The sequence below is a fragment of the Berghia stephanieae genome, chromosome 15 (genome assembly GCF_034508935.2).
Source record: "Berghia stephanieae isolate SIO BIC M18660-M18661 chromosome 15, UCSD_Bste_1.3, whole genome shotgun sequence".
Lineage (NCBI taxonomy): Eukaryota > Metazoa > Mollusca > Gastropoda > Nudibranchia > Aeolidiidae > Berghia > Berghia stephanieae.
Window position 1 is genome coordinate 8,364,938 of NC_088374.1, and position 71,715 is coordinate 8,436,652.

Sequence of the window (71,715 nt, forward strand, 5' to 3'; positions counted from 1 at the left end):
TCATTTTAAAAAAACTTTTCCTTTTTATTTTTTTTTTATTTTTCTGTTTTTTTTTGAGCTTTTTTCCTTCATTTTTTAAAAACACTCTTATATATTTTTTTACAGGTTCACCATGTGACAATTTCAAGGGTTACTGCGACGTGTTTCACAAGTGTCGGGGTGTGGATGCCGACGGGCCTCTGGCCAGACTCAAAAATCTCATCTTTAATCCAGAAACCCTTGAAAATATCCAAGTGTGGATTGTGGTGAGTACTGGTATTCTTACGCAATTTCTTTCATTAGAAGACCTACCTAGTGCTATGAAAAATCTGTAGAATTACAAATTTTTGGCTACGATTTTATGTCATGTAAGAATATTTCATGGTTATATAAATCTTATGTAAACAAATCTCATTGTACAGTGTAAAAAATCATTGTCGTCATGTCATATCTTATGTTGATCCATAAAACGTGAATTATTTGAGTTGTACCAAGGTCTAAAAATCTATTAAATAACTAAACTATTAATTAAATCTTTAAATGATTTTACATAATTATTACCACCAGTATAATTATCATTATTTTTATTATTATCATTATTATTATTATTATTATTATTATTATTATTATTATTATTATTATTTATTATTATTATTATTATTATTATTATTATTATTATTGTCATTGTTATTATTATTATTATTATTATTATTATTATTATTATTATTGTTATTATTATTATTACCGTTATTATCATTGTTATTTTCGTTGTTTGCCTTGCTTTATTATTGATTTTACTTATTTGATTTGTTGAAAAAATACATTCTTGTATGAGTTACATTGGCAATTGCCTAAAATAAACGTTTTTGAACTTTGAACATGTCATGTAAATGGTGCTGCTCGAGGCGCTCGAAGTAATAAATAACAATTTGACATTGAATGTAAGTTTTAATTTAATAGACGAAAACATGTAAAACGGATGTTTTGGGTTTCCCCTTTATCAACAAAACAGATGAATGAATGAAACACTACAGACGAATGAGATAATGTGGTAGTGGCTAATGGCTCTGAAGGACTCCCCCCCCCCCACCTTTTTTTTTCTTCTTCAAAAATGTGTACAATCTTGAAAAAGATTCATCTTAACAAGGCCACTACCACATTATCCCAATCGTCTGTAGTGTTATTCATCCTATTTTGTTTATAAAAGGTAAATCCGAAACGTCCATTTTATCTGTTTTCGTATATTAAATAAAGCGCTTTGAGCACGCTTAGTGGACATTGCGCTAAAAAAATGCTCTAGTTTTATTTTTTTTTGTTTTGTTTTTTTTTTATTGAAAAGGATGAATGAAAAAAATTTCTATTTTTTAATTTCCTTTACAGTCCCACTGGTGGGCTGTTTTGCTGATGGCAGTCGCCTTGATTGTTGTGATGGGGGCTTTCATCAAAGTCTGCGCCGTACACACCCCGAGCTCCAACCCAAGAAAGCCTAAGCACAGACAACTCACATTGCCTCGGACGCTACAGCGACGCCATCGGCAGAACCAAGGTCAACGCGGTGGTGGTGGTGGGGGGCAGCAACAACATCGAAGTCGGGGAGCTGGCCCGAGGAGTATAGACCCCGTCACGGGTCGCTGTAGTAGTAGCGCTGGTGGAAGTGGTAGTGGTAGTAGTAGTGGTGGTAATGGTGGTGGTAGTAGTAGTGGTGGTAATGGTGGTGGTAGTAGTAGTGGTGGTAATGGTGGTGGTGGTGATGGAAGGAGAGGAGGTGGAAGAGGTGGTGGCAGCGGTAACAACAAGCCAGTCTCTGCGAGTACAGTTTTAATAGAACAGGTAAGCCTTACTTACTTACTTTGGTTACTTAATCCTCTTTGGGGCTCTGGGGGTGATCTCAAAATAAGAACACTGATAGTCATACCGGCCTATGCGGGTGGTTGGATGGGAGCATCACCCTTGAATCATATACCTATGATGTTCGCATGGGTGTACGATCCGATAGTGATGTCGTTTCTTCTTCTCTTTACTAGCCTATCCTGCTTCTTTGGTTTGTGATTGTATTTTTGACAGGGGATATTTTTTTTTTTCTGTAAATCTTCTGCCTGTTTGTTCTTGGTTATTTATAATTTAGCTTATGATATCTTTAGGTTATGATTTTGATTTACATTTGTACTATTTTTGTTAGATAGCGGTCTCTCATATAACCTCAATTGTGTTGGAAGAGACCTAAAGCAACAAACAAAAAAATACCTGCCTATTATTACGCACCGTCCGTCCGTAATTGTTACGGAAGTGAAGTGTAAGGACAATTACGGACTTACGGAAATAGATGAAATATTACTGATACAAATGGTCGCAATGTTACATTAAAAAATAATAATTTTTTAAAATAATAATAATAATAGATCTTTATTGTCCATAAATATGGCAATTTGTCATTTAGTTACACTTGTTATAACGTTAAATGATAACTGTAACATTGAACAGATATTTCACTCCTACTTATTTTCTCTCTCTCTCTCTCTCATTCACTCACTCTCTCTCTCTCTCTCTCTCTCTCTCTCTCTCTCTCTCTCTCTCTCTCTCTCTCTCTCTCTCTCTCTCTCTCTCTCTCTCTCTCTCTCTTCCTCTCTTTCTTTCACACTTGCGATATACACATTATTTACCGCATGCTACAATAAAAAATCTCAATGCCTGGTTGGCTGGTGACGAGTGACGTCATCGACTCGACACGGAAACTTTACCCTCATAGGTTGACATAGTGCAGTGTCGAAAGTAGGTCATCAATAAAAAGCATATTTTTATCTGGGGGGTCATTGGCAATGCCCAGCCGAGCCTAGTCGGGTTGGATAGACTTCCAGTAGTTATGGAACTCTTTAGTGTTACTGAAATTTGACCATTAATTACTGATGAATTTTGTATTTCTTACTGAATTTGAAATTTTCAAGTAGGCAGGTATGGATAGTGTGTTCTTGGAATCTGCATAATATGTTCCCTATTTAAACTTATTCCCCTGTGTCTACTGTACTCTTGGGTATTTGGGTATTTTAATTTTAATAACTTTTTTACTGTCCCATTTTCACTGGGTGGGGTTCCTGACCTCCCATAGTGGGCAGGGAGGTACTTACTGTGTCTTTTTTCCCTTATATCTGTTTTCCAACATGCTCTCTGTCTTTGTCTTGGGATGAGATTACCTGGTTTTGTCCAAGCCCGGGCCAGATACCCTGGCTTGGAGGAAACAGTTGAATGTACAGTTAGAGTTTTGGGAGATGATTTTTTTTTTTGTCTTGTAAATCATCTCTCTGTAATGCACTTTATTATGTATTGTTCACATATTATATATGATTTGTAAACATTTGAATGTGTTCCTCTTAGTGAGGATCTCTGCTTGTGTCTGGATGAGACTTTTAGGTGATCTCAAACTACACTGATAGTGTGCGCTTTGAATCTACATCTGTTCCCTATTTGAACAAATTCCCCCTTGTCTTCCTTCTCTTTGGTGCTTCAATTATAATTCTAGAACTTTTTACTATCCCATTGTCTTCCTTTTTCCTGGCGCTGATATAACTTTAATGTGTTGCAAGTGCTGTAAAACCCTTAAAAACAAAAACAAACAAACTTTTCGGACCTTGAGGCACATAGGGCATCCACCAGACATCTCCATTTTTTTGCGAACGGCTGCTTTTGCAGTGGCTGTATTCCAGGACAGGCCTACTTCCTTTTAATTCTTTCTCCAGGTTTCTTTGGGTCTTCCCCGCTTTCTCTTCCCATCTGCTGTCCAGACAGGGCTGTCTTGGGAAGTGATCCTTTTTTCATTCTGGCCATATGATCCAGCCAACACCATCTTCTTCTGTTTATTTGGATTTCAATGCTAGATTTTATTAATTAATGTCTTGAGCGTTTTGCTCTATGGATCAGAATGTTGGAAGATCACAGAGATTATCATCCAGAAACTTGAAGTACAGTGCAGTCCTGATAATTCGAATTGGGTGGGAAAAGCAAATGACTTCTATTTATCAGAATTCGATTTGTCTCCAAACATGGGAAATAACTAAACCTGACTCCAGGTATCAGGGTTATATTACTCAGTTACCTCCCCTGACAAAAGGGGGTTTCCCTCTTACCATTTCCACTTACGGTACACTGATTAGATTGACGAGCACAGAGTAGTAGTTAACACTGCATGCTGTGTAGGCCCTCTTCTTCTAGATCTAGATCCATCGATCAATAAAGAAAGACAGCACAGAAGAGAAAGAGAAACGCGTGGAGTGGGGTGTGGCCTATGATTGTTCGTGTCGTGTATTGGTCAGCTTGTGCCACAAGTTGTGGTTATCACTGTGTGTTAGATCTATTTATAACCAACCCCTTTTGTTAGCCAGCGGCCGGCAGACCACAAGTTAGTCTTAGTGATGAGAGCGCGAGAAGGAGAAAGGGATGACGCGAGACAGCTGGTCAATTTGGAGAAAGAAGAGAGAGGGCGGGTGGAACGGAGAGGGAACAACACGCCATTACATGCCTCAGGGGTCTAGTTATTATTATTATTAGTCAGCTCAGTCATTAAAACGCGTGGGAGGGTGGATACGGAGAACAGGCAGTTCGTTATGACCTTCCAGAGTTTTTTTTTTTTAGTGATGGGCAAGCACTTGCACTTCGAATAAAGAGTATAACGACTGTTCGAATTCGAATTAACCATGAATATTTTATATAGAAAAAGAAGAAAATAATTCATTACATCGTATTTTCTTCGATTTAAAAGAAATTCGGTTAATCAGATTTCGAATTATCTGGACTGGACTGTATTCCAAACAAATGTTTGTGAGGAATCTTCAATGTATTCTGGCCAAACACAATCTCAAATGAGGACCTGAGAGCGGGAGCTGAAGTGGAGTCTTTGGAAAGTCTTATTAAAAGGAGAATATAATAATAATAATAATAATAATAATAATAATAATAATAATAATAATAATAATAATAATAATAATAATAATAATCTTAATTGTCCAAATTAAAGGCAATTTATGGGAGATAAACAATGCTCAGTTTGGTTCATGGTATGAACATCAACACATTTACAATTACAGACGCAGCCATGGCAGTGGTTAGGGCATGTCTGTCGCAGACCTGATGAACACTGATAACAAAGGCTCTGTGATGGACACCCAAGTGGCGATTTTTTGTTTTTTAAAATTGTTATTTATTGTACAGCAATAGCGTCTTGCCTGATAATAAATCTGTGATTTTACAAATACTCTACCATTCCTCTTTCAGTTGAAATATAACAGTTATGGAATTATTTTGTATTTAAAGAGGGTGACAGAATACAAAAGTGCAAAGTTACGTTTCATCATTACTGAATCTATATCTATCTGTAAATTTGATGGAATGTTAAAATATTTTGTTTAATTCTACAAATTTGTACATTGTTTTTTTTTTTTGTTTTGTTTTGTTCTTTTCTAATTACTTTTTTACCCAATCTTGATTGAAAAATTTTTACTGTTTTTTAAAATTATGAATTTTTTAAATTTCTTTCTTGCGATCCACCCAGGAGCCCCCTCCCCCGTATTCATCCGTCTCCAACAGCAGTAGCAGCCAGCAGCAGCAGAGCCAGTCCCCTCGAACAGTTGAAATCATCAACGCTCCGTCCTCGTCGTCCTCCCCCGCCGCACCGATGATTGAACCCGTCGGGGCGCCCGATCTGTCCAACATCCCCCCGGGTGGTCCCAAAAGAGGACGGGGCGGGGGCCGGATGAAGGGCGTGGGTGCGGGGGATCAGATTCAATTTCAGGGAAAACCAGAGAAAGGGAAGAAAGGAGGGAAAAAAGGCGGATTGGAATTGAAAATGTTGTGATTTTTAATTGTAATTTTTTTTTTTAATATATATATAATATGAGGTTGTGTGGAAAAATGGTTTTTGTAACTAATTGCCACATAATTATTCCAATACTAATTTACTTTTTAACAACTGCTTCAAGCAGATTTGTATCAATTTGGCTTGTGATAAAATGGGAGCCATGAAGCAGGTGACTTAAAGTAAATTTAGAATGGAAATAAAGAAAAAAATACACAAAAAACTTGAGATTTTATATAGCGCAATATCCACTTTACGTGCTCAAGGCGCTTTACAAGGGGTTCCTAGCCAACAGCAACACTTTACATGAAGGACAAGACATGATGTCTACGAGACGGTTTTACAGATTTTGACACAGACAACGCTGTTAACATTATACACCCCGAGTACGATGAGAGAGTGTGAGTAAAGAGCCTGTTCCAAGGACTAAACTATGCGCAGCTCAGAGCTTGATTCGAACCCAGGGCCTTCCGATCTGAAGGCGAGTGTCCTACCACAAGACCACATTCACATAGTGGCACAGTGAAGATAGTCAGATTTAGGAAATTTGTTCCTTTCCCATTTAACAAACTTGTGAAATGTCCGACATTTGTCAGGATTTACCACGATTTTGCAGCAATTGTTCGCTATTTAGGAATTAAATAATGATAATAATAATAATAATAATAATAATCATCATCAATATTAATAGTAATAGTAATAATAAAAATCAATATTAATAATAATAATACTTTATTGCATCCCAAAACGGAAATGTTTTGTGCAGATGTGTTATAATTTACACAGTAAGATAAATAGATAATGGAAATATGATGTAAATATATAATATAAACAAGGAGTGGTGTTACAGACGGATCCGCGCTTTATATATGAATAATTCCAACACTGTAAAATAGTTAAAATTGTCACTATAAATATAAATTGAAAATTGAAAAGATTGCAAAACAAATGAATTAATACATTAATATTTATTTACATTATTACAGGTGAAGTCGAAATTGATTTTGCTATATGTTTATAGCTCACCTATCAGAAAGATTTTAGAAGAAGAAAAAAAAAAACCCCACCAGCAGCTCCCTATTCATAATTGTTGCATAATAATCTATGAATCTCATCAATATGAAATCAAACATAAACAAAGGTGTGATGTTAAAATGATAAACATCAATGAATATAAAAAATAATTTGTCTTTAGGGTCTATCTCAATGGAAGATTGGAATAAACCAGGCGTCAGCCACACTGCAGCGCTGCAAATTGAGCTAGGGCGAGGTGACTTTCTCAAGGCCACACAGTGCAGCGGTGGGTGATCGAACTCGGTACCTTTCGGGTACGAAGCAAAGACCATACCGCTGATCCACACTGCCCCCTAACACTCTTCAAAAAAAAAAAAGAACAAAATACCGTTTCGGGCTCAAAATCCTTTTTCAATCAACAACAAAATACAATAAAAGTATAAATACATTACTAAAAAAGTAGATAGTTGTTGTTGGCTGAAGAAGAGTTATGAGCCTGAAATGAAACATTTTGTGTTTGGTATTTCATTCCTTTTTTTTGTTTTAAGCTGTTATATACATTTTTTTAAAATTACTTTTTACTGTCCACGGCTTCTAGCAGCTTAGTATCACATTAACGTCAAAACACCGGTTCCAATCTCCTTGAAAGTGTTTGTGTATTATAACACGTCAGTTGAACAATTTCCTATAAAATCATCCTTAAAGTCAGTAAATATGAATATATCAGAATAGTATTTTAATATCATTTTCAAGTAAGTCGAGATTGGAAGTAGATTTTGGTTTAAAGTGTCTACACCAACTAAAAAAACAACACTTTGTTGTGTGTTACTCCCCTTTGTTTATGTTATTTTGTATTTGAAAGGTTGGCCGCTGTGTAAATGCGTCAGTGCATGACGTAGTCAGTTGGAAGGTGAAAATTTTGGATTTGCATTTTTTTTTTTTTTTTTTTTCATTTTCTGAAAGAATGTGCTCTCCGGAGCATTTTAATATTTATTTGAAGTAAATCGGGTGATTTTTCATGAAGTTATGGTCAGATGTATGGGAAAAGTATCCAACAACTTTTCTCAATTTTCATACTTTTTCAGCTTTAAAAAATATTTAGAAGTAAAATTCAGCTTTGATATTTCCCAAAGATGTACAAAAGGGTTGATTTAATCATTTTTGACAAGAACTCGTTTTTGACAAAACAAATTGGCCTTCTAACTAAACTTGGCAATATCTCAGTTCAAACCTTTTCACCGTCCGACTGATTATGTCATTCACTGTAACAAATATAGTTTTTCTTATAATAAATAATATTAATACGTGGCATTTTTATAGCGCATTTTCATCACTTTGTGATGATCAATGCACGTTACAAATAAATATACAAAATTTACATATATAAAACGTATACCACAGTGATATCAATAGCAGCAGTGTATGTAATATCGTATCAATATCATGAAAATGTAACGGTAAGAAGGTAGTGCTTTAACAGTGATTTAATACTATCAATAGATTTTCCTTCTCTTATCCTTCTGGGCAGGTCATTCTACACAAGGGGCCCAGGGTGGGTAAAGGAACGGCTTCCATAAAATTTATAATTATGATTATACTTATTCTATTTTTACATCATCTTATTGATGATTTGAAAGAGAGAAAAACCTCACTTTGCCTTAGATGTAAGGATGACAAAATCAAAATGCGATCTAACCTATTTGATATTATTGATTTTTATTCTTATTTTAATTAACAAACACGCTCACTTCACTTCGGTGTAGATGAAAAATAATCAAAACAAATGGATGGGGTTGGTAGGTCTGTGACCTCCTATGGTAGGCTGAGAGGTCATGACTGCTGTGTCTTCTTTCCCTCCCTGTGTCTTCTTTCCCTCCCTGAGTCTTCTTTCCCTCCCTGTGTCTTCTTTCCCTCCCTGTGTCTTCTTTCCCTCCCTGTGTCTTCTTTCCCTCCCTGTGTCTTCTTTCCCTCCCTGAGTCTTCTTTCCCTCCCTGAGTCTTCTTTCCCTCCCTGTGTCTTCTTTCCCTCCCTGTGTCTTCTTTCCCTCCCTGTGTCTTCTTTCCCTCCCTGTGTCTTCTTTCCCTCCCTGTGTCTTCTTTCCCTCCCTGTGTCTTCTTTGCCTCCCTGAGTCTTCTTTCCCTCCCTGAGTCTTCTTTCCCTCCCTGTGTCTTCTTTCCCTCCCTGTGTCTTCTTTCCCTCCCTGTGTCTTCTTTCCCTCCCTGTGTCTTCTTTCCCTCCCTGTGTCTTCTTTCCCTCCCTGTGTCTTTTTTCCCTCCCTGTGTCTTCTTTCCCTCCCTGTGTCTTCTTTCCACATTGCTCTTGTCTTAGTTGTGGATTGGCATTGCTCATAATTTTTTTTCCCTGATTCTGACAAGAGTCCTTAGCTAAGAGGCTGGCAGTTAAATGTATAGAATTGTATTTTTTATGAGAGAGATTATATTTTTTTACTTGTAAATCATCTCTCTGTTATGTAGTACTATATTTTTTAAATATTTTGAATTAATTTTACTTTGTAAACATTTTAAGTGTATTCCTCTTAGTGGGATCTTGTGCTGGTGTCTGGGTGAGACTTTTAGCTAATCTCAAACTAAGTACACTGATAGTGTGCTCTTGGAATCTACATTTGAACGAACTCCCCTTTGTCTTACTTGGGTACTTTAATTGTAATTCTAGAACTTTGTAATATCTCATTTTATTGCTTTTTACTGTCACTGATATGACCTTAATGTGTTGCAAGCGCTGTTAAATCTCTTTTTTTTTCTTTTATTTTTTACAGGAATTGAAATGTCACGTAAATGTTACAAGAACAAAAAGAAAAAAAACAAACTATAAAATAAAAAGCGTCTGAATTATTAATATTAATTTTTTTTAGTCATATGTAAATTGCCACGAATAATTCATTAATTTTTTAATTTTTTTTTGTTTAATTGATTTTTTTTTTAAATTAAAAAAAAATGCACTGCCTGTTTTGCAATATCTAATTGTATTTGTAAATTTTGATGGATTATTTAATGTCATTGTCGATTTGTTGCATAATTAATGATGTCTGATGTATACATTCGTGTTAATATAGTGTATATCTTTTTATTTATTTGTTTGTTTATTCCACTTTATCCTATTTTTTATAAATGTATATTATAATATACAGACATTATTTTACTGTTTTACTTTGACAAATTTTTTAAGGTGGAGAAAGAAAGGATGACACGATCATCGACTGATTTCATTTTTTATCAATTTTACTCTTTTTCTTTCTTTTTTTTTTTTTTAAAGTTAAAATTTTTATGATTTAATATTTTTGTTTTGACTGGTGCTGATGATGACCTTAAAGTGTTGCAAGCCCTTGTAAAACAAGTAAGCTCTGGGTGGGGTTCCTGACCTCCCATTGTGGGCAGGGAGGGACTTACTGTGACTTCTATCCCCTTATACACTGTTTTCCAACTTGCTTTCTGTCGTTGTCTTGGAATGAGATTACTTGGTTTTGTCAGGGAAACAGTCAAATGTATTGTTTTGGGAGATGATTTTTTTTTTTTTGGTCATGTAAATCATCTCTCTGTTTTGCACTGTATTATTTTTGTTTTACATATATATGATTTGTAAACATTTGAGTGTATTCCTCTTAGTTGGGACATGTGCTTGTGTCTGGATGAGACTTTTAGGTGATTTCAAATGTAAGTACTTTGATAGTGTGCTCTTGGAATCTACATCTGTTTCCTATTTGAACCAATTCCCCTTTGTCTTACCATTTCTTGGGTGCTTTAATTGTAATTCTAGAAGTTTTTACTATCCCATTTTCATCCTTTTTACTGGCGCTGATATGACCTTAATGTGTTGCAAGCGCCGTAAAACCCATAAAAACATATACTAGTGTCACTTCATTGATACTAGGCTGCTAGAAGCTGTGGACTGTAAAAAGTAATAAACAAAAATGAATATAACAGATTTTAAAAAAGAACAAAATACCAAACACGGAACGTTTCGGGCTCAAAACCCTTCTTCAGCCAACAATAAAGACATAAATGCATTACTAAATTCCAGATTGATGACAGAAAACTCTGTCGTCTATATGGAATTTAGTAATGTATTTATGTCTTTACAGTTTTTTTGTTGCTGTTTGCTGAAGAAGGGTTTTGAGCCCGAAACGTTCAGTTTTTGGTATTTTGTTATTTTTTTAAGCTGTTATATTCAATTTTGTTTATTACTTTTTTACTATATTGTTGGAGATTGAATGTGTAATCAATTTACGATTTGTTTAATTTAGTTACTACCTACATGTGGATATACAGCGTTCAGTGCCTGTCTCTAATGGGTAAATTGCTATAATAGGTGATATTTATCATTGTTATTACAATTATTATTATTATTATCATTATTATTATTATTATTATCATTATTATTATTATTATTATTATCATTATTATTATTATTATTATTATTATTATTATTATTATTATTATTATTATTATCATTATTATTATTATTATTAACGACTTTCAAATTTAGCATATGTTAAACAAATATAATAAACTTTGATGACCATGATGAAAACCATCATCATCATCTTCATCATCGACATCATCAACATTGCCAATCTTAACAACCATCATTAAAACCAATTCATGTTTTTTTTAAAAATATTTTAGGCCCTCATCCCTTTAAAAGTTTACAATACATTTTATAAAAAGTTTACTGTTTATAACAATTGTTTCTATGTTATTATATATGTATGTGTTTATAAGCACAATCAATGTATGCTTGCCATATTCATGTTATTGTCCTTATCGTTATTATCATCATCATCATCATCATCATCATCATCGTCTTTAATTCTTTTATTATATTATATTATTATTATTATTATTATAATAATAATTATTATTATTATTATTATTATTATTATTATTATTATTATTATATTATTATTATTATTATTATTATTATTATTATTATTATTATTATTATTATCATTATTATTATTATTATTATTATTATTATTATTATTATTATCATTATTATTATTATTATTATTATTGTTATTATATTACTACTATCATCATCATTGATATTTTTATCATAATTATCATCACTCTCATTCACGTCAGTATTAGGACATTTAATATTATATTGCATTATGGGTATTTATACTGTGTACATATTTCAAGATACTTAATCCTCCACCCCTTCTAAGACTTTTACTTAAAACGAATTATATTCGATCTGTCCCCTATAAAAACAATTTTTAAAAACTGTTTTCAGTCGAATGTTTGTTAAATTTTTATTTTTTTAATTATATTATTTTTACCACCCCCCCCCCCCCCCTCCCTCCGTTCACCCCCCTTTCTTTTTTCTATCTTTTTTTTTTTAAACATTTATTTGAGTTTGTTTTTCATGGCCGACATTATTCTCCCTTTTAAATAAAAAATTGTTTGGTTGGTTGGGGTTTTTTTGGGTTTTTTTTTTTTCTTTCTTTGGTATTGGGTTTTTTTTTGTTTTTTTTTTTTTATTTAGGTTTCCTAATATTATTTTAAAAATGTTTCTATCTAGTCAATTCCATGGATGCAATTGTTCCCTTTTTTAAATTCCACTTTCCTGCTTTTTGAAATATTTGTTTGAGATTATTGTCATGTTTGATAAAAAATAAATAAATAAATAAATAAATAACTTGAGCATTAATATAGCACAATACCCAAACAAAACGCTTTACAAGGGATCTCTAGCCTACAACAACACTTTAACATTTAGGATGAGACATGAATCCTGTGAGGCGATTTTACAATTTTCTTTCAGACCGACAGTGACAACGCTGTTAAAGGCCAGGTAAGGAGGTACATACGGTGTCTTCTATCCCCTTATATCTGTTATCCAACATGCTTTCTGTCTTTGTCTTGGAATGAGATTACTTGGTTTTTTTCCTGGCCCTCGTCGGAGTCCTGGCTGGGAGGGAAACGGTCAAATGCATGGTTATTGTTTTGGGAGATGATATTTTTTTTCCTTGTAAATCATCTCTCTTATGTATTATTATATTTGTTATTTTTAATGTATAATGTTGGCATTTGAGTGTATTCGTCTTTGTTGGATTTTGTGCTTGTGTCCGGATGAGACTTATAGGTGATCGCAAACTAAGTACATTGGTGGTATGCTCTTGGAATCTACATCTGATCCCTATTTATTCCCATTCCCCTTTGTCTTACTTTCTCTTGGGTGATTTAATTGTAATTCTAAAACTTTTCACTATCCTATTTTATTCCTTTTTACTGGCGCTGATATAACCTAAATGTGTTGCAAGCGCCGTAAAACCCTTAAAAACAACAACAAAAACAAAGGCCGGGTACTCATCTTACACTTGAGTACAGTGAGATCATATGAGTAATGAGCCCCGTGTTTCTGGGTGGGGATCCTGACCTCCCATAGTGGGCAGGGGGGTACATACTGTGTCTTCTATCCCCTTATATCTGTTTTCCAACATGCTTTCTGTCTTTGTCTTGGAATGAGATTACTTGGTTTTGTTCTGGTCCTGGCCAGATGCCCTGGCTGAGAGGGAAACAGTCGAATGTATAGTTAGTTTTGGGAGATGATTTTTTTTTTCATTGTAAATCATCTCTCTGTTATGCACTGTATTATGCTTTCATTATATTATATATAATTTGTAAAACATTTGAGTGTGTTCCTCTTAGCGGGGACCTGTGCTTGTGCCTGGATGAGACTTTTAGTGATCTCAAACTAAGTACTTTGATAGAGTGCTTTTGGAATCTACACCTGTTTCTTATTTGAACCAACTCCCCTTTGTCTTCCCTTTTCTTGGATGCTTTATTGTAATTCTAGAACTTTTTACCATCCCATTTTCTTCCTTTTTACTGGCGCTGATATGACCTAAATGTGTTGCAAGCGCCGTAAAACCCTTAAAAACAAACAAACAAACAAGTCCCGTGTTTGAGAGTTTTTGTTTGCCAAGATGTGGGTCGTTTAAATCGATGGATAATTGAAGGACGCGTTTTCTGGCCAAATTTTTGAATATGAATATGAGTTTTTACTCACTATGGTAGTTAACTGGTTAGCTTGAGAAATGCATACTATTTGTCCTCTATTATTATTATTATTATTATTATTATTATTATTATTATTATTATTATTATTATTATTATTATTATTATTATTATTATTATTATTATTATTATTATTATCATTATTATTATTACTATTATTATTATTATTATTATTACTATTATTATTATTATTATTATTATTATTATTATTATTATTATTATTATTATTATTATTATTACCATTATTATTATTATTATTATTACTATTATTATTATTATCATTATTATTATCATTATTATTATTATTACTATTGTTATTATTATTAGTATTATTATTATGTATTGTTTGATATAGCGCCAGTATCCATAAATAGTGCTCATAGGCGCTTTACAGTAGGTTTTTTTTTTTTGGTATCACACAGGTTCATTCATTTAACTACAAAACCACCACAATCTATATTATCGTCCCATTGACTGGGGCTAAAATGGCCTTATCGAGTCACTCCTAATAGTCTAAAAGATCAATAAATAAATAAATAAAAATTAAAAACTCCTCCTCGGGATTGTTAAAATCTCTCTTTGGTGCTTAATAACTTTATATCTTAACCTCCCACTATTCAATGACGCTTATTTGCTAGGGGGGGGGTTACTGGCTCTAATATGACCTTAAAGTGTTACAAGTGCCGTGAAACGCTAAAATTCAAACGTGATGATATATTGATGTGACGATTAATTTTATGTTTTCAACCTTTTTATATTTTACTATTATTTACACTTTGCCTGTAAATATATGACGTCGCTGTAAATGGACTGCACTAATGATTGTTTTAAAGTTTAAAATCATCGTTATTATCATCATCATCATCATCATCTTTATCATTAATCATTATTATAGCAGCAACACCATCGTCATCCCCTGCGTATGATAATCCACTTGGAGGTTTACTCAGTACGTCACAGATGCAGATTATCATCATCATCATCATCATTTTGATCATCTTCATCGTCATCATCAATCATAATCATCATCATCGTCTTCATTATCATCATTAATTATCATCATAATCATCAGTCATCATCATCATCATTATCTTCATCAATCACCACCATCATCATCATTATCTTCATCAATCACCACCATCATCATTCATCAATCATCATCATCATCATCCTCAGTCAGACAGTATTGATAATCTTAATGACTAACTCCTAATAACTTTGTTCTATTTCCCCTGCATGACCAACTACAATAAACATGAATGCATGTCAACAATTCAGTAGTTTTTATGATTTTAATGATTAGACACAACATACAGGTGGTCGGCGGGGGCTGATGGTAGGGTCTCCTATTAAAAAGAGAAATTTAAAAAATTGAGCTTTTATATAACGCAATATCCACTAAATGTGCTCAAAGCGCTTTACAAGGGACCCCTGGCCAACAGCAACATTTAACATGTATGACGGGACATGACATGACGCCTGTTAGGCGATACATATTACCATTTTTCGGACAAAGACAACGCTGTCAACGGCCAGGTACTCATTTTCATCTGAGTACGGTGAGAGAATGTGAGTAAAGTCTTTTCCAAGGACTCAACCATGCGCCGAGCGAGGCTCGAACCCAGGGTCTTCTTATCCGAAAGCGAGTGTATACCACTAGACTACATAGCCGCACTATACCCTATCACTTGTTGTCCTCGGTCATGCATCGATGGGGTCTGAGGGAGTCAGCCGACTGTCTCCCCACTGTCAAAGACAGCAGACCACATAATCTTACATTGCCCTGTGACGAGATTGGCGGGAAGTTTCGAGGCTGTCCTCAACCATTGCGGTGACTAATTTAATTAAAGACTGGCTGGAGACTTCCAGTGTGGAAATGTAGCCATACGCTACTTCTACTACAATTACTTCTACTTCTAATACTATTACTATTACTACTATTACTACTACTACTACTGACTACTATTACTACTACTACTACTACTACTACTACTACTACTACTACTACTACTACTACTACTACTACTACTACTACTTCTAATACTATTACTATTACTACTACTACTACTACTACTACTACTACTGACTACTATTACTACTACTACTATTACTGACTACTATTACTACTACTACTACTACTGTCTACTATTACTGCTACTACTACTACTATTATTACGACTATTACTACTACTGCTACTACTACTACTACTACTACTACTACTACTACTACTACTACTACTCTTACTACTACTGACTAATACGACTACTACTACTACTACTACTAATGTTGTCCTCGGTAGGGTCTTTAGATTTCCCATAGTGGGTAGGAGGTCACTTGCTGTGTCTTCTACTCCTATCCTCCTTTATCTGTTTTACCAGTTACTTCCTGCCTTTGAGTAGGTTTGGGATTTCATGTTTTCGTCCTGTCCTTGGCTAGAGGTTGGGAAAGGGGGGTGGGGGCAATCAAATCCGTACCTAGTGTTAGTTTTTGGGTCGTTATATCGTTCTTTATCCTTTGTGGGAAGGGAGGCAAGTACTGTGTCTTCTATCCCCCGGTATCTCATCATGCTTTCTGTCTTTGTCTTGGGATGAGATTACTTGTTTTGTCCTGGCCCTGGCCGGATACCCTAGATGGGATGGAAACAGTCCAATATATAGAGTAGAGTTTTGGGAGATTTTTTTCCCTTGTAAATTGTGAATCGTTTCTCTGATATACGCTGTATTATTTTTGTCTTACATTAAGGGATGATTTGTATACATTTGAGTGTGTCCCTCACAGTAGGGACCTGTGCTTGTATCAGGATGAGACATTTAGGTGATAAACTAAGTATACACTGATAGTGTGATCTTGGAATCTACGTAATCTGTTCCCTATTTGAACTAATTCCCCTTTGTCTTCCTTCTTCTTGGGTATTTTAATTGTAATTCTAGAATAACTTTTTACTATCCCATTTCATTTTCTTCCTTTTTACTGGCGCTGATATGACCTAAATGTGTTGTAGGTCCCGTAAAACCATTAGAAACAAACACAGACCATCACACTCCTTTTATTGTTTTTTAATATTTATTTTTGTTTTAATTTTTTTACAATTACAGCTTTTATTTCCGAAGCTTTGAGGTGACGCCTATTGTTTACCCCTCAATTTATCAACAACAATAAAAATAATAATAAAACAAACTCAAACCTGGGACTTCCGAGAAATCCCAGGTTTGAGAGTTTTTGACAAGATGATAGATATTCGAAGGTTGACTAAAGTGAAGAATGTACCGATAAAGATGAGAGCGGATAGATTGAAATGGTTCAGACGTGTAAAGAAACGATAGAGGGAGTACGTGGGAAGGAAAGAGGAAAAAGGGACGCCCAAAGACTAGATGTTGAGATAAGGTAAAGGACGATATGAAAGAACTGTGCCTGGAGGAAGATAACGCTCTGAACCGAGATGTATGAAGAAAAATGCGGGATAAGCTGAAAAAGAAGAAGATAGATAGATATTTTAAACGACCAATATTTGAAGGATTCGTTTTCTGGCCAAAGTTTTAAATACGTGTAATTTCAGATGACGGTAGTTGTCGTTTGTTCAAAGTTTTTCGTTTGATTGCTTTTTTTCATGTGTGTGTGTGTTTTACTTTTACAAAAGATAATGTTCGGCATAGATATTTCTGGACTCAACTCAAGACCCTTCTTCAGCCCCCCCCCCCCCCCCCCCCCCAAAAATGAAAACAAAACATAACGATAAAAACAATCGCTGTTTTACGCAATGGCTACGTTCAGGGTGCCCAGCGGTAATCGAATTGATGCTATGCTAATTTAGTGATAACTTATCACAAACAAGTGGTAGTAGTAGTATTAGAGAGTCAAGAGTATGGTAGGTACGTGAGAACACACCCTACTCTTTGGTAGATAGTAGCTAACCAGTCAGAAGACGTCGAATGCTACCTCGTTATCGTGGTAGTGGTAGTTAAAAAGTGCCCCAATCTGCCAGGTTGGTGGTAATTTGCAATTAATCTTGGGAATCATTTGGATACATAGAATAATATTATTTATTTAATTCTCAATGACTGAAGAAAAAAGAGACTGGTAACTCTTACAATTAAGTGAAAATAGGAGAACACGTATGATATGTATAATATAAGTAGTCTACTTGTTTTGTGAATTATTTTGTAAATGTTGGTATTTTTAACTAGATAAATCTGGTCAGAACAAAAAATGTCGTCTGCTAGCCTTTTATTGGGGCAGTAGTTGATAAATGCAACCATCTTTGGTAGCTAGTATTTTTTCAACCCAGTATCGATGCTGTTAGCTACAAAGGAAAGAACTATTAGAACAGTAAAGTTTGCTGCCCCAAACGTAAACAATAACAAGTTGCTAGTGATTTCCGTTAGGGACCGGAATAATTTACGCACAATATAGGTCTCCCAATTTTGTAGTTTGAGTTGTAGGCAATACACTTTCAGTATTGAAAATATGTTTACATAAAATCTAACAGTTGCAGAAATAATAATATAAGACTAAATTATTCTGAAAATCAGGCTCCGAATAATTCTCGTTTTGTTCATACCAGCGCAATAATTTGCTCTGGTCTAAAAATAGATAGACGTAACTTTTGATAAATTTTACCTTTTGTTCCATAGAATATCCATATCTAGACATTATTTGATGCATGATCGAGTATTTATGAATATGTGTTTCTTTTGCCACCTAACAGCCAAATTTTAAAGGTTATTTTCTTTCTATTATTTACATTGGAACGTGAGCTGTCAAGACAGGAACATGTGGTTTGCCATGTGCTTCTCGACCTTTGTTTACGTTTGGGGCAGCAAACTTTACTGTTCTATAAATAAATAAATAAATAAATAAATAAATAAATAGAGAATTAAATAAATTATTATTATAGATAAAATAGTAAATATAAATTAAAATAAATAGGTAGATTAATGAAGTCATGGGCGCATAATTATCATTAGATTAGGGCGAGGGGAATTTAAATTATTATAGGCTTTTGAAATACTGGGAAACTAAACAATAAAAAATGTACAATGCATTGAATTTTCAAGATTTATGTTTTGTTTTTGATTTTTTTAAAGGAACATTTGATGAGTAAGTTGTGTCCAATAGATAAACTAGTTTGCTGACAGAGCACAGATGTGACCAATTCAATCGATTGTTAAAAATGTACAAACTTGGATTTAAATGTATATGTTACATTTGAGAGAATGATTGTAGGTCATTATATTGGGTGGTGGAGATCAAAAAAAAGGAAGGGAAAGAAAGAAAGACAGAAAGAAAGAGAGAGAGAGAGAGAGAGAGAGAGAGAGAGAGAGAGAGAGAGAGAGAGAGAGAGAGAGAGAGAGAGAGAGAGAAGGAAAACAAAACAAAACAACACAAAATAAATAAACAAACAGGACAGAGCAAACCAAATCAAAGAAAAGAAAAGAAAGGGGGAAAATACAAGAAAAAAATCCTAATTCATCCTCTTGGTAAATCCTACCATTGAGTCCATCTCGAGAAGACACTTAGATTTCCAACAAAGTGTGCAAGAGGGGCTAAGCTTTTAGCTTGCAAAATTTGGGATTTTTTCATTTTCAAAAAAAAAACGTCATGTCAGTATAATATTGCAGAGGAAAATAAGACGTACGTCTACAAAATATTCATAAGTTTAATTAATTTTAATCATCATCATAGCTTGTCGCTCCAACACCGAACCCACTCCATAACATCTGGGGAGCAGACTCTTAGGTCATGGCCAGTGAAGCTGGGCCCATCCTGGCATTCTCTCTAAGGATGTGCTCCATTGTCTGCTCTGGGCATCCACAATGTGCACAAGTTAGTCTCAGCCAGCCCCCACTTTTTCATGCTTCCAGCTGTTCTCTCAAGTTTTGCCCGTGCTCTGTTCAGTGTTACCCATTCATTCCTGGTGAGCTCAGTTTCGTAGGGCAGTTCTTCTCTCGGATCTTCAACGGCTTCATTTGCATGATTGTCCAACTCCCTCCATGTGGAAAATATGTATACAGTTGCATGGGCAGGGTTGATGCTTTCTTTCGTCATGAAGCTCTTTCTCGACTTCAGTCTGCTTGTCACGTGTCTGTCCAATACGGATCTCCGTATAAAAGTTCAATGGAGAAAAAAAAAATGGGATTGTTTCAATATCATATGCTTAATTGTGTACCTCCGTCAACATAGAATGTGATCTCGTCATGGTACGTTCTGTATAAATGCCATGCATTATTATCATTGTTTTTTATTTGAGCTTTTTATATAGCGCATATCCACTAAAAGTGCTCAAAGTGCTTTACAAATGGTCCCTAACCAACAGCAACACGTAGCATGTAGAACGAGATATTACGCCTCTTAGGCCATATTACAATTTTTTTTCCGACAGAGACAACGCTGTTAATGGCCAGGTACTCATTTTACACCTGTACGGTGAGAGAATGTGAGTAAAGAGCCCTTTCCAAGGACTCAATTATGCGCCGAGCGAGGCTCGAACCCAGGACCTTCCTATCCGAAGCGAGTGTCATACCACAAGACCACATAGCTGTGTGGTTATTATTTTGTTGAATGATATTTTATATGAACGCATGTGCATATATGTATAAGCGCTTCAGAGCACTTTTGGTGGAAAGGTGCGCTATAGAAAATACGCATTATTATTATCATTATTATTATTATTATTATTATTATTATTATTATTATTATTATTATTATTATTATTATTATTATTATTATTATTATTATTATTAAACTGATAGCATTACTTATGGTCAGAGACCCCCTGCATCTATGAAAAAAATCTATATCTGGATATAGTGGGATATAGTGGTGGGAACATTGGGTAAATTTTATTTATATGTAGTAACAATCAATTGATAGATTATATATTTTAAAAGCAGCATCAATATAACAATGGATCTAGATATTAAATCCAACTTTTCTATCGGTTTTTTCGAACTTCATTTTAATACTTGATACTCAGTAATCAGTATCGATGACACTCTCAAAACAAATCAGTATAACTAATTGCCCATCAACATCGTCTGCTCTGCTTCTTTCGACCTATCAATTTGTCTCGTTTCCGAGTTCCGTCATTCTCATTCTTGTTCCTCTTTCCAAGTATTGCCGGCATCCTGGTTAAACGACACCAAGGCCTATTAATTGTTAATTGGAGACAAAAATAACTTGGTTTGTATTTTTGGTCAAAAGTTAAGTTTCACCTTTTTTTTTATTTTGTATGTTTCCGTTGCAAATACTGCTTTTGACTTTGTCTTTGGCACTGACTGAGGATTTAAAAAAAAAAAATTTATACCATTTCAAGTTTGACAAGAAATCTGTGGAAAGTGAAGTCCTTGTCGAAGTGTGAGTCCATACTCCTCACTATTAACACTGATACTTTCGTAAAAACTTGACCCGTGCTGAATGGAGTGATGTTTGGTTAACCAGACGGTTAATATTGCTCAAGAGAAAAAAATATATAGAGAGCCTCGCCTTTGGCCGACCAACCTCCGCTGCACGTCCAACTCGCCTTGAGCATGCATTCACGTAAAATATAAAGATTTTTTTTAAAAACCTACCTCTGTTTCAAAAACTAGCATCTTTCAACTTTCTAAGAAACATTTTGATTTTTCAGAACTTTAGTTCGTTAAAAAAATACCGGCCAATCTGACCCGTTGAGTCGAATGAAAACGAAATTTTGTTGTTTACACGGTTCAAAGGAAATGTCGTAAATAAGCTTTCATGGACTTCCTGTGTTGTTTTTACAGTGTCACGTGACCTTTTTGAGAAATTTGTCGTCTGCTACAAATAATTAGACCGGTAGGGGGTAGATATTTTCGTTGGCGAAGAGAAAAAGTGAGTATTATTTCTTGGACTTGTAGAGAGGCCTGGGGTCCACCAGCAGTCAAGTTGATTGAATAAAAGAAAAAAAGGCCTTTTTTATCAGCCGCCACCACCACCGTGAGAGTGGAGGGGGGGGGGGTGCATGCCGACGAGAGGGAGACGTCGATTGGTGACCTTGGTGACGTAGACATCTCAAGGATGCTGGCAGTTGCAGTTGCAGGTGTTCTTAACCCCTTAACAGCGAAGCTAATTTTTTGCTTTTAGATAGTAGTTTGCTTTTATCTTTATTATTGTTAACGGGGAATACAGCGTTTCCACCAAGAGAGTAGTCAGACTATCGCAACTCGGACTTCAATTGTCTATAATAGTTTTGCCGTTACTTGTCTTTTGATGATAGAAGATTGGGTGTTAGGTCAAAGATCGAATTTTGCCGCTAAAAGGTTGCATTGTTACTGGGTTTGCTCCCCCCCCCCCCCTCCTCCTCCTTTTTTTCTTCTTTTTTTTTCAACTTAGTATTGTTGATTGCTATTTCCTTTTTTTATGATTATCAAGTGCCGTAGGAGTCTCACAGGATGCAGGAGTACTGCAATTAACCCTTTGCCCGTGACATTGATTTTTTTTGTTTTCAAATAATAGTCGTCATTTATATTATTTTTTAACGCAGAAAAAAAAAACGTTTCCACCATAAGAGCAGTAAGAATATTGATAAAAAGTGCTTTGAGCACGTTGGGTGGATATTGCCCTATATAAAAGCTCAAGTTTTTAAATTGTAATTTGTTTTTTGTCTTTTGATGAAAACGGTAAGATTTTATTTTTGGTCCAAGTAAGATTGATATTCGCCTTTAAAAGGTTAAGTTGTTTTGTATTTTTTTTCAGGTTTTTGCTTTTTTTCAAATGCCTAGTGAGAGAGAAAAAACAAAACAATCATACATGTATCTGCAAACAGCAGAACGTTTTCATTTTACAATGAGATGGGAAGGGGAAGGGATAACACTATGACAAGAGAGAGAGAGAGAGAAAGAGAGAGAGAGAGAGATGCGCGGGGGAATGGGGGGGGGGGGGGGGGATAGTAAGGGGGAAATGGGAAAAGATGAAAGAAACAATGGGTTGTCTGATGACGTAGATCAAAGGATTGTTACAGCGGTGTTCACGGTGCGTACTTCGTGAAATTTTAACCTTTTACAGTGACACTGATTTTTTTCTCCAGATTGCTTATGCAGAATAGATCGTTTCCACCAAGAGAGCAGTAGTAAGAGTATATTTCGACTCGGGCTTCAATTAAACTATAAATCGCAAAGCTTGTCTTTTAATGATAACATTAAGACTAAGATCTGGAGTTTGGGGAGTGTAAGATGGAATCTCGCCATTAATGGTTAAAATTGTTTTGATTTTTTTTTAAATAACACACACACACACACACACACACACACACACACACACACACGAGCGCGCGCGGTCACGACAGCGAGGACCATCTATTGCTTGTGTTGCAACGGTAAACCAGTTTACGTAGATCCTGAGGCTAGATGCCCCGTTACCGTGTACGTAGGCACTCCCAAAAAAAAAAAAAAAAGAAAGAGACACATACACACACATACACACGCACACACACACACACACACACACACAGTCTCGCATCCGCTACGAACTAATTTTGCGCACCAATTTTTGCTGCACTAATGCACCAAATTGCATACCTATCTAGGGACACTTTTTTCCGTATCTTTTTCTCAATAAACTTTTTAAAAAACCTTTGTTTTGCGCGGCAGGCGGCAGGGCACTTGGCACTAGGGGGCACCAACCATTGGACAGACGAAAAAAAAAACACGATTTCGCGAGGAATGAATGATGAAAAATTTACGATATAATTTCAAACACAACTTTTGAAATTCATCAAGGATTGTCTAGTACCGAATGTTTTTTGATAGAAAACAAATGTAGCTTCAAATCTAAACTGCTTTTGACGGTAAGCGGTAAGTTTTTATTTATTTTTCTGTCCAAACGAATGATTTGTCCTGGTTATAGAAGCTAAGTATTGGTAACACCGGCTCAGCTCTCTAATCCATTTTCATACTAAATTTGAGTGAATAATGGGTACTACCGCAAACTCGAGGACCCAAATAATTTTGATGGTTTGGGAGGGGGGAAACTTTTTTTTTTTTTTAAAGTCTAGAGAGCTGAGCCGGTGTTACCAATACTTAGCTTCTATAACCAGGACAAATAATTCGTTTGGACAGAAAAATAAATAAAAACTTACCGCTTACCGTCAAAAGCAGTTTAGATTTGAAGATACATTTGTTTTCTATAAAAAAACATTCGGTACAAGACAATCCTTGATGAATTTCAAAAGTTGTGTTTGAAATTATATCCTAAATATTTAATGTTTCATTCCTCGCTAAATCGTGTGTTTTTCTCGTCTGACCCATAGGTTGGTGCCCCCTAGTGCCAGCCGCCTGCTGCGCAATAGCCGCGCAAAACAAAGGTTTTTTAAAAAGTTTATTGAGAAAAAGATACGGAAAAAAGTTTCCCTAGATAGGTATGCAATTTGGTGCATAAGTGCAGTAAAAATTGGTGCGCAAAATTAGTTCGTAGAGGATGCGAGACTGTGTGTGTGTGTGGTGTGTGTGTGTGTGTGTGTGAGTATGTGTGTGTGTGTGTCTCTTTCTTTCTTCCTTTTTTTTTGGGAGTGCCTACGTACACGGTAACGGGGCATCTAGCCTCAGGATCTATGTACACGTAAACCGGTTTACCGTTGCAACATTCTGTCAGTGATGGTCCTCGCTGTCGTGACCGCGCGCGCTCGTGTGTGTGTGTGTGTGTGTGTGTGTGTGTGAGTTGTTTTTTTTTAATCAAAACAATTTTAACCATTAATGGCGAGATTCCATCTTACACTCCCCAAACTCCAGATCTTAGTCTTAATGTTATCATTAAAAGACAAGCTTTGCAATTTATAGTTTAATTGAAGCCCGAGTCGAAATATACTCTTACTACTGCTCTCTTGGTGGAAACGATTTATTCTGCATAAGCAATCTGGAGAAAAAAATCAGTGTCACTGTAAAAGGTTAAAATTTCACGAAGTACGCTCCGTGAACACCGCTGTAACAATCCTTTGATCTACGTCATCAGGCAACCCATTGTTTCTTTCATCTTTACCCATTCCCCCCATCCCCCCGCCCATCTCTCTCTCACCCTCTCTCTCTCTCTCTCTCTCTCTCTCTCTCTCGTCATAATGTTATCCCTTCCCCTTCCCATCTCAATGTAAAATGAAAACGTTCTGTTGTTTGCAGATACATGTATGATTGTTTTGTTTTCTCTCTCTCACTAGGCTAGGATTAAAAACCAAGACATCAGGTAATGGGTGTCTAATGCCAAAGTATAGATTCTCTCTTTGGCCAATTTAGTCACGCATGTGGCAGCCCAGCTATTTATTATGTTCTGCCTATAACACACAATAAGTGGGATTTTGGGGGTGGGTACGAAAGAAATCAAGGTCATAAGTAACCGTGCACAAGAGCTGTATAGGGAATTGGTTTCTGGGGGTCTTGCAAATACCAAATATTTTATGGAAAGCTCTTTCGAACTCCAAGACGTCTGGTTTGTTTTGCTATCTTGGAACAAACGAAACAGAGATGTCTTGATGTGTGACCTAGTTGTCTGATTTTGTGACCTGGATGTAAGGTTTTGTGACCTTGATGTTTCCTTTTGTGTGTGCAAGCCATGCGGGTAAGTACAGCGATAGCTTGCCAGTTAAGGAAAAAAAAAAGGAAGAAGCAGCGTATCCGCATTTGAAAAACAAAACAAAAAAACCTGAAAAAACAAAACAACTTAACCTTTTAAAGGCGAATATCAATCTTACTTGGACCAAAAATAAAATCTTACCGTTTTCATCAAAAGACAAAAAACAAATTACAATTTAAGAATTTGAGCTTTTATATAGGGCAATATCCACCCAACGTGCTCAAAGCGCTTTTTATCAATATTCTTACTGCTCTTATAGTGGAAACGTTTTTTTTTTCTGCGTTAAAAAATAATATAAATGAAGACTATTATTTGAAAACAAAAAAAATCAGTGTCACTGGCAAAGGGTTAATTGCAGTACTCCTGCATCCTGTGAGACTCCTACGGCACTTGCTAATCATAAAAAAGGAAATAGCAATCAACAATACTAAGGTGAAAAAAAAAAAAAAAAAAAGAAGGGGGGGGGGGGGGGGGGGGGGGGGGGGAGGGGAGCAAATCCAGTAGCAATGCAACCTTTTAGCGGCGAAATTCGATCTTTGACCTAACATCAAATCTTCTATCATCAAAAGACAAGTAACGGCAAAACGATTATAGACAATTGAAGTCCGAGTTGCGATAGTCTGACTGCTCTCTTGGTGGAAACGCTGTATTCCCCGTTAACAATAATAAAGATAAAAGCAAACTACTATCTAAAAGCAAAAAATTAGCTTCGCCGTTAAGGGGTTAAGAACACCTGCAACTGCTGCCAGCATCCTTGAGATGCTCTACGTCATACAAGGTCACCAAGCGACACGTCTCCCTTTCGTCTTCATGCAACACCCCCCCCCCCTTCTCCACTCTCACGGTGGTGGTGGCGGCGGATAAAAAAGGCCTTTTTTTCTTTTATTCAATCAACTTGACTGCTGGTGGACCCTAGGCCTCTCTACAAGTCCAAGAAATAATACTCACTTTTTCTCTGCTCCAACGAAAATATCTACCCCCTACCGGTCTAATTATTTGTAGCAGACGACAAATTTCTCAAAACGGTCACGTGACACTGTAAAAACAACACAGGAAGTCCATGAAAGCTTATTTACGGCATTTCCTTTGAACCGTGTAAACAACAAGATTTCGTTTTCATTCGACTCAACGGGTCAGATTGGCCGGTATTTTTTTAACGAACTAAAGTTCTGAAAAATCAAAATGTTTCTTAGAAAGTTGAAAGATGCTAGTTTTTGAAACAGAGGTAGGTTTTTAAAAAAAATCTTTATATTTTACGTGAATGCATGCTCAAGGCGAGTTGGACGTGCAGCGGAGGTTGGTCGGCCAAAGGCGAGGCTCTCTAGTAAGGGGTTTGGGAGGGGAGAGACTTTTAAAAAAAAAAGTTTCCCCCCTCTCAAACCCCCAAAAATTATTTTTAAAAAAAGTTTTCCCCCTCCCATAACCCAAAAATTATTTGGGTCCCCAAATTTGCCCTGGAGCAATTTTGTCCCATTATTACCGGGAGTACAGTATTTGCCTCCTTATTGGAAATGTTTAAAAGGAATCATTATCCTCTACAAACTCCCCCAAATACTCAACGTTCTGAGACAGTGTGCCCCTAATTATATTTTCTTTTAGCTACAAGCAAACAACCAAATAGCGGAACTGAAAAACAGAGGTGGGACATATCACAAAGAGCCATAAAATAAAGCAGAGATATTAAACGAATAGTTTTGGTCTGTTTTCTCTACAAGTGAGAGCACAGACTCAAACGATTCCCTCATTGTTGATCATTCAATGGAATTTTCTATTGGAAATCTATAAATAAAATCGAGTGGTATCATAAAGTTATTGAAAGTGCTAAATGAACACAAAGCCACGGGTCAGATGGATTACCAACCCAGTTACTATCACTAAAAATTCTGTGCCATTGAGGTAGCGCCTTTATTTACTGTCTTCTTTTAAGCCTCAATTTATCAAGAAAAAGTACCAGCCGATTGGAAACATGCTATATTATAAGACAGAAGACAAATCGAATCCCAAAACTTACAGACCTGTTTTGCTGACATCAGTCTGCTCCAAAAACTACATAATCTATAGTTCAACTATGTATCACTTTGAAGAAAACAACTTGCTGATAGTTGTTCAACATGTATTTAGAAGACAATGATCGTGTGAAACGTAATTGATCACAGCTTAGTCAACAGTATTAATGAAAATCGACCGTCTGATGCAATCCTGCTCAATTTCTCAAAGGCTTTCAACAAAGTTTAAGGTGAATAGCCTGCTCATGGTATTGCTAAGAAAATCATTAAATTGGCTAAAGTGTCCTCTCCCATCGATCCCAAAAATTGATAATTTAAGGCTGCGCCTTAATACCGGCTCATGTAAAATCATGGTGTATTCCAAGGTACTGTTCTTGGACCACTGCTGCTTTTTATATACACCAATGACATGCCTGTCAGTCTAAACGAAGGGATGCACAGGCCTATTTGCTGATGACAGCTTACTGTATAGGCAAAACAAAGATGAAAAAGACATGGCATTGCTACAAATCGACCTCGACAAATTACAGGAAAGGAATTGGAAAATGGATTTTCACCTGCAGAAATGCCCGTTTCTATGCATATCGAAAAAAAAAAAGAAGCCAATTGAAGCAGCTTATATAATATTCACAATGAATCCATTCTATGTACAGAAAATGTAAGATATTTGAGGGTTACAATAAATAACAAAATAAAGTGGCAATAGCACTTAGCAACCACATTAGGCAAAGCAAACAGAACTCTTGGCTTTCACCAAAGGAAACTCCTGCACTGTGACAAGTTAGTAAACAGCAGTTCCATATGGGACCCCTATACCAAAGCACACATTGATGATCTGGAAAAGACACAGAGAAGAGCAGAAAGATATGTTTGTGGCAACTTTGAACCAGAGGCAAGCATCTTGAAACTTATCCATGAACTCAGTTGGATACCACTTTCCGAAAGAAGAACTCAAAACAAATTAATTGCCCTTTACCAAGCCCTCAGGAGAGCAATGGCCATTTCGGTTGGTCAATTGACCGTAAAAAACAGGACAAGGAACTCCTCAATGTTTTTTTGTCATTCCAAACTCTCGCAGGACGCGCATCTTTATTCCTTTTTCCCCTCCACCATCAAGACCTGGAATTCTCTTTCAACCATTATGAAACAGTCCAGCTCAGTGGAAAGGTTTAGAATTTAGAGCGTAATTGTCCATCACCAGATCTGCTAGCTTGTGAGACAACAAAAAGGTAATTTAAATCTTCTATTTGAAGTTTTGTCCTCCAAGAAAGAAGGAGAAAGGACTTTCCTCCATCTCAACTGTTGATCATGGACTGCCGATTTTATATGGATCAATTTGAAGCCTGTTTGAACAATTGTCAAAAAATAATGATATTGAATTATGGTTGCCTTTTGCAGCACTAGTTACTGAATTATTGTGGACTCAGAAGTAAAGAAGTTGAACCAGCGTACTTAATTTTAATTTAGTTTTTTTCAACATACAATCCAGTGTTTTAAAACATTTTCACATATTTATGATTTATGATCATTACCCTTGTTAACTTTAACTTTACCCCTTCCTCTTTTTACATTTATGTCACCACATCCACACACCACAGTTTGCTACATTAACAAGCTAAACATTATGCTGATAAAAAAGGCTATTGCGCTTTCCTCGTCTCTTGAACGGTCAACTAGCAAATGCACAGCCATACAATATTATTAATCTATACAATAATTATTCGCAATAAAGTTTAAAGATAAATCCAAGAGCTATAAAATAAAAATGTTATCCAATTTCGAAAATGACAAAAAGTAGTAATTTTGCAATTCGGAAAAGAACCAGTTGTGAAATAAATCATTATTATCAAGCAGATTTCAGATAACAAATGATGACTGTGTTGTAGATTATTAAAGAACACAATAAAAAGAAGGATCATCAAAGGATCATAACTGAAACAATACAACAAGACAACACAATACAAGGATTGTTTCCCTTGTATTGAACATGAATATTAACTATATTACAGACTGCATGTGAAAGATGCGCGTTAAAACAAAATAAAGCAATGGCTTACTTCGTGAGTGTCATTGATTGATCGTGAATGTTAAAAATTGGCATAGAAGGTAAAGCATTGCAATCATACTTATATAATTTAAGGCATTATAATGATACGATTATTGTTTGATTCCAAATGTCATTATTGACACCTGTCAATTAGACCTCACAGTCTCCAGTAAGCCTACACAAAACAAGTTTATCTTTGAGCAATTGTTACAGTGAATGACAATCAGTTGGATGGTGAAAAGGTTTGAACTGAGATATTGCCAAGTTTAGTTAGAAGGTCAATTTTTATCAAAAATAGTTCTTTTCATAAATGATTAAATCAACCCTTTTTGTACATCTTCGGGAAATATCAAAACTTATTTTCACTTCTAAATATTTTTTACAGCTAGTCAAGTTGAAAAAGTATGAAATTTGAGAAAAGTTCCTGGATACCTTTCCTATACATCTGACTATAACTTCATGAAAAATCAACTTCAAATAAAGACTAAAATGCTCTAGTGAGCATATTCTTTCAATAAATGAAAAAAAAATGCAAATCCAAAATGTTCACCTTCCGACTGAATATGTCATGCACTGCCATAATTTACTTTATACTTTATGCTAGTATGAAAGCTCGAAGTTTTTTGGGTTTTCTTTCTTTTCAAAGGTAGAGGATATACTTTAAAAAATAAAAAGTTCATGCTCATTTATTTATTCATCTGTATCCTCATGTTTTTAGATATCATCATCACCATGAATATCGACTTCAGCAAACTGCCCTCCTCTATCAAAGAGTTCTTCACACCAGGAGAATATGATGAAATGCCAGAATATGAGAGAATGCATTTGTCAAAAATGAGACAAAATTATGAGGCACTCAAAAGTTTTGGTAAAAATTCCCAATTTTCAATTTCACTCAGTTTTTTTTTTAAGTGACCCGCTGGCTCAAACTGGTTTTGTCTGTATGAACGAGATGTCAAAATGTGAATTTAGATATAGAATGACAAGAAACGTAGAATTACAAATTAATGCCCTCTAAAAAGCTATATTCTCCTATTGAATGAAACAAATGAAATTAATGTCTCATATTTCAGGCTATATTTGATCAGTTTTCAGCATCTAAATCACTGCGACATAATAACGTTTTTAAGTGGGTGGTTGGGAAAGGGGGGGGGGGGGGGGGGGGGGGGGGGGGTCTATCGATTCATATCCAAATTTTTAAAAATTACTTACAATGTATTGAATCAAGATATTATTGTGAGGAAATGAAGATCATATGTATATTTCTGATAACATCTTTTGGTTTTTTGAAGGTGTTTTCTTTTTTTTAAAATTATTATTTAATACAAAACAGAATAGTTTCTCATATTACTGTACTGGTCTACTACACAATGATTTTGCAGTACACTCCAGTAAAAATCTCTTTATTTTTGGATTTTAGATTCACTCACCTGAAGAATTTAATAAAGTCTTTCACTTTGTTTCTAGGGGGTCCTGATAGCTCAGTTGGTAGAGCATTCGCTTCACACACAAAGGGACGGAGATCAATCCCGGGTGCAGTCGAATTTTTTTTCTGATCCCCCTGTTAACCCAGCAGTGAATGGGTGGCTGAGTCTGTTTTATTTGGTGGGAAGTACTTTGCGATAGACAAGCAATTACTATTGTCCGTTTCATGTGATAGAAACCAGGATAAACACCAGCTCCATGGGCTGAATAGCTCTGAAGGACTTTTTTATTTTTATTCTTAATCTATTCATTAGTTCTGAATTTGGGTAACACCTAGTCATCTCCAAGTCAATGAGAGGTGCTTACAGCATTTGCATTATCATTGATGATTAATTTCTTTAGTAACAATCTAAATCAACAACAAGGAAATCTTAGTTTGTATTACTGTTTTTGAAGACATCGTTTAGAGGGACTGTGTTTAAAATATTGTCAATTGAAAATTTATTCACTAATAAAGTTTTATTCATTCATGCACACCACTTTTGTTCCAGAGGCTTTTCGACCTTTATTGCCCTGATGTTAATTCATTTTGTTTGCATATCAATGAAATCACCAATCACTACGATCTTATTGAACACAGGTCTGAAGCCCACACCTCCTGAATTTATGCTTCGAAAAAAAAAGTCAATTGCAAGCTTTAATCCACCATCAAATTCAAGGAAAAGAGGTGACGATTTCTCTGAAGATTCTGATGAAGAATGGACCCCAGGTTGTGAACAAAGACGGGAAGGTAGGTAGATACATGCTACAACATTTTAAAGAAAGCAAGATATAGATTTGAAAAAAGTATATATGAAACAGTGCTGGACACAGCAAGACAAAAAATCATCATCATCATCATTGCCTTTTTACCCTGGGTCAGGGTATAGGCCACAGACAAACAGTTTCCATCCATCTCTATCCCGAGCTAACTTTTTAAACTCGTTCCATGAGAATTCTGTCATTGCAGAAACTCTTCGGTCGCCCAAGCATAAATAAGGATTTGATATGTCTGTCTGTGTTTCTGTAACAATGAGTTTTACGGAAGGGGTGTTAACCCTTCGACAACCCTCAACCTGGAGGACCAGGTGACTCAAAAAGGGGGAGTCACACACCATTAGTTGCCTTTTACGACCCGCTGACTTGGCAATGGGTTATCTTATTTCTTTCCTTCCTTTGTCTGGCACTGTTTCATACACACTTTTTCATTTCTTTGTCTTACATCTTTGCCTACTCCCTAATTTGTCACTTTGATATAAAGAAAGCAGGAAGTGTAGCTTTCTAAAAGTTCTCAATTTCCTTTTATTCCATATATTATTTTGCCAAAATTTTATGTTTTATATAGATATATTTAAATGTATGACACCAATAAAATTCCACAAACGGTGATGATTTTGTTTTTCAAAAGAATTCATGAAAATTCTTGCGTGACCTTTTTTTTTAACCACCCAGTTTCTGTAACCAACTTTATTGCACTTCTTCCCCTTGCAATGAGTTTGAATAACCTTGCTTTCTAATAGTCGGATAAATTCATCTATCTGGAAAGTGATCATTGTGACAAAAAGCTACTTTTTATGACAACAAGCAAAAGAATTTAACCCATTGTCTAAAAACGTATAATATGTCATTGTGAACCAGGCACCAAAAAAATAATTATTTTAAACGTAAAATGAATGGAAATGTAAAATTTTAGTTTTTATTACTTAACCAAATTATTTTCATTTCCCTCAATAAAACAAAACTTTAACCCAAGTCTCATACGATTGAAAAATATATTCCATTCTTAGCACCTGAATTAATCTGACATACAAAAATACAAACATTATTACTAATACCGTTATGAGGTTTCGGGTTTCAAATGAAACAGACATTTAATTCATCTTTTCATCACAGTGCAGCTTTGTGGTTCTATGGTATGATGCTCTTTGGACCTGTTATTCCTAGGTTCAAGTCCTGCTCTGGCAGTGCAAAGTTGAGTCCTTGGCAAAGGCTTCCTACTCACATTCTCTTACCATCCATAGCTGTAAAATGAGTACATTACCGGTAACACTGTTGTCTGTTTTTAAGAAATAAATTTAATATCACTTTTTTACAGATGTTATGTTTCATCTTACATGTTAAAAGTTGCTATTTGCTTCGGACGACCCCTAGTAAATTACTTTGAGCACATTTAGTGGGTATTGCACCATGTTAAAAATTCTTTTATTTTTTAGATTAATGTTGATAAAATAATTTTTATATGGGATTCAACAAAGGTCAGATTGAATGGATTTGTGATCCAATTAATATCAAGGGAAAATGTCATGATTTTGTGCTGCATATTCTATTCAGATATGTGTCTCAATATTGGATTATGTCCAAATTAACTGTATCAAATCTGATCCAAAGATCGAGCCAAACCATTTGTGCCAAAATTTCAACCTCCGCGAAAAAGAAAGACGAGAGAGGTGGCTATCAATAAACCTCGCCCTATGTCTGTCTCAACAAAAGTAAGAATTTAGAGTAGATTTTTCAGTTTTTGTTTTGTTGTTGTTTGTTTTCATATTCCAACATCTCTATTTTATCTTTTGGATTGTGGTGGCACTAAACTTTCCTTATGTTTGATTCATGATATTGTATACTTTTCAATCAAATGCAAATTAACACTCGCTTTCAATGATGTTTCATTTATTAAACGTCACTATGCAAGATCATGGAAGCACGCAGGACTAAATTATGAAACATTGTAAAAACTACATGTATTCTTTGATCATTGTTAAAAGTAACTAGACCAAGGAAGACTATTGAAGTAGAGAGTATAATAAAAAAATCCAAGTAACTGATTGTTTATCATAGCTTACCAAGAATGGAAAACCACAAATCAATGATGTCAATCAGTATATATTGTTAGTTAATATCTTGAGGTGAAGCTATATTGAACTTTTGAACTTGTTTGTCCAGAATACAGAGATAATCAGGTCAGGACATGTATCTAAAGAATTTTAGTGATATACTATTAACATTGTTATAAGACATGGAGATGTTCTAATTGTGTGTACATTATTATAGTCATTGAATCATATCATCATCATCATCATCTATCACTTTTATCATAATCATCATCATCATGGTAATCATAATCATCATCAATTTTCATTCTCACCCTCATCTACATTATTCAATAAATAATTATTATTGTCATCATCACTACCACAACTACTGAAATAAATCAGGTTTAATGGCTATGTGGTCTAGTGGTATGACACTCGCTTTTGGATCGAAAGGTCCTGGGTTCGGGCCTCGCTCGGAGCATAGTTGAGTCCTTGGAAAAGACTCTTTAGTCACATTCTCTCACTGTACTCAGGTGTAAAATGAGTACCTGGCCGTTTACAGCATTGTCTCTGTCGGAAAAAAAAATTGTAATATCGCCTGACAGGCGTCATGTCCCGTCCTAAATGTTAAGTGTTGCTGTTGGGCAGGGTCCCATTGTAAAGCGCTTTGAGCATGTGTAGTGGATATTGCACAATATAAAATCTCATTGTTAAAATAAATATTCTGTCCCCAGAGCTCTATTGAAATGGACCCACCTTCTCGGTACACTTTACGCCGTAGGCCTATGGTGAAATACATGTCATTGGCTGTTCCTGATGAAGATGACTTCTTATGTAAGACTTTGTTGTTATCAATTTTATCATAAGAAGAGATATTCCTTTTATAAGGCGGCAAGACTTGTTTCGTATTCTTTTTCTTGTTCCACAGCTGCATCACATAATGAAACAAATGTGTATGTTAACATACTCTGCCATTGACAAGGTTGATGTGTTTTTTTCGATTGCTTTCTTTGTCATTTTATTTTTAGATAAATACTTGCTCATACACATCAATGTTTGCTCCGTTTTCAAACATGTTATGATATGTCAATTGTAAGACTTTTTATGCAGGTGGTGCCAAATAATTAATTATTGTAGATGGTTCTTAATGTCAAGAATTGAAAAGTTATATAGGAATAATGAAAATGTAGTACCCAATGAAGTAAAATAAAATACCAGGCAGTTGTGATACCAAATTTTGAATATTTTTTCTAATGATATTCTATCAATTTACCTTCTGGTATAAAGGAAATGAACTTCTACATCTATATTTGTTCTTTAAACATTTCCTTCAAACTTTCATTTTTTAAAACTTTGTGTTTATATCCCTGATATATAGACCTGTAAATTATCAGTCAATTAACTGAAATCAGTCAATTCGTCAAATTCAAATATTTTTAAAAAGGGAAGAAAGAAATGAATAAAGAAAGAATTCATGAATCGTAGTCGATTGACTGTAAAGTTAACTAGGAATGTTCCACAGCCCCACGCATAGCTCATGGGCCGCTTATATTAATGATGGATATATATTGCCAAGGCTAAGCGACGCTTTTTAGAATTGCCGTGTCTGAAACACCCCAGTGTATTTTCGCACAGCCTTCGTGAAATTATTTTTTCACTTTCGAAACCTGTCGTAGCCAATTTTAACTGAGCCGCCCGAGCGATAAATTTCACTGTTTCGTCTAAGCCAAAATTGACCACATTTACTTGAAGGACAGGAAAAGTATGAGAAAGAAAAATTCGAAACACCGGAAGTTCGTTATGTAGACACCTTCAAATCGAAAGTTAAATGATTGCTACAAGCACATCTCGATTACCTCATGTTGTAAACAAACTGGTTGACCGTTTCTAAGTTTCTTCACTGATTGGGTACCTAATTACAAGGAACAATGGTAAGTGGCCTAATTAATTTAGTTTTCTGCCATTGCTTTGCTCAAGTGAGCTTGCTGTTTACCTTTCATTTTGATTCTTTGGATTTTACCGCTACGACGAATTACGAAGAGTTTCAGTTTCAGTCAATTTTTATAGAGCTCATTTACAGGTCTATATATACCATGCTCTAAGCGCTTGAAAAAAGAAAATATTACCTGATGATGGAATATAATTATGAGTCTAAGACTCTATTACAGTGATTCTGAAAAGCTTCATAGGATTTTATTTCTTCTCGTTGGTATTTTATGCATTCTGGCTTCCCTGTTTTCTGAAGGATTATCCCATTATTTATTCCTATTTTATCTTCATGAATTTCAAAAACCTTTTTTTTTTTTTTATGACATAACTTAGTTGTTGATCTAGTTCTTATGAGCCATATTCATTTTTGATTTCATCCTCTCCTGTTAACCCCCTTACGCTCAATCTGATTTCTGTTTTTATGTGCTTTATTAATGGCCGGGATCTCCAAAGAATAATTTGACACTTTTCACAATTATTTGGAGCACCCCCTAAGAGATGTAAGAATCATTGAAAAAATTATTCAGAAGAGATATCAAAACTTCCACTATAAAAAATGTGCGCTAATCACATTGACTTCATTGATAAAAGTATCAACATGAAAAGGAAATACAATGAAATTTCAAATCCACAACTTCACAGTCAATGTAGACACGTTTGAATTGAAACCTATTGGCAAAGATAGTGATGAGTAGAAAATATCCAATAGTGTTGAGTCACTTCTTGGAAGCTTAAGAGACATTTCACACCGAAAATATATTTCAAGGGTAGCCCTTAATACGCTTTCCCATGAGTGAAGCAGATCAAACAACCAAGGTGAAAACCAGATGAAACCATACAAAAATCTTGTATAATTCATGCATGGGTGCTAACCAAAAGTGATGAAATTAAAATAGACCCTTTTCATAGAAACTAATTAGTATGCAAGGCGTTCACTATCCTTCAAAGATATCACCCAAAAGGTTTATAAAGAATGCAACAAATAAACCCTTGTCAATTCAAATTCTTGCGCTAAGGTAGAAATTTTCCAGACATATTCTAGGTCATTAGACCATGAATTCCAGCCAATAAAACAATGCCATATTAATCACAGTGATACTCTATTCATGTGAAGTCTATCAGCTCTACATTGTGTCAACACTTTATTCATCTTGCATTTCATGTTTTTCAAATTTATGTATATATATTTTTTAAAAAAATTATGCCTTTTCCGCCACATCATAAGATACCGTCGCCTAAGCATTCCACGAAGGAATATAGATAACTCATCAAACAAGATGTCTGATGTCAACAGGAATCACCCATGTTGTCCAAGTGAGCAAATTGGGGGTCAGTAATCTTGCTCAAGGAAAAAAACGAAGGTGCCTGAAACAGGTCCCAAACCCGGGTCCTTCTGGGTCATAGTACAATGCCTTAACCACTCGGCCACTTCACCCCCCCTAATCTAACCTATTATGTCATGCTGTATAATTCTTAATACTTGCAGTGTAGTTGATAAGACAAGTAAAAAGAAAGATCTATATGTGGAATCATTCAAATATCCCTAAAATGAAATAAGAAACTAAACACCTTGCTAATGTATTTTTGGAAACAATTACCATCAACTCTGACATTTGTGATCAATTGGAACATTTTACCAGCAACGTCAAATATATCCTAAATGATAAAGTCCCTCAGAAATTACTACTTCAAAAACTCACCAACCATGGATTAACCCGCAAACCAAGAGACTTGTTAAAAAGAAAAACTATCTAAATCTAAAGAGAAAAAAAACAAAAAAACTCTGAAGCAGCAAAAGATGACTTAAAAAAGATCAAAGCGGAAACTCAAAGAGAATGCAGTGTAGAGCCCACAGAAAGTATGTTGACAAAATAATCAATGATGAGAGCAACAACAATTAAAAACTCTAGTCGAATATCAAAAGTAGAAATAGAGACAAAAGTGGAATTGATATACTCAAAGACAATATCAGAACATTTCAATCTGATATCCAAAAATTAAGGCAAATACAGTGAGTGACCAGTTTGCTTCAGTTTTCTTCGATCCAACAATCACGAAGAATTATACCTACTTCACATGACCAAGACAATTTGGACATACCAATAATGGAGGACATCAAAATATCAGAGAGAGGTGTCGTAATGCTTCTAAATGCAATTAAGGAACACAAAGCAACTGGTCCTGAGGACATACCATGAAAATTAATGAAAAACTGCTCAGAGGAACTAGCAACTATATTGACACACATTTTTCAGAGATCACTTGCCAAGGTAAAGTACCTGATGATAGGAAAAAAAAACACTGATTTTCAAGAAAGGAGAAAAAACCTAACGCTGAGAATTATAGACCAGTATCTATCATATCAATCACCAGTAAAATTCTGAAACATGTCATATTTTCTAACATTATGAATCATATAGAGGCCAATAACATTTTAACAGAATCACAACATGGCTTTAGGAGAGAAAAAAAGGTCATGTGAAACATAACTGATCACAACAATCAATAACCTAGCAGAAAACAAATAAAACATTACAAACTGATACCATTTTGTTAGACTTTAGCGAAGCTTTTGACCATCATACATTGGCACTGAAATTATGGAGATATGGATTATGAAACAAAACATTCCAATGGATTATGTCCTTCTTGACCAATGGAAGACAAGTAGTTGTGGACGGTGAGTCATCAGTGTTGTTTGGTGTTCCTCGGGCACAGTTCTCGACCCCCTCCTATTCTTAATCTACATTAATGATATGACATAAAGATCTACACCAAGAACCCAACTGAGATTGTTTGCAGCTGACAGCCTTCCATATCAGACAATAAAAACTAAATGTGACACAGACATTCTTCAAGCCGATCTAGATAGCTTACAATGCTGAGAAATAGAAAATAGCTTGGAATTCCATCCTCAGAGTGCCAGGTTCTAAAATTCACAAACAGAAAAATCATACATCAACATACACAATACAGTCCAATCCAGATAATTCGAAATCTGATTAACCGAATTTCTTTTAAATCGAAGAAAATACGATGTAATGAATTATTTTCTTCTTTTTCTATATAAAATATTCATGGTTAATTTGAATTTGAACAGTCGTTATTCTCTTTATTCGAAGTGCAAGTGCTTGCCCATCACTAAAAAAACCTCTGGAAGGTCATAACGAACTGCCTGTTCTCCGTATCCACCCTCCCACGCGTTTTAATGACTGAGCTGACTAATAATAATAATAACTAGACCCCTGAGGCATGTAATGGCGTGTTGTTCCCTCTCCGTCCCACCCGCCCTCTCTCTTCTTTCTCCAAATTGACCAGCTGTCTCGCGTCATCCCTCTCTCCTCGCGCTCTCATCACTAAGACTAACTTGTGGTCTGCTGGCTGCTGGCTAACAAAGGGGGTTGGTTATAAATAGATCTAACACACAGTGATAACCACAAGCTGACCAATAGAGGAGTCAGGTTTAGTTATTTCCCTTGTTTGGAGACAAATCGAATTCTGATAAATAGAAGTCATTTGCTTTTCCCACCCAATTCGAATTATCAGGACTGCACTGTACATAACACTGCACTAGAAGAAGTGAGCAAGGCGAAATGTCTAGGAGTAACAATAACTAACAAACTAAATTGGAAAGATTATGTTACAAACATATGCAAAAAAGCAAACTCTACCTTGGGCTTGCTCAGAAGAAACGTATCCGACAGCAGGAGGGAAATAAATTTAAAGTTCTACAAATCCTTTGTTAGACCTACACTAGAATATAATAACTGTCTGGGACCCACACCACAAATCAGAAATCTAAGAAATCCAACAAATACAAAACAAAGCAGTCAAATTTATAAATCAAAACAACAAAGATAAAAGACACGAAACTGATATTAATCTCAAACCACTACAACAAAGAAGAAAGCATGACAAAGTAACAATATTTTGCAAAGGTCTAAAAGGTCAAGTTAATTCAACCAAATAAGAGGAAGTCATCCAAGTTTATGGTTCCCCACTCAAGAGTGGGTGCCCATTTGTACTCGTTCATACCATCGACATTAAGACAGTGGAATAGTCTCACAACTCCAATGAAAGAAAAATACTGTGGTCTGTGGAATCTTCAAAATTTGAAGTTTCAGACTTAAAAGGAAGAAGAAGAAGAAATAATTTGTTTTGGCTCTTAAAAATTAGTTTCAGGTCTCAATACACATAATTCAGGTTAGAAAAAAGAAATGGGAAAGACACTTTATATTATTAAAGTCTATGATATAATACAAAACAGGAAAGAGAAAGGATGTTTGAAAGGTCCCTCAGAGGTGTGTCTAATGTCACCAAGCTTTACTTTTGTCTCAGAAGTGGTTGGTTTAGGAATAAGATTGACTGTTATCAAATTGGGATTAAAAGTCCAGGCATACCGGTAAGGGGACAGTGCTATACCATATTTACAAACTATATATATAATATGTGAAATGTTATATATCTGGAACTGTCTTCAAAAGTGCTTGTACAGGTAGCACTATAGTAGCACAATGGGGTCAGTCAAGGGTCTGATAGTCGTCATGGTGGAAGTTTAATGAGTTTTAGGTTTTCAGCTAAATGTTCGTTCGTTCATTCAGTGCCGTGAGAACAGTTGTTATTTTTGTTGTTGATGTTGTGTTTAAGCGTTTTAATGCTTTTCCACTAAATGTTTTGTACTAGCAAGACTGTCACTACTGTCTGTCCTGACTACCTATTTGCTGGCTCAAGCCTGCATTCATAATTTGGTTGTATTGCAAAATCCTCCACACCTTAAGGACACACTTAACATTACTCAACCAAAAAAAAAATGGTAGTTGTTTGATTATACATCATTTGATATTCTCTGAATTAAATGTTGATCCAAATCCATTCAAAAAGTTATATAAAATATCTGTCGTTACCTACAGATTGTGAAGACTGTAACATGGAGTATCCAAGTGATTGTCCTATACATGGACCTTTGTTAGTGGTGGAGGATAAAGATGTGAGTGCTTTTATATTTCTTTGATATATATTGTACAAGGATTTTTTGAAATTACAAAATGGACAGACAAATCAAAGTTGTTCATTTTTTACATTTTAAAAAGTTGAGATCTTGATTATACAGCTTATCTCACACACACACACACACACACACACACCAAAATATAAACGATCAAAATGCTCTTTATTGTAGTAATCTAATATTCTTGATAAGAAAATTTTGAGATAATTGAGCATATATTTTTAGATTGATCTTGGGGCCACTCCTCTTTATAATTTTACCACCGCATTTCAAAATATAACTAGACATTTTGCTGGATTGGTTTTCATTGCAATGAGTTGTAAGTTCATTGAAGAAGAAATATTTCCAAAATTGAAAACAGACCTGGTCTATTAAAATTTTGAGCAATAATTGTAACAATCTAATCAAAGAAAGTAAAAAAGAAAAAAAATCAATTAAAAAATGATGAATTTGTTTGAGCAACAGGTAATAACACCCCCGTCTGACCTCAGAAATTGTTTAAATACCTACAAACCGTCCAGGTCACTCCATTCACAAATGGATACAACTAAAACTTGAGCTTGAGCTTTTATACAGGGCAATATCCATTAAACATGCTCAAAGGGTCCCTTACCAACAGCAACACGGAACACGTAGAATGAGACATGACGTCTGTTAGGCGATAATACAATTTTCACGACAGACAACGCTGATAATGGCCAGGTACTCATTTTACACTTGAGAGAACAGTGAGAGATTGTGAGTAAAGAGCCTTTTCCAAGGACTCAACTATGTGCCCAGCGAGGCTCGAACCCATGACCTTCCGATCCGAAAGTGAGTGTCATACCTCAAGACCACATAGCCGCACTCTGTTTTAGTTTTAATATACCACAATTGAAAAGGTATGGAAAGATCATTTATAATTTAGGCAGTTAAGTTGGGAATTCTCTCCCCAAAATTGTAAGAGATGCACCAAACATCACTATTTCAAAATCTAGATTGAAACATTTATTTCATGAGAAATGTTTTGCATAGAGCCTTATATTGTATTGTCCTACTTGGTTTTATTTTTATAATGTGTTAATTGACAGTGTGTGTGTTATTAGATTATTGTTACAAATATATGATTTAATGTAATAATGCCAGTGTAAAGTGCATAGAGCATGACATCACCATGGTTATGCGCTGTAGATACGCTATGCAAAAGGCCTTTTCAATAATTCACTCGTATTAGATGGCAGATCTTGTCTCTTATTAAAGAATCATTTGGAAAATATATATTTTCACAATTCAGAAGCATTTTTGTCTTTAACTTAAAGTGACGTTAATTTGACGTTAATTTGAAATAATGATTGGTGACATTTCAGATACCAGAGGAAGTAAAGAAAAACCAAGACCCAAATTACAATCTTTATACTCTGCCTGATGGATTAGAGGTGAAAACTTCTAGCATACAAGGGGCAGGTCTAGGTGTATTTGCCATGAAACGTTTTGCTGCAAGAACCAGGTTTGGCCCTTATAAAGGAACCAAGGAGAGGAATGAGGATACGGCCCATGACTCTGGATATTGTTGGCAGGTATGTCTGTTTAATTACTTATTCCTCTTTGGAGTTTTATAAACACATAAGGTGAAAAAGGTATGCCTGTTATAGACCTGTACATTCTCTGTCAATTAACTGAAATTAACCAATTCGTCAAATTCAAATATTTAAAACAAAAAAGAATGAAAGAAAGAAATAGGAAAGAAATGAAGAAAGAAGAATTCATGAAACGTAGTGGAATGATGATCTTATTGTAATTAGGAATGTCCCACAGCCCTACGCATAGCTCATGGGTCATTTATATTAATGATGGATGCTATGATTAAGTGATGCTGTTTAGAATTGCCATGTATTTTCACACAGCCTTCATGAAATTATGTTTTCGCTTTCCAAACCTGTTATCCCAAAGGTAGCCAACTTTAACTGAATATCTGAGTGATAAACTTCACTGTTTTGTCTAAGCCAAAATTGACCACATTGCCTGGTGGAAAGTAAGATTATCAGAAAAATAAATCCTAACTTCGAAGTACATTATGTAGAATCTTTCAAATCGAAAGTTCTATGATTGCTTCGCGTACATCTCAATTGACTCGCGTGTCAACAAACTGGTTGACCGTTTCTTCACTGATTGGGTACCTAATTATAAGGAACAATAGTGGTAAGTAATTAATTCCAGTGCAAATTAGTTTTCCGCCATTGTTTTGCTCAAACGTGCTTGCTGTTTATTGGTAATTTCGATTGTTATTTTTTCTCTTTGGATTTTTTCCATGCTATCTGCCGAAGTTTCTTCATTATTATTATAAATCGCGCTTCTCCTTAATTCAATGAAGTGGTCTGAAATCGTGTTTATTCTGGTTTTCTTTTTTCTATCATTAATTGATTGAAAATCAAGTGTTTGTGGATCACAGTTCAGACTTGTCGAGCATCGATAAAGATGTGAGGAATGAATTCAAAATTGGTCATGACTGGAAATTAAGATGATAATGATAATTGTTTTTCTATGTCAGAAAAATTCCAGAGGCAGGAATCGGTTTTTGTTTGTATTGTTGTCAACGTTTGAAATATAGGCTTTCTCAAGAGGTATGCACAGTCTAAGTCACACATTGGTAGAAGGAATGCAGTCAATGGAAATTAGTCATTGCCAGCTTCTTTTCAAGTGTTAAATAGTCTAGAAAAGGGATCATCTCATGTCAGTTTTACTCATACACATACTTATAATGTAGTCCCAAATGTTTATTAAAGCTAGCGGGTCCACCTAAATCAAAGTTCTGAGATCATGTTCCACCACCATTACCACCACTGAGTATGAAGGATAGGATAAATCATCAAGAAGTTATTTATTCTTTTATTGCTGAGCATTCACTAACCCTAAGCATGGTTCCACACTTGATAGTACTAGTCCAGCTTCTGTCTCAAGATCACAAAGCTCTGCAATCTTTAAAAATGGAAAGACAGACTGCCACATATAAATTAAAGTTTGGCGTGAAGGAAATACAGAGGAAACGATTAATTAGGAAGATAAAGGAGAAATATTGGGCCTCGACATGACGTTTGCATTCTACACAGTCAAAAGAATCTCCTTGATGTCTGAAAATCATTCCTTGAGCCAGATGATTGTGCGGCTATGTGGTCTTGAAGTATGACACTCGCTTTCGGATCAGAAAGTCCTGGGTTTGAGCCTCACTTGACGCATAGTTGAGTCTCTTCACTCACATTCTCTCACCATACTCGGGTGTAAAATGAGTACCTTGTTATTAACAGTGTTGTCTCTTTCTGAAAAAATTGTAATATCTCCTAACAGGCGTCATGTCCCGTCCTACATATTAAATGTTGCCATTGAAAAGAGACCCCTTCTAAAGCGCTTTGAGCACTATATCAAAGCTCCTTTTTTTTTTAATGATATAAATTGGTCTGAATCCTTATTGCCAACATGTCATTGACAGTTAACATAAAGAGTCAGTCTGCCACTGTCGATACTATAATTAGTACTCCTCACGGCAACTGACTCAGCCCAATATTATTCAACATCTACCGTCAAGCAGCCTTCAGAAATGTGAGACAGATAATCCCCGCATCAAAGTTCCATTCTATAGACTGTTCCACTATGACTCGCAGAGAGGCAATCTGGTCGGTGGTTGAACAGTTTTTCTGAAAACCTGCCTGTTTGTCCCGCAGTTTAGCATCTGTTGCATTCTTAAGTCTCTCTAGAATAATATGGTTGAAAACGTTTCTGGGATAGAGAGAAGAGTAATTCTTCGATAATTATTACAATTACTGAGGTCCTCTTTCTTTGGACGCTTGACAAGATGTCCTTCCTTCCAATCCTTTGGGAATGTCCCATCATTTCAGATTCTCTGAAGTAGTGGGTGAAGGCATTTCAGCATCTCAGCATCAACTTTTAGAGCCTCCGGTGGAGTCTGGTCTGGTCCAGCAATGCTAGGACAAGAAGAAAGAAATTGTTTCATGTTATTTTTTGGTGCTTACAAAGCTACAGGAAATTACATGCAGAAAAAGTTGCTCCTCAATAACCCATTTCGAAGGACTCTTTGGTTATTGGACCACAGGGCTTTTGAATTTGGCGACACTGCAATGGCATTGAAAGAGCTGCCTTCAATATTGAAATCAATAAATGCTCCAAATTTTGTCAATGAATGAAATTATGATGCTACAATCTGATCCAAATATTCATCCTGTTGAAGCTGAATTTGTGGTAGGCTAAAGTTTGTAAACTTGCCAAGTACCCTTCTGTTGGAAAGGAAGTGAGTGCATGTTTGTCTATTTCCACAGGTCCAAGAGTTGAACAGCCATTTAGCACCATGAATGATATCATCGCTAATAACAACACAAATTTATTAATCAGCACTTACAAAGCCTACATGTATACTAAATATGAATTGCTTGCTTTAAATAACACAACTTTAAAAAATTAGGACCGACCTAATGCAGTGACCTCACCTAGAGATTCTTCATTTGCATATCACATGCAAACAACATCAACAAACCATAATGCAGGCAGCAGGAAAAGAAAAATATCATCTGTTGATCAGTTACATGCAGCAAAACGTTCTCGTTGCCAATAACCGTGGAAATAATAAATCTAGTCATAATTTCATTTTTGTTTTCAAATATATTTTTTCCTTGAATTGGACATGCAACATTCGACAGTCGCAATATGATGAACAAAAGCTTGTTTTGATTTTTTTTTTTAATCTGAAGTGTTTAATCTCAATGGTTTTTGTAGTTTATGATCAGATTTTTTAGGCTGCTTTGTGTAGTGCTTATACCCAATTGTGTCAATCTATTTCACGTTTTGAAAGCCTAAGCTTTGATTAAGTCATCTTTACTTATATGAATGACATGCTTATTTAGCATTCTTTCTACATCAAATCAGTAGCAGTCATACTTCCAGTAAGAACATCCACTATTTTAATGTATTGTATTTTATTATTCTCCTTTCTTGTGATGCCCTTATTTATTTAAAAACTTCAATCTCTAGTTTGTCGGAGAGTTTCAGTCAAATTTTATAGAGCAATTTTGTTGTGTGCGCTTCATCCTAGCTGGCCGATTGCTGTACTATACAGGCAGATTTTAGGTTAATTTTGAAGGTATTTTTCTTCGATAAAGCTCAGAAAATCCTTTCCTGAGAAAATCGTTGGATAGATAAAACAATTAAGTGAAAACACGAAAATCATGCAGATAACGATTTTTCACCTTTATTTGCTCTATCTCAAAACTAGCTTGAGCAATGTACGATGGGTTTTGCCAAAGCAGCACACATATGTTGGTTCAAATATAAATTCTACAAGAAGAACAGAGTTACTTTTCTCAAAGAATCTGAGCTATTTAAAGCTTTTCTGTTTTTCATGATATCCTTTACTTATGAATGTTGCTCATTGACTTGATGCTAGTTATGTCAGTTGTCAGCAGCAGCCTGGTCAGTAGAGATTTAAATCATACTTTAAGGTGAAACTATTACACAGTCACCTGTGTTTTATCTCAATGCGCTTTCACTATTTAAAAATTAATTATTTTCATGGTTTTCCTTTAGTTTAATAAATATTCTATTTTAATGCTTCTTATCCCCACTCATTGATATTCAAATAGATTTACCAGAATGGTAAGCCATCTCACTTTGTCGATGCCAAAGATCCCAGCAATTCTAATTGGATGAGATATGTGAACTGTGCAAGGTCTGAAGATGAACAGTGTCTGACTGCTTATCAACATGAAGGAGAGATTTACTACAGGGCCCACTGTGAAATAAAAGTTGGAACAGAACTACTGGTAAATTGGCTTTTATATTTTATGTCATAAAAAGCCTGAATTGAAAAGGATTTATCTGTAATTAAATTGTTTGGAAAAGTATTATAATCAGTTATTGTTCTTTGAATTGAAAAAAATGCTATATTTATTATGTCTGTCCTTTATGATATACTATTAATTGGGATTTATGATACACATGTGATGGATATTTATATATCTTGTGAAGCAATTTATACTAGCGATTGCATTTTTAAAACATTGTAGAGAGGCTATATATCTATTCACAATATGAAAAAAGCATGTCTCATTATATGGTAAGTAAGCATATGTGGTCAGTAAACAATAAAATTGAAGTATAGCACTTTGAAAGGTGTTTAATAATAGTCCTGGTAATGAAACCCAACTTATTAACAGTCTGTATTGAATCAAAGCTGGGAAGAGAGTGTAGCGAATGAAAGCAAGCAGGTGGTGTTATACCATTTGTGATGTTTTCATTTTACAGGAAGAAATAACAACAGAGTGAACGAATTCACAGCACTATCCATCATGAAACCACTTCACAACAAGAACTCAATTGAGTAACAACAATGTTCCATGTCATATTGAAGAAACAACAATAAATCTGTTCCAAACAAACCCGTATTTCCTGTGTGTCTCACGAGTTTGACCCAGCACATTTTTATGGCACGCATTATGCATCCATGTTGTTTGGGTCCACTATTGTACAATTTCATTTACGCTTCCTTGAATTCTTTTTGCAAAGTTGGGATCCCATGCTGTGCTGACTTACTCTAGAATATTCCTAAGGCCTTATGGGTCTCTAATTATTTGAAAACACTGATACAGGTCATGTCGAATAAAGCATAAACTTGTGTTTGCTAAATGGCTCCCTATTTCATGGAACAGAGGGCTGTTTTGGGAGGGGGGGTTGTTTGTATTTTTTTAGCAAAATGTTTCAATTTTGTTTGAAATGATAATTGTGCCCTGATTTCTATTATTATTATTATTATTATCATTATTATTATTATTATTATTATTATTATTATTTCTTTACTCTTCAAGATTTCTTTTTTCTTAAAAACAGTCTGTTGGTGTTGAAATGATTATGCTTTTTTTATATTAAACCGTATTTGATGTTCAGGTAAAGGATAATGTCTTGATACAAAATATTATTGGTGTGTGTTATTTTATCAATGTCTGGATTGTTCGTTTGAAATTTTAAATATTTACCAAAAGGTTGATTATCTTAAATTTTAACTGAAGTATCTGATGAGAGATATGTTCAACGAATATCAAATTCAAATTCACATAATTTATGGGAAACTTGTCTTGTAGTACAAAAGGAGAGCAGCGAGTTTTGTATTTGGCAATTTCAAAACTAATGACAGCATGACACAGATGTTTTGAACATTACAGTGGACAACTTTAGGAAGGAAGCAATCCAAACTGACAATGCTCTATCGCATATTCCACAACCTTGCAACAATACCACCAAAAACCTTAGTACAGCAACATGAGATCAAGAACAAGGTGGCCCAATCTAAGATTCACAGTGCCGTTTTCCCGAATACAAAGCTATGAACAGTCATTCTTCCCCTCTTCTACACGCATATGGAACAACCTACCACCTATCTTAAATTCAATCACCACTACTATAGCACTCATATACATCCTGAAATGTAAAACATCAAGACACCTACATTTACTATACACCAGAGGTTGTTTGCAAATGAAGAGAAGAAAGAAAGGTACATTTAAATGATAAACTGAGATATCCCAGCCATCAGTTACAGTGCAATGCCTAGAAATGATCAATGGGAGCTAAATTTTCTATCAAGTAAAAATGTATGATGCCAAACCAAGATCCTTGGAACAGTGCAATAGTTTATGCAACTCAATCATCCTGTACTCTAAGAAAGACATGTTTTTGTTTTTTTTAAGTTGTTGCAGTAAGCCATAAAAATGTAGCTACTTCAAACTCGTTTTTTTTTTTTTTTTCATTTTGAAATAGAAAAATCAAACTTGCAGAACCATTTATGTCCATCTGATTATGGTTTTAATTGTGCTTATATACATGTGCAGGTTTATTATGGAGACAACTATGCCAAGGAACTTGGAATTGAATTACAGAGGGTTGGACATTTCAATAGACTGGAGAAACAGAAACAGTATAACCAAGATGATGGTGAGGAATTTTCATAACTTTTGGATGTCACACGACCCATTGCCGCTATAGGCTACTATGTCGGGGGATATTTAGATGCCAAAAATTGAATTTACAATCACAAATATGGGACAGATTTTTTAAAAATATAAGAAATTATGTTCTATTCAGGTGAATGAATATAATATTTTATACTCTCAAAACCAAAAATAATACGAATTCTGATTCATCTCAACATAATATTGCATACCAATTTCATCAAATAGGTCACATATATCACTAGGGTTGAAATGGATCTGTAATCAAAATTTTTACACGGTACTGTGTCAGAAAATAAGGGACATTGTTCTTTTTATTACAGTTTTGACATATTTTTGGTTTATACACAATGTCTAAAATGAAGAATTGAAGTTAAGAAGAATATTATCATTTATGAATTATGCAGTTTTTCAATAACCTGATTGTAATACTTCTATTATCTTTTTTATTAATTAGACCGATGTTCTATTAAGCGAAAAGAATTTTACAACAGAAAATCAACCTATCCTAACAGGCGATTGAACCTTATTATAGAGAAGGCTTATTTTTGTGATTTCTTCTTGTTGGGTCTGTCAACCACCATGACAACTTGAATTTATCTACTGTTATTTGATTTAGAATATTCTTTAAAAACTACATTATTCATTTTAAATAGTTAACAATTTATTTTCTTAAATTTCACTCCATTCGAGTAACAAATGTGAAATAATTATTTTAGGTTTGACAGTTGTATGAAAGTAGCGCTTTTGGATTCTCAAAATTTGTTATTACAATTGATCAATTTATTTTTTATAGCCCTTTGTATTTTATATAGTATTTATGCAATCAATTTATCTACAAATTTTCTTGCTATTTTTTAAATAGCTTGGTAAATTGAAATCTTGAAATAAATTTGACCTTGCCTAACACACAGCATGGAATACTCTATTGGCGCAAACCCAAATGACACAATTTATTTTTTCTTTACTTTCTGAACTTTCATTAGAAGTGATTTTCAAAACACTTCCCTGTAGTCAGACACGTATTGGAATATGCATGCACAATGTGGGATCTGTCTCAGCAAGGCCACTTTAAGAAGAACAAGTGCAAAGGGGAGCCAAGAGCTTTTGCGCAATCCAGGATGCGTCACTGAGGCCCTTTGGAAAAAAATGGAGAGTGAGCAGAAAAAGAAATGCCTAAAACTTCTCCACAGAACTTTATATACTGACTGAACTGTGGTAAATCTACCAAAATATTTCACAAAACAAACTGCACATACACAAAAAATTATATCAGTGTGTTCATCATTCCAACACACATTCCAACATATATAAAAGCAGTCCCCCCCCCCCCCTAAGAACCATCAAGGAATGGAACACTCTCCAACAACAACAAATTTGATCGAACATTTAACATTTATTTTTCAACTCAACGACTCAATAATGGAGAAAGTCACCACATTATTTCTTTAAAATCTGCAGTGATGGGCAGTTTACCTTTTGCAGATAAAGATGTTGAACTTGAATGATTATAGGAGGGGTCACGATAGCTCAATTGGTAGAACGCTCGCTTCACATGCAAAAGTCATAGGATTTGAAACTAGAAGAAGTTGAGATTTTTCTGACCCCCTGTCCACCCAACAATGACTGGGTAGCTGGGTCTGTTAAATCTGGTGGAAAGTATTTTACGATAGACCTGCGCCCTATCCAAACAGTAGCAAGCATTATTGTCCGTCTCACGATATAGAAATCGGGATAAACTCTGGCTCCATCGACCCAATGACTCTGAACGACAACTATTGTCAAACAATTCTGCCCTAACCAACAAAAGGACAGTATCTCTCAAAAAATCATAAAATCACTTTTTTTACTAAATCGAATCTCTGGGACATACGGAAGCTTACAAAGTTGTCAGAATGATCATAACTCAAATATTTTTGAAATTAGAGGCAATTAAAAATTTGCTTGAAACAGTATCCTATTTCAACCCCATCGTTAACCAACAAAAGGACAGTATCTCCGACGGCCGTATTCCGCCCCGTAAATATTGACGGTGTCCGTGAGCATGCGGTGGCGTCAACGAGTGGCGTGACGAAGATGCCGCCGTATGGCGAGCAATACCATGCGAAACTGTTGGTGACGATTTGATTGGTTGACGCATAAGTCGCCAACGCCAATGACGTCATCCGTAACATGACATAATAGAAGAGCACTGTAATTTTCTATCGCGTTGTTGTTTACATGAGAGAGAGAGAGAGAGAGAGAGAGAGAGAGACTGGAATACAGAGAGAGAAACACACACAGAGAGAGAGAAACACACACACACACACACACAGAGAGAGAGAAAGAGAGAGAGAGAGAGAGAGAGAGTCAGTAACAAACAGAGAGAGAGAGAGAGAGATGGATGCAGAGAGATATATTTTTAAAAATAAATAAATAAATAAGAGAGAGAGAGAAGAGAGAGAGAGAGGGAGCGAGAGAGAGAGAGAGAGAGAGCGTTTTAACGTGAATTCATTGGGAATGGGAGGGAGGGTGGGGTCTTTTGAGACAATAAACAATGTGAGTGAACCATTGTCTACTATAAGAAGTCACTGGAGTGCACCCAAAGAAAAAGGGGAGGAGAGTTTAATAGCTGACAATTGACCACAAGGGGTTGTGATAACGAGTGGCAGGTCCTAAATAACTCGACGTTGCAGCTCAAACAAGAAGATTCAATTATACGATTTCATGTAAGTCATTACAAATTCAGCCCAACCCGCTCCTCTTCAAGCTGTCATCTGACTCAAAATGGAAACAATGTAACACATGATTTGACCAGTCCCATTTTTAAAATTGCAATCTCATTGGTCAATATGTTTCCCATCATTGATTGGCTTTGACTTCTTTTGAAACGAATGGCTTTCTAATACTATCTCTACCTATTCTTTGCTCCACCCCCTCCCTCCTTTTCCCCGTTTGTTTGTCTACCTGTCTCGCTCGCTCTCTTTGTCTCCCTCGTGTTTCTTTCACACATACAACCACACACATAAACACACACACACACACACAGACACACGCACACACATATTTATATCTTTATTCTATTTAGCTCCCACCCTCTACAATGCACAAGCTCTCTCTCTCTCTCTCTTCTCTCTCTCTCTCTCTCTCTCTCTCTCTCTCTCTCTCTCTTTCTTTCTTCCCCCTCCCACCCCCCGTTCGGGGCGGAGGGTCACATAATTAATAATAATAATAATAATAATAATAATAATAATAATAATAATAATAATTTACCGTGTAAAATGTCAAAAATTAACTCCCTTAGTCTAACCGCATACTCTATATTATAGAATCGAACGAATGACCTTCACATCCGACAACAGTCGTGACATACCACAACGCGTATGTTTGACCCAGCGACATCTAAGTTTGACCTCTCCGTTGGATGTTAAAAGTGGAAATTCCTGCTTTTAACAACTGTTTGGATTGCAGTTCTTATATCTTTGACTAAATTATGCGCCCGTGATTAAAGACTAAATTGCTGCAGACACTGAGTTCAAAATCAATCTAATCTATGACAAAAGTTGCAAATATTCACGTATTACTTTCCACCAGATCAACATATCAAGCTAGCTATTTAGTGGCTGATTGGTGGGCAGAGGGGCTTTATAAACAAGTTATAAAAAATGAGAAAAAAAAACAGAAACCAAAACCATTACAAAAATTTATACAGCTGGCAATAAAAAACTGATCCCCTTGCTTGTTGGTCGGATGCTCAACCAAACGTCTAACTTAAGTATACTTATTTTTCATTCATTTCAACTAATTAGTGTGTGTGTGTGTGTGTGTGTGTGTGTGTGTGTGTGTGTGTGCGTTTGTGTGTGTGTATGGGTGTCGGTGTGACTGTCTGTCCAGGCGTTTTTTGTTTAGTTGTTTTTTGGGGTTTTTTTGTGTGTTTCTTTTTCATCGTCTTCATATCTCTCATTTTTCACACAGCCTTCTATTTTTTGTCCAAACTTTTGGAGAAGGTAGTACTGACACAATTATCTCATCTTAAGAACAACAGTTCAGTCAGCCTACAAACAGCAACACAGTACTGAAACGGCGCTTCTTAAAATCTTTTGTTATATAATGCGGATGCTAACAATATCAATTTATTATGCCTTTAAGATCTTTCAGATGCCTTTGACACAATTGACCATTACATTTTGTTAAGAAGACTAGAAAATAAGTTCGGCGTAAAAGGAATTGCCCTTAAATGGATTACACCATATTTACAGGATCGATGGCAGACTGTCGTGGTGAATGGTATTCAGTCAGAACAAGTTTTACTAAACTTTGGAGTGCGTTCTTGGCCCTGTCCTTTTTTTTTTCTGTATAAGCACCCCCTTTCTCGTGTGATATCCAGATTCAATCTGAGTTATCATTTTAATGCTGGTGATACGCAAATTTATGATTCAGTACCCCTAAGTAATTTACAATTCTTAATACAACGAATTTCGAGCTGTTTTATGAGATTAAATCTTGAATGTACCATAACAAGTTAAAATTAAATGATAGTAAATGATAGTAAAACTGAGATTTTAATGTGTGGAAGGCAAATAATTCACCTATTACTCTCGGAAATAGCACAACAGAATTTTCAAATAAATCAAAAAACCTTAGCGTCATCATTGATAAACATCTTTCTATAACAAAAAGATACGTGAATAACACCATACAATCTATGTACTTAGAAATGAATAAAATAAGCAAAATTCGTAATTTAATGTAGCAGAACTTTTAATTAATTCCCTTGTTTTATCTAAATTGTACTATTGTAACTCCCTGTGGGCGAAATTAGCTAAAGACAAAATATTTTTTTTGTTCATCTTATTAGCTCATAATTTAGGCACCTTTTAAATTTAGTAAGAATGATGTCGCCTATTTCATTCAGTATAAATGTACCAAAAGATTTCGTTCCATTTCATGCTTTTCGTTTCCTATGACAATGAAGATATTGATTTTAAAACAAAAAGGTATGTGTGTTGTACGTGTTGGGGGCGGGGGAAGGAGGAAATACCCTATTTTCCAGCTATTCTTAGGTTTAATTCACTATCACTCACTCACCCCAATATCGTTGTACAATGACAAAACCCTGATACACAATTAAAGTCTAATTTACAAGATAGCCAAAATCATCAATAAGCGTAAATTAAAGCTATTATGCTTAATAAAAATAGACTCATCTTGAAAAAGGAGTCAGGGTCTAAAAGATTGAGGAATAGTCTAATGTAGTAATATTATATCAGAGGCACGCCTACAAACTTGACGGAGATAATTTATTCATTCCCCTCACGCCAGGTCAACCACACTTAGCCTTGCCTCTCACTCGTCCGTGATGGCGAGTGCTCGCCCTCGCTGACGTAAAACGTTTGTCGATCGAGTTATTAGTATTTTGCTATATTCTTAACTGAGATACTGTTCTTTTGGTGAATACGGACGAGGCATTTTGCGTTGCGGTTAACCAGGGTGAACAGTATGTGAGACGGTCGTATAAGATACTGTCCTTTTGTTGGTTACAGGTAGAGTTATTTGCTTGGCTTTAACCAAGAAAGAACAGTATCTCAAAATATTACGCAACATATTACGTCAATGAAATCGCCGACTATCAGAAAAACGCAATTTATCATTAGCTATCATTTAATGTTAGAAGCCTTCCACTATGTAATAAAATTAAAGAGTTATGAATGAAAAAACTAAATGTGTCGATTGCGGCAAAACTGGTTGGATCTGGGTCAGCCCAGATACTGTCCTTTTGTTGGTTAGGGCAGAATTATCAGTGCAACTTTCCTTTTTTATTCTGAATCCAGTTTCCATAAAGGAAGCTTTGGACCAGAGGTGTTTAACAATTTAGTACGACAATTTATGTAAATGACTGTTGGGTGACAGCCTCACCTGGTTATAATTAGGATGTAGGTTATTAGACGAAGAAATGAGGAGGTAGGATGGGGTAGGGGGAAACACTGGAAACTTCAAGTGGCATGAAAAAAGATAAGTTTTGCCTAGAGATTTCAAATACTATAACTTAGCTTTATTTTCTCAACAAAAAAAGGCAACCTGTTTTTTCTTGTTCGACAACCAGTTGGATCAGGTCCTGATAATAATAGCACTGTACGGATGAAATATCTTACTTGTCACGTCTTGTGGAATATGCTGATGTCAGACACTCAGTGTAATAATAGCCAATAATACTAAGTAACACTGTAGTGATGAAATATTTCACTATCTGTAATCACAGTTTTTGTAATACGCTGCATTCAGACACTCTATACAATAATAGCCAGTAATACTATGTAATTCTATAGTGTGGGAATATTTTACATGTCAGAGCTGTCAATAATCATATCTTGTGTAATATTCTGTAACCAGACAATCGATGCAATATAATAACATATGTAACTCTAATGATGAAAATAAGACCCAACTCGGGGCTAAAAAGAAGAGACGAGGTCAAAATAAATCGACTCCAGATCGGACATACTGCCCTCACTCACCGCATCCTTCTGTAGAGGGATGAAAAACCCCTCTGCAGAAGATGTAACTGTGACCTCACAGTTCAACATTTTTAAATTGAATGTACAGAGTTAGAACAAATAAGGTCACAACACGATGAAAACAAGGACTTGAAGTCTCTGTTCCAGTCGGTCGATCCGCTTACAATTTTAAAGTATCTGCAGGAATGTGAATTCCTGCAGAAATTGTAAATAAATATTTTGAAATAAGAAACTTGTAACTATTATGATTTTATTAACATTTTATTACAACAGTACACGATTGAGCAGCTATGGCCCCTTACGGCCGATAAAAATTGATAAAAGACAGAAACGGGCGCCTAAATGACCTAAATAGTGTAAAACAAACAAACAAACAAATATTTTACTTGTCAGGGCTATCAATGATCATATCTTGTGTAATATTCTGCGATCGGAGACCTGTGCAAACACAACTTATGTTAGCCAAGGATAATTGGACTGATTTAAGGAAAAGTAGACGATTGCTCAACACTCATCAGGGCTGCCAATCTCAATAAAAGAAAAAGTCTTAGATTGCTTGTCAGAAAGAGTAAGATCGGAAGAAAAAGTGTACAATTGGAAAATATAACCATTCAGTCACCTCACTTTCTATCTTTTGAGCCATTTTGGAAATATTTTTATAAGTTTATGTGGGCAAAAATTTCCACAATCTTAAGGAAAACTTGGAAAATAAAATTATAAAGCTATGCAAATGCAAGCAAACTACTTAAACCTAACAAACAACAATTGTAAAAATAAATATTGCAGGAAGCTTGGAGAATACCAAAAATACCTAATGAGAAACAGAATAAAAACAGATTTTTACATTCAAATGTTAAAATTTGATTCTCATTTTTTTTAAAGCGTACACTCTGAGAGAAAAAGCATACAATCTTACAAAGGTGAAAAAAACATAAAAATATGCGTCAGTAAGTAATTAAATACCTTTAAACAAGAAGTCTACAAAAATTTTAAAATCAGCGTAACTTTGACAAAATTTTTTTATGATGTGGGATAGTCCTCTGTCTGTAAAAATAATCAATAATAAATCTGATACTAGACATTCCATCCAGGTGGACAGAGATGTGGAAAGGTTTATAATAATCTGTCAGTATGAATTTATTTATTTATTACAAATTCATGGTGTGTGATTTTATTATAGGATTTCAGAAATTCGTTAAATCTTTTTATTTTTAAAATCATTCTCGAGGTCATCACAATAGCTCAGTTGGTAGAGCACTCTTTTCACACACAAAGGGACTGTGATTGATCCAGGGTGCAGTTAAGCATGTTTTTGGCACGCTTGATGCGTAAAAATCTTAATTTAAAACTGTTAATAACACAAGAAACGTGATTTAGTTTCATTAAACCCCTTATCCAAAACCATTCATAAAATGAGGAAGTCGAAAGAAAGAAAAATAGGACGAAGAAAGAAATCAGTACAATTGAATTGAATTAAAATTGTCAACTAGATTTTTTCTGTTTCCAACTGCATCTATTTCAACTTTACTCCTGCCTCCTCCCTCTTTCTTTAGTTTTTTGGTTCTTTGTGTAATAACTCTTTATTTAAATGACTCCTGATTGTGGATTTATGGATATTTAACACATGCACAAATTAAATTATAGACCCCCAAAAAACAAAAATGGGTGCAATAATATAAAAACTGTGATGAGTGTTTATAAACCTGTCCCCGCAGAAAATTGCAAATGAGAACCCCAAAAATTGCACCCAAAATTTTTTAAAAATGCAAAAATTGCAAATAAACAGCGCACAATAATTTATTCTTGCTTTAAATCTATGACAAGCACAGTCCACCAATTTTAGTTGGTATGTACTGTGTCCATAAATTACATTAAATTACATTGATATTGACATTGCATACACAGAAAAGAAATAATATGCCAGGTATATACAGGGGATGCACCAGGATTATCATTATATGACTATATGCTACTCCAGAACATGGAAAATTGCAAAAAATTGAGGCAATTGTCAAAATTGCGGTAACGACGAAAAATTTCGACTGCAAGCTTCGCGATTTCCTGGAGAGACAGATAAACCAAATTTTTAATCAGGATGGTCTATTGCGAGACAATTTTTAAAATTAGGATCTTATTTTGTGGAGAAAAAAAAGGCAAGTAATTAAAAGATGAACCGGTTTGTAAGAAGGGTGTTTTTCATAGAACAAAAAATTATATTTCAAGAGAATAGCTGGTACATACACAGTGTGCTTTTAGCTATGTGAATTGCAGTAAATAACAGAATAGTGAATTTAGAGATAAACTAAATTTAATAACGAAATTAAAGAAAAGAGCGAGTAGGAGAAGACTTGTCATCAGTGTGATCCCTACAGACTATTTACAATTAAAAACATTAAACAATGACTACTGTATTTCATTCACTTATCATGTATTTTCACAAAAAGTCATATGCAACCAAACGTTTATTACATAGAGTAAATTTCATTTGATAAATGTCCTTTTTGCACTAGTTGCATTCTTACATCATCCATCAATGACTATTAACTAATAACATCCAAATCGAGTGGGGTGATGTATGTCAAGTACCTTATCAAAGGACACAACGCTGGGATGGGAGACATCATCTGATCAATGACCATATTCAATATCATTTGTTGTTTCTAGATAAGTCTACACAGCATAGTTGACTCACGTTTGCCTTTTTTTTTTCTGGAATGTTCAACATTCCATTTACTCCCTCTCATCTCTTTGCTTTTTAACAAAAAGAATTAATCTTGGTTGCCAGCATTCTACTACTAATATTTTTTTCTTTTTTTTTTCTTATAAATTTCAGATATTTTTCCTTGCACGAAGTGTTACCTTGCCTTTTCAACATCTACATTTCTAGAACGTCACTTGTACAGACTTCATTATGATGAGTATTGTAGGATGAATGAGGACAAAGGACACATTTTGAGGAATGGCCAGGAAGTTACAAACTTAATGCCAAAGACTACTAGTTTAGAAATATGTCCCGAAAAAGGAGTTGTAGAAGTTATTGAAACAAATAGGAATCTTATGTGTGACTTGTCAAGCCAAAATAATGAGACAAACATAGGGGAAAAGGATCAAAGATGTGCCACGTCTGGTCAAGAATTTAGATGCGGTAACCCTGAAGGGCACATGTTAATTCAGAATGAAGGGATGAAATGCGCTGTATTTGGTAAAGCATTTAACGAGAGTAGTCACCTGCAAAGACACATGAGAATCCACAATGGAGAGAAACCATACAAATGTACTGTGTGTGGTAAAGCATTTAGTGTGAGTAGTAGCCTGCAAAGACACATGAGAATCCACAATGGAGAGAAGCCATACAAATGTACTGTGTGTGGTAAATCATTTAGTGTGAGTAGTCACCTGCAAACACACATGAGAATCCACAATGGAGAGAAACCATACAAATGTACTGTGTGTGGTAAAGCATTTAATGTGAGTAGTAGCCTGCAAACACACATGAGAATCCACAATGGAGAGAAGCCATACAAATGTACTGTGTGTGGTAAAGCATTTAATCAGAGTAGTAGCCTGCAAATACACATGAGAATCCACAATGGAGAGAAACCATACAAATGTACTGTGTGTGGTAAAGCATTTAATCAGATTAGTCACCTGCAAACACACATGAGAATCCACAATGGAGAGAAACCATACAAATGTACTGTGTGTGGTAAAGCATTTAATCAGATTAGTAACCTGCAAATACACATGAGAATCCACATTGGAGAGAAACCATACAAATGTACTGTGTGTGGTAAAGCATTTAATGTGAGTAGTAACCTGCAAATACACATGAGAATCCACAATGGAGAGAAACCATACAAATGTACTGTGTGTGGTAAAGCATTTAATCAGATTAGTAACCTGCAAAGACACATGAGAATCCACATTGGAGAGAAACCATACAAATGTACTGTGTGTGGTAAAGCATTTAATCAGAGTAGTAACCTGCAAACACACATGAGAATCCACAATGGAGAAAAATCAATAGATTGATAATGATTGAGAAATCACAAACAATAATTTATATAACAATCAATCATCGAGTACTTTTCAAATCCTACAGTCACTGCTCGACAACAAAAAAAGATGTTGCAAACCTAATACATTTTGTTACTTATTACACTTGGATGTGATATTATTTTATTCATTATTTAGTACTGTTATTATATTATTTACAGTCAATAAAAACAAGTCTGCCAATTATGAAATAAGCTTTGTATTTGTTTTCTCTTGATGGGGACCTTTGTTGACCTCTCTGTGGCGACTGGGAAAGTAATTTCTTGCTGTATCTTTTCATCTATATATGTTTGACCAACCTTTGACCTCTGTATTGGCTGGGAAAGTCACATTCTTGCTGTCTCTTTTCATCCTTTGTGTGGCCAACCTTGACACCACGGTGTTGCTGGGAATGGGAAGGTCAATTCTTACCGCCTTGTATCATCCTTTGGGTGGCCAGCCTTTGACCTCACTGTGTGGTTGTGAAGGTCATGTCTTGCTATCTCTTTTCATCCTTCGAACTTCTATGTTTGACCAACTATCTTAGCTTTTCAGTTTTCATTATGTAGTTATGATTTGGCTTCGTACTAAAATTGAATTGTTTCAACAAAAAAAAAAAAGTAGAGCGCATGTTGTTATCAGAATTCGCTAATAAGTTACAAAATAATTCTCTTTATCTGTTACCCACTGTCTCTATCTAGTATTAGTTTTATATCAGGATGTACCAGATGAAGGAAAGCGATTTTATGATCAGAGATGAGACATTTTAATTTTTAGCTTTTTAACAATTTATATTCTTTCTTTTTGATAAAACAAAGGGAAAAAATATTATCCTGAACTGAAATGTCAAATTTCTGACTATAAATTCAATTTTTACCAGCTATAGTGGCATGGAGTCGTATTTGATTCATTTTGACATAATACTAATACCGGGCTGACTAGGTGGGTCATCCACCCGTCTCTTTACTAATGCTATGCATTTAGGTGAGATTTAACATCTGCCAGTCGGATATAGCGTAACAGAACACAAAACTATATATAACATTGAACGCTTATAGTCTGATTGATATATAATTTAGTGAAGACTTATCACTGAAACTAAAATGGCTGTCTGAAAACATTAGTTGAGCTGGCATGAGCGACATTAAGTTCGTTCCCTCTATACCACAGACCTGTTTTAGTGTTATCTATGCTCTATACTGAGATACATTCCAGCACGGTTTCCTCGAACACATTCGAATATCCAGATATTTTTCCTTATTATTCTTTAGCATTCCATTCCTACCTCGAACACGGGTTTCCTCGAACTAATTTCACCCAGTACCCAGCCAACATTAATTAATTAATTAAAGGAATTTGTAAGAAATGCGCCTGGTGATTTCGACCACTGATGACTTGTGTTATTGAAAGTGACTTATGTGTGTATCGGGTGCATGTGTGTTTAAGCAGGATAATACGCAGACACACAGCCACTCTTACACTCGGTCGCCGTTTCGCCTCTGTATATTCTTATCACTTCGCATTAACGCCACGTGCCATGATTTGATTGATAATATTGGTTGGCGACGACGGCAAATGACCTGCGACACAGCACGTACATCAACCACTTGTAACATATCAATAACGTAAATAATAACGTTCTCTTTATTATCATTCGTTCTCAAGCGGAAATCTGTCTTAAGGTAGCACAGCGCCGCAATTGGAGCCAGGGAGAGATGGTTTGCTGACGACCACATAATTAATTAACCAGTAAATTTTTGACCACCCAAAACCTTAAATTTGTGGCAGTGGCACACCCTCACACGTGCTCGGACAAATATAGTTGGTTGTTTTAAAGCGGTGACGTGAATGAAATCGACCTCTCTCTGATCATAGTTGTTGTTTTTATACCGCTAATGGGTGACCAGTTATTACACGATTTTCTCGATCATATTATAAACGTAAACTTACTTACACATAATCGTTTTCTTTGTTAGTTCTATTGATCAATCTGTAGAACAGTGGCTATATTACTTAAACAAAACATCGACAGTAAAACATGTGTAGTTTGCTTTGTCCACCAATCACTGCCACAGTTTACATTAAGACGATTGTCCGAGAGGCAGAGCCGTGGTTATCTACCTGTCTATACGGTGGATGTTCAAACTAGGCATCTTTCGTTTAAGAAGCTGAGTCACACTGCCTCCTCCACCCCCTCCCCTCTACATCAATGGCAATGTACGGTTTCCTCGAACGTTTTTGCATGTCTCGACTCGAGGAGTTGAGGAAATCGTGCTGGAGTGTATGATTATTTTTTAATCTTGGAAAATGAAACAGTCTCTTGCAATCGAAATGATTTTTTTTTTGTTTGTTTGTTTTTTTTTTTTGTTTTTTTTATTTAAAAAAAAAAAAAATTGTCATTTGAACCACCTTTTTATTTTTATGTTATTGATTGAATGTTGAATGCAAATGTTACGGCTCGAAGTCCCAAAAAATAAATAGCAATAAAAAGATAGAAAAGAAACTTCAATAATTTAATTTACAAAAACAGATGCCTTGTTATTTATTATTGATGATAAGTTAGTCCCTTTCTAAATAGGGATCATGTCCTGTACCGCTTTGTGAGACCTTTTATTATTCAGATTTGATACGTACAGTAGAACCCATTATTGTTTTTACTCAGCCAATTTGATTAGTTCTCAATAAATTAAACCAATCAAACTATAAACGTTCAATGTTACACACAGTTTTGTGTGTTGGTATGTTATATCCGGTTGGCGGATGCTGTGAGGATTTTGGATAAATTCATAGCATTGATAGGCTAACGAACAAATTACATCCTGACAGTAGGTACTCCAAACCGCCGGATTCTGTCTTCAGCGGGATTCTTTCTCTCTCGAAATATCGGTCTTTTATAACTGTCGGCCTTTGCTTCGGAACTAAGCTAGGGATATATTTTAGCCCAATATAAAAGTGATAATATGTGACCCCTCTTCTCAAAACGGTATTATGTCGGGATGGACCAGATGCTAAAAAGTCAAATTATAGTTAAACTGGTCGAAAATATGAAACGTTGGTATTTAGCACAGTAAAATATATTCCTTCTCCACTATAAAGCATATAAACTCAACTTAAACGTGATATTTCTGGCTACAAATTCCATTTTCAGCTTCTTAATCATCTCGACTTAATACCGTTTTGAGACGAGGGGTCACATATAATGTCTTCTTTCAAAAAATATTAACAACTTTGGGATAATGTTTCTGGTATATAGATGTAGTGAGAAGTCTCCCCATATCGTACACTAAGGACTTTCATAGGAAATCGTTCTGGTGTAGCGTAGATTTTGCTTGGAGGCGACGAATGTTTTGACCATATAATTAAGAAAAACGTTATTTTACAAGGCTATGCCTGCGTATCTGTCCGAAAATTAATGTGAATAGAGATCTATCTCCTATGAGTCGTTTGACCTCAACCTAAACGGAGCTTAAAGCCGGGCGGGACCTACATAAAACGAATCGTTTGTCACACCATCAGACTACAGAAAACGAACCAACTGTCGCACCATTAAACCACAGAAAACGAAATGTTTGTCGCACCATCAGACTACAGAAAACGAACCGTTTGTCACACCACTAGACTACAGAAAACAAACCGATTGTTCACACCATCAGACTACACAGAAAACGAACTGTTTTTCACACCATTAGACTACACAAAGAACGAATTGTTTGTCATACCTTTAGACTAGAACATTCTACCCATCACATCCGGCATGTGTGATCCACAGTGGTATAGCGCACCTTGGTTACAACGCACTTGACAGGACTGGAGGACATTGTTCGTTATAACCGAAGTTCGATTCGTTAAATGTGAGGTTTCACTTTTGGCATCAATGAAAAGGGAAATATAGCGTTAAAAGAACTTAAACTTGGTTAAAATAGGTGGACTATGTCTCATTACTTGCCAAATTTCCCTGCAGCACCACGACGCAAGTAAAATTGATCATTAACCCATATTTGTGCGGCTTTATGGTCTAGTGGTATGACACTCGCTTTCGGGTCGGAAGGTCCTGAGTTCGAGCCTCGCTCGGCGCATAGTCGAGTTCTTGGAAACGGCTCTTTACTCATATTCTCTCGCTGTACTCAGGTGTAAAATGAGTACCTGGTCGTTAACAGCATTGTCTCAGTTGGGAAAACAAGTGTAATATCGCTTAACAGGTGTCAGGTATCGTTCTTTATGTTACATGTTGCTGTGTTGGTCAGGGACCCCTTGTAAAGCGCTTTGAGCACGTTTAGTGGATATTGCGATATATAAGACTCTTTAAAAATATTGAATGGGTTAATGGGTATTTAGCACAGTAAAATATGATATTCCTTCTCCTCTATAAAGCATATAAACTCAACTTAAGCACGATATTTCTGGCTACAAATTCCTTTTTCAGCATCTTAATCATTCTGACTTCCGACTATACTGAAAAAGTGGTAGTTTTAAAGAGATAAAAACAGAAGTCGCTACTTTTCTCCAGTCTCCATTACAACAATGTAATGTTGCTGCTCGAAGCACGAAGAATCTTCTCACCTTTAATCCATCTCATCTCATGAATAAAACCCAACGTTTTTCTTTTTTGGGTAAAATTGCCATTCAAACAGATGGAGAAAAACACAAATTATGGCGAATGAAGTAGGTACTGCTACCATACAATAGGCCATGAAATATCCTAGAATTTTACTTGGAGGGATGCGAATATTTCTTTTTTTTTTTTTCATTTATTAAACTCGTTATTTTTTTTAAATATTTTTTTTTATCATGCAATAATACATACTCGCAAGCTTGATAAAAATAACTCGTTTAATAAATACAAAGAATGAAAGAATCGTTTATTAGTACATACTATTTTATCAGCTGTAATAATTTATTCTGGCCCGTCTCGGGGGGTTTAATGAATATTCTACGGCTATGTGGTTTTGTTGTATGACACTCGCTTTCGGATGGAAGGTCCTGAGTTGAGTTCTGCTCGACGTATTGTTGAATCCTTGGAAAATGCTCTTTACTCACATTCTCTCACCGTACCCAGGTGTAAAATGAGTATTGGTTGCTTATAACGCTGTCTCTATCGGGACAAATGTAATATCGCCAAACAGGCGTCATGTCTCGTTCTATATGTTACGTGTTGCTGTTGGCCAGGGACCCTTTCTAAAGCGCTTTGAGTATGTTTAGTGGATATTGCTCTACATAAAAGCACAGTAATCTGTCAGGATAAGTCCAGGAAAATTAATTTACAGACATAGATAGATAGAAACAGACGCAGGGTTTTTAATGTTTAGATATGCAGCTTGAAGCTAAATTCTGATACGAATTTTACCAGAGTAAGGCAGTTAACTGGTAAAGAAAGGGAAAGTTGAAATGATACTAGGCTGCTAGAAGCTGTGGACTGTAAAAAGTAATAAACAACAACTTTATATAGAAGCTTCGAAGAAGAAGAATGAATTACCAAACACAGAACATTTCAGACTCAAAACCATTCTTCAGCCAATATAATAAACAATAAAATGGGAGAGGCCTTCCGAAAGCTCCTACATCCCCAGTATTCTTTTTTTTTTTTTTTTATAATGTTCTGGTAGGGGGTTTGGGAGGGGGGAAACTTTCTTTAAAAAAAAAAAATAGTCTCCCCCCTCCAAATAGAACATTATATTAAAAAAATTTTCCTCCCTCCTAAACCCCCTACTAGAACAAGAATACTGGGGATGTAGGAGCTTTCGGAAGGCCTCCCAAAAAAACCATTAAGATCGACAAATGACGAATGTTCAGTCATATAATAACAAATCAGCCTTAGTGTCTAAAACACTAGACAAAAAAGTGAGGAAATATTTATTATTGCTTTTTAAATTGTAATTTTTCCTATACATGAAAAACTGGGAATAGTTGTTTGGCATTTTGGAATGCAAAATAAGAAATAAAAATTTAAAAATCAACGACAAAATTCTATTTACAATAACTAGATAATACTGCCCCCCCCCCCCGCCCCCGCCCCCCACCAAAAGAAAAAAAAATTAAAACAAAAGAATAACAAGGAAAATGTTACCAATGTTGCACACCAGTAGTAGTCAAGTTACAATGTCCTGTTTTAACAGTACTGCCTAGTGAAAAAGTAGTAGTTTTAAAGAGATAAAAACAGAAGTCGTTACTTTTCTCCAGTCTCCATTACAACAATGTAAATGTTGCTGCTCGAAGCACGAAGAAATAAATAATAATGTGAAATTGAATGTAAGGTTCAATTCAATAATATACAAAAACAGATAAAATAGACGTTTCAGGTTTCTCCTTTATCAACAAAACAGGATTAATAAAACACTACAGATGAATGCGATACTGTGGAAGTGGCGTTGTTAAGATGAAAAAAACAAGCTCAGGTTCAGGTTATAAAACAATGAGAAATCAAGGCCATAATAGCATTTAGATATCAGACCTGTTATTAAGTGCATATAAGATCATTTGTGACCCGTCATCTCAAAACGGTATTATGTCGGGATGAACCAGATGCTAAAAAGTCAATTTAACCCTCTCCATACCAACTGTAGGAAAATCGTCACGCTCGTTACGATACAACCAACACTTTTCTTATTCAGATTTCTTTTGTACATCATAAAATTTAAAGAAAATGAACAGTGTGTTGTAGAGCATGTTTTGCTAAAGAAATTATGTATCGCAAGAACTTACTGCTATTGGGTTTGAGTGATAAAAATCTATTTTTGTGTTAGTTGGGTGTGAAGTTTTGGGGAAATCCTGACAATGGCTGGTAAGGAGAGCTAAACTGGTCAAAAAATTGAATCATTGCTATTTAGCCCATCTAAAATATGGTATTAAATCTCCTCAATAAAACATACAAGACTCAACGCAAGTCTGAGATTTAAGGCTAAAAATTCAATTTTTTAGCATCTTAATCATCCCGACATAATACCGTTTTTAGAGAAGGGTCATATTTTTATCAATTCTAAAATACCTTTTAACCCTCTCCTTACCAATCACAAGAAAATAGTCACAATTCGTTACAATGTAACTAACAATTTTCTCATTCTGATTTTTTTTTTTTATACATCAAATTAATTTTATTTTGTTATAGATCTAGCTATAATTTGACGCAGTGTTCTAGAGAGAGCTCATTTTGCTGATCAATATTATGTATATATTGTGTTTGTTGATTTTCTGTTTCAGTCAGAAAAATCTATTTTTGTGCTGGTTTGGTTTGAAGTTATTTGGAAAATAGTGATGGAACCGTGACTGTAAGTGTCGCTGTCATTGGCATTGCCTCACGTCACTACTTGCAATTTAAAAATATCTTTTATATAGCGCAATATCAAAGCGCTTTACAAGGGGTCCCTAGCCAACAGCAACACTTAACACGTAGAAAGGGACATGACGTTAGGCGATATTAGAATTTATTTGGGACAAAGACAACGCTGTTAACGACCAGGCACTCATTTTACACCTGAGTACAGTGAGCGAATGTGAGTAAAGAGCTTTTTTCAAGGATTCATCTTTGCACCGCCCGGGACTCGAACTCAGGACCTTCCGTTCCGAAGGCGAGTGTCATACCACATAGCCACATGAAAAAGTAACTCGGGGACAACCAAATAAAAACAAAATAGTTTATTCAATTTTATTTAGTTATCACACTTCACATTATTCAATGAATGGCGGAAAGAAAATGGTTGAAAATGATAATAATAATAATAATAATAATAATAATAATAATAATAATAATAATAATAATAATAATAATAATAATAATAATAGTAATGTAATAATAATAATAATAATAATGATAATGATAGAAAATTACCTACAACAAAAAAAGAAATGCATCTAAGTTAATAATTTAGATAACTCTCTGGGCGACAGAATTGTCTGGGCACATGCATGGGAAGGTGTGGTCAGGGGTACGGTTTAGAAAATAGGAAGGAATTTTAATTTTTATTTCACCCCTCCCATTGGAAAACCATACCATACCTTGGCAAATTCGCAATCGTTGAAAAATGTTTTGAACGCGTTGATTAAAAAAAAATATTCAAGATTGCAGAATGTTTGCCCTGATTTTATAGGTTTAAAATAATGTGTAAAGGACAGATGATTGGCTTTTTAAAATAATCTTTTGGTGCGCATGAATAAAATCCAACGTTTTTCTTTATTGGGTAAAATTGCCATTCAAACAGATAGAGAAAACCACAAATTATGGCGAATGAAGTACTGCTACCATACAATAGGCCATGAAATATCCAAGAATTTTACTTGGAGGGGTGCGAATATTTCTTTTTTTTTTTGAATTTATTAAACTCGTTATTTTTTTTTAATATTTTTTTTTTTTATCATGCAATAATACATACTCGCAAGCTTGATAAAAATAACTCCTTTAATAAATACAAAGAATGAACGAATCGTTTTTTAGTACATACTATTCTATCAGCTGTAATAATTTATTCTGGACCGTCTCGGGGTTTTTTAAAATGAATATTCTCCGGCTATGTGGTTTTGTTGTATGACACTCGCATTCGGATGGAAGGTCCTGAGTTGAGTTCTGCTCGACGTGTTGTTGAATCCTTGGAAATTGCTCTTTACTCACATTCTCTCACCGTACTCAGGTGTAAAATGAGTATCTGGTTGCTAATAACGCTGTCTCTATCGGAAAAAAATGTAATATCGCCAAACAGGCGTCATGTCTCGTTCTACATGTTACGTGTTGCTGTTGGCCAGGGACCCTTTCTAAAGCGCTTTGAGTATGTTTAGTGGATATTGCTCTACATAAAAGCACAGTAATCTGTCAGGATCGACCAAGTCCAGGAAAATTAATTTACAGACATAGATAGATAGAAACAGACGCAGGGTTTTTAATGTTTAGATATGCAGTTTGAAGCTAAATTCTGATACGAGTTTCACCAGAGTAAGGCAGTTAACTGGTAAAGAAAGGGAAAGTTGAAATGATACAAGGCTGCTAGAAGCTGTGGACTGTAAAAAGTAATAAACAACAACTTTATATAGAAGCTTCGAAGAAGAAGAATGAATAACCAAACACAGAACATTTCAGACTCAGAACCATTCTTCAGCCAATATAATAAACAATAAAATGGGAGAGGCCTTCCGAAAGCTCCTACATCCCCAGTATTCTTGTTTTTTTTATAATGTTCTGGTAGGGAGTTTGGGAGGGGGGAAACTTTCTTTTTAAAAAATGAAAAGTCTCCCGCCTCCCAAACCCCCTTATAGAACATTATATAAAAAAAAAGTTTCCTCCCTCCAAAACCCCCTACTAGAACAAGAATACTGGGGATGTAGGAGCTTTTGGAAGGCCTCCCAAAAAAATCATTAAGATCGACAAATTACGAATGTGCAGTCATATAATAACAAATCAGCCTTAGTGTCTAAGACAGTAGACAAAAAAGTGAGGAAATATTTATTATTGCTTTTTAAATTGTAATTTTTCCTATACATGAAAAACTGGGAATAGTTGTTTGGCATTTTGGAATGCAAAATAAAAATTTTAAAATCAACGACAAAATTCTATTTACAATAACTAGATAATACTGACCCCCCCCCCCCCCCCCCCCCCCCCCCGCCCCCACCAAAAGAAAAAAAAATTAAAACAAAAGAATAACAAGGAAAATGTTACCAATGTTGCACACCAGTAGTAGTCAAGTTACAATGTCCTGTTTTAACAGTACTGCCTAGTGAAAAAGTAGTATGTAGTTTTAAAGAGATAAAAACAGAAGTCGCTACTTTTCTCCAGTCTCCATTTCAACAATGTAAATGTTGCTGCTCGAAGCACGAAGAAATAAATAATAATGTGAAATTGAATGTAAGGTTCAATTCAATAATATATTATGAAAACAGACAAAATAGACGTTTCAGGTTTCCCCTATTATCAACAAAACAGGATTAATAAAACACTACAGACGAATGAGATACCGTGGAAGTGGCGTTGTTAAGATGAAAAAACAAGCTCAGGTTCAGGTTATAAAACAATGAGAAGCCAAGGCCATAATAGCATTTAGTTACCAGACCTGTTATTAAGTGCATATAAGATCATTTGTGACCCGTCATCTCAAAACGGTATCATGTCGGGATGAACCAGAAGCTAAAAAGTCAATTTAAAGCTGAACTGGTCAAAAAAATTGAATCATTGCTAGGTATCACATCTAAAATATGGTATTAAATCTCCTCAATAAAACATACAAACTCAAAGCAAGTCTGAGATTTCAGGCTAAAAATTCAATTTTCAGCATCTTAATCATCCCTCCATAATACCGTTTTAAGGCGAGGCGTTTTAAGGCGAGGGGTTACATTTAATCAATTCTAAAATACTTTTTAACCCTCTCCTTACCAACCATAGGAAAATCGTCCCAATTCGTTACAATGTAACGAACTATTTTCTCATTCTGATTTTTTTATTTTTTTATACATAAAACAATTAAACAATATTTTATTTTGTTATAGCTAGAAAAAAATATAAAAAAATTGATGCAGTGTTCTAGACAGAACTCATTTTGCAGAACAATATTATGTATAAAATGTACTTGTTGATTTTCTGTTTCAGTAAGAAAAATCTATTTTTGTGTTGGTTTGGTTTGAAGTTTCTGGGAAAGTTCTGAAAATGGCTGGTATGTGGGAAGTTAAAATGACAGTACAAAGAAATAACATGAAAAGTAATGAAATTCTGATTTATTTACTTGTTTTTTTTTTTTTTGTTTGTTTGTTTTTGTTGTTGTGGGGTTTTTTTTCCTTGGAGATGGGAGGGGGGGGGGGGGGGGGGGGGGGGGAGGAGGAGATGATGATTTTTTTTCTTTGTTGCATGTGCCTAGTCCCAATAGCTATAGCATGTCATTCTCTATTTAATACCACATTGGAAGAAGCTGTGGACTGTAAAAGGGAACAAAGAAAAATGATGAATTGAATAGCTTCAAAAAAGGACAAAATACCAAACACGGAACATTTTGGGCTCAAAACCTCACTTCAGCTAAAAAAAATAAAAATACAATGAAAACATAAATACATTACTCTAAAAAAAAAAACAAAAACAGATAGATGGAAGAGAAATATTTGACACGTCAATCCTGTAATAATCTCTCTCTCTCTCTCTCACTCTCTCTCTCTCTCTCTCTCTCTCTCTCTCTCTCTCTCTCTCTCTCTCTCTGTGTCTCTCTCTCTCAAGAAATTTTTACATCCCAAGATCTTAGTATAGAAAGCCTATGCCAAATATTTCTCGTCGATCTGTTTAAAAAAAAATAATGTATGTATGTTTTTATTGTTTGCTGTTTTTGTTATTTTGTTGTCGTTGTTGTTGGCTGATGAAGGGTTTTGATACCAAAAGTTTCCTTGTTTGCTATTTTGTTCTTTTTTGAAGCTGTTATATTCATTCTTTTTTTTTGTTTTTTTTTTTTTTTGGAGACTATCATTGACTCATTCTCGAGACTTGTCACTTCCTGGGTAATGTAAATGTTTCTGCTTGAAGCTTGAAGAAATAAATAACAATGTGAAATTGAATGTAAGCTTCAATTCAATTACGAAAACAGATAGAATGGACGTTTCAGGATTCCCCTTTATCAACAAACAGGATGAATGAGACACTCCAGATGAATGAGATGATGTGGTAGTGGCGTTGTTAAGATCTCATTCATCTGTAGTGTTTGTTGATAAAGGGAAACCCCAAGATATGAAGTGAGTAGAAAAGTGCCAGAAGACAATAGAGAATAAAAATTTTTCGCGGCGGTGGTGGGGTTTGAACCTGCGACCTTATTGGTACGACAACTCCGCCTGGCAGGTGAGAGCGTGGCTCTACCGTGTGAGCTATCCACGAACACAAAAATATTCGTTTCAAACCCAAGTCATTTCTAGATCCCGCCGCGAAATTTTTTTATTCTCTATTGTCTTCTGGCTCGTTTCTACTCACTTCATATCTTGTTGTTACCAACATAAGTGCCTGCTCCACTCACTTTTCTGAATACCAATAAGGTCGTACCAATAAGGTCGCAGGTTCAAGCCCCACCACCGCCGCGAAAAAAATTTTTTTTATTCTCTATTGTCTTCTAGCACTTTTCTACTCACTTCATATCTTGTTGTTACCAACATAAGTGCCTGCTCCACTCACTTTTCTGAATTAAAGGGAAACCCGAAACGTCCATTCTATCTGTTTTCGTAATTAAATTGAAGCTTACATTCAATTTCACATTGTTATTCACTTCCCGAGTAGAGCATTCCTTCAAAAATGTTTAATCAGCAACTGTGGTACCAACGGTTGTGGCTAAAGAGTTCTTTCTTGTTCCCGGAATTGGACGTAATTTGATGCCGGCTTTCGGTGCTATGCTCTTCCTAGGTGACATGGTTGGTCTCCCTTGGTTCCCACCTGGGTTACCCATCTGCATTCCGATATTCTGCAGAGTTGTCCGTGCATTTTTACCCT

At 35.2% G+C, this 71,715-nt stretch overlaps 3 protein-coding genes across 4 annotated transcripts in view; 2 read left to right on the forward strand and 1 right to left on the reverse strand.

The window, feature by feature from the left end:
• Positions 1 to 6,076, forward strand: part of LOC144960325 (disintegrin and metalloproteinase domain-containing protein 10-like) — a 34,731-nt gene extending 28,655 nt beyond the window's left edge. Inside the window, exons 15-18 of one of the 2 annotated variants that reach the window (XM_078893391.1) lie at positions 106 to 245; positions 1,360 to 1,645; positions 1,701 to 1,809; positions 5,519 to 6,076. In XM_078893391.1, the coding sequence (XP_078749517.1) occupies positions 106 to 245; positions 1,360 to 1,645; positions 1,701 to 1,801 (527 nt within the window). In that variant the 3' untranslated portion in view covers positions 1,802 to 1,809; positions 5,519 to 6,076. Of the gene's footprint in view, positions 1 to 105; positions 246 to 1,359; positions 1,810 to 5,518 lie in introns of both variants that reach the window. The other variant, XM_078893390.1, reaches the window with a different exon arrangement.
• Positions 6,077 to 20,944: 14,868 nt separating this feature from the next.
• LOC144960240 (histone-lysine N-methyltransferase PRDM9-like) lies at positions 20,945 to 59,500 on the forward strand. The gene is made up of 10 exons (XM_078893248.1): positions 20,945 to 21,058; positions 30,222 to 30,371; positions 31,569 to 31,718; positions 33,356 to 33,456; positions 34,512 to 34,611; positions 40,677 to 40,753; positions 42,121 to 42,330; positions 46,399 to 46,578; positions 48,640 to 48,742; positions 58,087 to 59,500. Exons 2-10 carry the CDS (start codon positions 30,236 to 30,238, stop codon positions 59,283 to 59,285), a joined length of 2,256 nt encoding a protein of 751 aa, XP_078749374.1. The 5' UTR covers positions 20,945 to 21,058; positions 30,222 to 30,235; the 3' UTR covers positions 59,286 to 59,500.
• An 11,171-nt stretch (positions 59,501 to 70,671) lies between these two features.
• The window catches only part of LOC144960324 (cilia- and flagella-associated protein 337-like), a 50,031-nt gene continuing 48,987 nt past the window's right edge, over positions 70,672 to 71,715 (reverse strand). The window contains exons 31-32 of the mRNA XM_078893389.1: positions 71,383 to 71,715; positions 70,672 to 70,933 (exon numbers count right to left, since the gene is read on the reverse strand). The exon at positions 71,383 to 71,715 is cut by the window's right edge and continues 4 nt beyond it. Of these exons, the coding sequence (XP_078749515.1) occupies positions 71,525 to 71,715 (191 nt within the window). The 3' untranslated portion in view covers positions 70,672 to 70,933; positions 71,383 to 71,524. The remainder of the gene's footprint in view (positions 70,934 to 71,382) is intronic.

What these genes read in the sequence shown, in the direction of transcription:
- LOC144960240 (XM_078893248.1), top strand. Translation starts at nt 30,236, where the DNA reads ATGAATATCGACTTCAGCAAACTGCCCTCCTCTATCAAAGAGTTCTTC. An exon ending in TGATGAAGATGACTTCTTAT is followed by an intron (nt 34,612 to 40,676) that starts GTAAGACTTTGT and finishes CGTTACCTACAG; the next exon opens with ATTGTGAAGACTGTAACATG. An exon ending in AAGTTGGAACAGAACTACTG is followed by an intron (nt 46,579 to 48,639) that starts GTAAATTGGCTT and finishes ATACATGTGCAG; the next exon opens with GTTTATTATGGAGACAACTA.